The sequence below is a fragment of the Argentina silus genome, assembly GCF_951799395.1.
Source record: "Argentina silus genome assembly, chromosome: 2".
Classification (NCBI taxonomy): domain Eukaryota; kingdom Metazoa; phylum Chordata; class Actinopteri; order Argentiniformes; family Argentinidae; genus Argentina; species Argentina silus.
Window position 1 is genome coordinate 18,176,388 of NC_139656.1, and position 60,948 is coordinate 18,237,335.

The following is a 60,948-nucleotide window of genomic DNA, read 5'->3' on the forward strand; positions in this document are numbered from 1 at the left end:
ATGATCAATGACACCAATCATTGATTTTCTTCTGGTTTTACATGGGGAGAAATAAACATGATTGAAAACGTTTTGTAAACTATAAAATTCCCCATTTCCCACATTGGCAGTGTGGCAGACTGAGTTAAAATACAAAAGCAGATCAATTAATTTATTTCTCTGAGAAGCAGAGCTTGTGTTCTCTGATATTACCCCTGATTTCCTATGAAGTCAGACTACACCAATTAGAACTCTGAGAGCCCTGTTGTGTGTGAGGAACAAATGTTGAGTGGGTGTCCACAGATGGACTGTCACTGTGCCCGCTCTGGCGCCCTGTAAGCATGCCCAAAAATGTTCCTCTGACTGTCAGCTGTCAAAATGTACCTTTCATAACTTCTGCTTGTTTTACCCTGTATAGAGGTCAAAAGATGCCCAGGTGGTCAAAGCACTGAAGTTGTTACAGTATGTTGTACTCTTGTGAAGAGGCCTTTGTGTACATCAAATCAATTAAATCAAATCAAATCAAATCAAATATGATTTGTCACATATGTCGCATACAGTTGTAATTGACATAGTGAAATGCTTTGGGATCTTGTTCCACAATCAACAACAGCAGTCAGCAACAATCAATATACAATATAATAAGTAATAAAAAGTAACAAAAAGTCATAATAAAGTGACAATAGTACTAGTGCAGTAATGTCTGATCAAGGGGGGGGGGGGGTATTATAGAGCTCTGTGGGGTGCAATCACAGTTATATGTCCTTATTCTAATTCTTCCCTGCTGCACAATCAGTGGTCCAGCAAATTCACATCATAGCAAAGGCCTTAGAAATACTGAATGCCCTACAATACATATCTAGTGATAGAATTACTACAGTTTGGCTTCCATAATGTATGGGAACATTATTCATATAATGGTTGATAATATGTTTTTCTCTTAATTTCCATCACTGAGGAGGAACTACAAAGGCCTTTACTTGACATGAGCATGTCATTTGCTGTAGTGTCATTGAGACAGCCCAATCCCAACCTTTATGTCTGGACATGCCTATTCATTAGGTTGGATGATTCAGTAGAGCTACATTCATTGTTTCACATGTGACCTTCTTAAAGCAAATGTGATTAGGAGAAACCCCCAATCACCTTTATACAATTTCCTTGCAGCTTAACAGTGGCTCTTTCTGTACTCATGCAACAGGACCAGGTTTGTTTGATAAAAGGAAAGCTAGTCTAACTGGCAATGACATCTAGCTCATCCAACTAAACACATGATTGTTCTCACACACATAGATTTCAAAATTTGACTTCAAGGTATTTTAAAATTCCATATATTTACAAAAGGTAGACAAATGGACACAGACAATATAAGGCACATTAAAAGGTTTTTCTCCTATTCAGAATGTACTCCAAAACAACCAATAAACACGCAGCTCTAGCGTGTGAGTGATATAAAAACTGCGAATCGTCCTCCTCTACCTCATCAGCATCCTCTTCTCTCCGACTGCTGGCGACCCTCAGTACTCATGCTGTTGGGGTTGGATGGTTAGGCTATTTCTGACTATAGGCTACCATGCAATCCGAATTTCCATCTTTATTTCGGGGTTTTCAATCCTCAATGTCTGTAACTTCGAAGTGGAAATTGGAGGATATGCTCAATTACTCTTTGGCTCCCCAAGGAAATGCAACAGCACTTGATGAGATGGGGATGCCCGGGAACCCGCGCGCGAAATATGGACAGTTCTCTCCATATACCTCGGTGTTTTTGGCAGTTCTCATGACGCTTCTGGTCTTCGCCACTGTACTTGGCAATGCCCTTGTAATATTGGCTTTCGTGGTGGAGAAAAGTTTGCGCACGCAAGGGAACTTTTTCTTTTTGAATTTGGCCATAGCGGACTTTCTCGTCGGTGAGTGCGAATGTATTGTATCATGATTGATATACGCAAAGAGCTTCCCAAATCTAGGTCTAGTAAAATGCGTGTCATAGCCTATCAGCTTGGGTGCCTATAGGTACCGGTAATATGTGATGTTTGTGTTCATTCTGCAGGAGGCTTTTGTATTCCGATATACATTCCCTATGTTCTAACGGGCGAGTGGAGACTCGGAAGAGGTCTGTGCAAACTGTGGCTGGTAGTGGACTACACGCTGTGCACCGCATCAGTATTCAACATCGTTCTAATCAGCTTCGATCGATTCCTGTCCGTCACCAGAGCGGTAACAGAACTTTTACGCAAATTACGCACACTTTGGTGAGGTGAGGCTGCCGTCCATGGCTGTCTCGCCCATATGGAAAGCCCTTCTAGGAAATTCACACAGACATTGATTTAGTTATTTATGCATCTACCTAAAAGTCTCCCCAATAGCCAGTGTATTACTCTTCATTGGTGTGCCTTATCAACCGAGCTAGATCCCACCCCCAAGGCACTTCTGTAGACCTGAGAGGATTGGATAGGTGTGGCAATGTTCTAGTCCTCTGATAGACCAGGTGGACTTATTGTCACACCTATCCAATCCTGTGTAGATCTGAGAGAATTTGATAGGTGTAGGTAGGCATACAACTTTCCACAGAAGTGCTTAGATAGGGTAGGGGTTAGTTAGATTTGGTATTCAGGGTAATTCCTCTAGCTGTTTCAATGACACCCAAAATGTCTCCTCTTTTCATGCCAGGTGAGCTACAGGTGTCAGAAAGGAGTGACTCGGGGCGCTGTGCTGAAGATGATGAGCGTGTGGCTGTCTGCTTTCTTACTTTATGGCCCAGCTATCATCAGCTGGGAGTACGCCACCGGTAGGAGCGAGGTGCCTGACAATCAATGTCACGCCGAGTTCTACTTCAACTGGTATTTTCTGATGACGGCCTCCACTTTTGAGTTTTTCACTCCATTCATCACTGTCATGTACTTCAACATGAGTATCTATATCAACATAAGGAGACGGAATCTCGTGAGAGATGAGCAGTTAATTTTTGAAGGGCCTGGGAACTGTGAGATGGAGGAGCTCAAAGCCGGCGAGGTGCAGCAGGTGTTCTACATCAGACCGGTGGAAGCTGAAACACGGAGGAGCCCAGACCACGCCGCAATAGCACGGCTCTTCATGTTACCCACCGCCAAAGTCTCAGCAACGGGTAACAACAGCAACTATGTGAGAAGTAAGCATAGTGCAGTGATGGACCTTCCACCTTTAGGCCTACAGATGGGTGATATGGTGGTCCAGCGTTCCAGGGAGACACGGTTCCATCCCGCAGAACACTTGTTTGGTCCCCAGCAGCGCAGCCGCTCTGATGTGGCCACCAGCCGTTTCCGTCTCTCCCGGGACAAGAAGGTGGCCAAGTCACTGGCGGTGATTGTGTGCATCTTCGGTCTGTGCTGGGCGCCCTACACTCTGCTGATGATCATTCGCGCTGCGTGCCACGCCCAATGCGTCCAGCATTACCTGTATGAAATCTCCTTCTGGCTCCTATGGATAAATTCCTCCATCAACCCTGTGCTTTATCCGCTGTGCCATACCAGCTTCAAAAGGGCCTTTAGTAAACTGCTCTGTCCCACCAAGATCAAAATTCAACCACAGTACATGGAACAAAAATATTAAAGGGATAGTTCACCCAAATTACAAAATCAGATATTTAGTTTGTTACCCTGAAAGGAGTCTACAAACAAGGACAGACTTCAATCCACACTTTGGTTTACCTGAGCACTGTAACTAACAGAACCATGGATTGAAGTTTTTCCTTGTCCATATACTCATTTCAAGGTAAGGAACCACATCTGTGATTTTATAATTTAGGTGAACGATCCCTTTTAGCACAACAAAGGTGCTTTGAAAAAACTTCATCGCACTGACCCAAATCGTGTCCTTCTCAGCGAGCACAGCATGATAGCCTAGCAATAGAAACAAATGCTAGTGGGGAGTTACCAGCCTTAGAGACTCCATCTGATCTCAAGTCACAACATGGGCTCTGAGTGTTGCACTTAAATATAAGGCACATGATTTCTAAAATGGACTTCATTAACATTTGGATCCAGGCGAAACCTGGATGTTTTTATTTTAACAGAGACATTTTAACAGAGACCTGGCTAAGGACAAAATAACACTTGTTGACTACAATATATTTAGATCTGCTGACCCCTGTGCTCTGTATAGACTGGCAGAGCTGTACTCCTGCAGAGTATCAGAATTGTTTGTTATGGGGGATTTAAACTTAGATTGGTTGACACACTTTTCTGATAAACTTAAAGATGTATGCAGTGATCTAAAATGTACACAGTTAATATCCAAACCTACGTGGCCTAATCTGAAAACCCCAGTGAAATCTACCCTGATTATATTGACAAATAGACTCCAGAAATACATATCCAGTGGTGTTTTTGCAAATTATATCAGTGATCATTGCCCCATTGCCTGTGTCAGGGATACTAGAAAACCTAAATGTAAACCCAGATTTATCACTAAGAGGAATTTTAGAAACTTCAATGACCAAGGTTTTTTACATGATATGCATCTGTGTGATTTAGACTATGTGACCCACATACCTGACCCTGAGTTAGCCCTTGCCCTTTGTTGCAGACAAACATGCTCCCGTTAAAAAACTGAGGATAAAGGATAGACATAATCCATGGTTTACTAATGAACTGTCAGAACTATACTGCCTGCGCCAAAGCTAGACATACTGACTCTGCTGCAGTCATTCAGACAATTGAGGAATAGATGCATCGTTCTGACCAGGAAAGCAAAATCTGCTTATTACCTGGATGCTCTGTATAGTAGTGGTGGAAACCCAGCTAAATTCTGGAAAACAGTTAAATCCCTGAAACATAGCTCCGCCCCTGCACTGCCCCAACAAATCATGTCAGATTCTGGGCCCATAAATGACAAAAGGGAAATTAGTTATGCTTTTAATCAACACTTTGTGTCCGCAGTGATAAGCTAGGTTTATCAGGTGTCCCAAACAATTGTGGGGAATAAGGAGGTCACAATTGTCTGCCAGTCTGAGCTTAACAATGACATTAAGCCCATATTCTCATTTAAACAGTTCTCAGATTTAGAAGTGCTTGAAGCTCTATTAAATATAAATGTAAAGAAGTCAACAGGAGCTGACCTACTGGACCCTGGTCTGCTGAAGCTTGCAGCGCCTCTTATAGCTAGCAGTTAGCTCATATATTTAATCTCTTGCTTAGTTCTGGGACTATCCCCAAGATATGGAAAGCAGCCCATGTGCTACCACTACATAAGGGTGGGGACTGCAGCGACCTAAATAATTATAGTTCAAAAAGCTTTCATGTGTAGTTAAAATATTAGAATCCTTGGTCAACACTCAGCTTTGTTCATTCTTGTCCCAGAATGGTATCTTGAACACATTTCAGTCAGGCTTTAGGCCAGGACACAGTACTATTTCAGCTACATCCCTTGTAATCAATGATATTGTTTGTGCCCTAGATGAAAAGCAGCATTGCGCTGCCCTGTTTATTGACCTATCAAAAACTTTTGATACAGTGGATCGTTCATTGTTAGTGAGTAGACTGTTTTCAATAGGTTTTGATCAGAATGCTTGTCAGTGGTTCCTTAACTACCTCACAAACAGAACTCAGTGTATAGTTGCTAACAATGTTCAGTCACAATCACAAAGGCAGTGCCTCAGAGTTCAGGGTTACTGTTTTCTGTTTACCCTGTATATAAATGATATTGGCTCCTTAGTTAAGGACTGTAAACTGCACTTTTATGCAGATGACACTGCACTTTACTCTGCAGCCTCTTCTATGGTTGGAGCTTTGGTTAACCAACAGACCACTTTTGATGCCATTCAATGTTCAAGTTTGTACTAAATGGACCTCAAGTTAGTACTAAATGCAGGCAAACTGGTTTTTTTCAAAACGCTTTTCTATGACCTGCACCTCAGATGGTTCCCAAATTGAGAGCGTCCCCTCATACAGTACAAATATCTTGGTATCTGGATTGATGATAAATTGTTGTTTAAAGCACATTAACACATATTAATTAAAAAAAAGCTGAGAGTTAACTTAGGCTTCTTCTATCGGAACAGGTCATGCTTTTCACTTGACAGTAGAAAGAAAATTGTACAATCAACGTTCCTATCGGTCCTCGACTATGGGGACATAATCTGTATGCATACAACCTCCTCCACATTGAAACAATTAGATTCAGTCTATCATTCAGCACTTAGTTTTATTACAGGTGATATGTTTCGTACTCATCACTGTCTTTTATATTAGGCAGTGAGGTGGCCGTCCCTAACCATTAGAAGGACCCAACACTGGCTCTTGTATGTATATAAAGGAATTCTCCATAAACTCCCATACTATCTTACATCCCTTATCACCTGGAGACCTAGCACTTATCAGACACAATCTCAAGATAGGTTAGTCCTCGAGGTCCCACATGTCTCCTCTGAGCTGGGTAAAACTGCCTTTAGTCATTGTGCTCCTCGGGCATGGAATGCTGCTTTAGTATCATTGGGCCATTTTAGGAACCTGATTAAGGATTCCTTAGTGGAGAAATGCTGTTGTTATAATTGATTGTATTGCCTGTTTAAATTGTGTCCTTTTAAAATCTGTTAATAATAGTGATGGGTATATATTGTGTAATCAGGGCACCCTTGAAAAAGAAACTTTGGTCTCAAAGGGATTTCCATGAATACATAAAGGAAAACAAATAAATAGCCTATAGCCTATACTTTCTATTCACATAGCTTAGCTGGCCCCAGTTCAGCTCATTTTTAGACAGCCAAGCTATACTGGGAAAATATATATCAAATATCCCATTAGTGTGAAAACCATATTAGGCTAATGCTTAGCACCAGATTCTGCTGCAGGTGGTCATTTCAACAGGAAATTCATGCTAGAGGCAACACTTTAAACTCTAAGGAGAGGATCAGACTACTGAGTTGGATTAAAAACCTGGTCAACACTTATCCTGTCTCTTGTCAGTGTTAGAATACAGTCGAGTTTGAGTGTCTGAGAAAACTGAACTGGTAACAGATGTGGCATGTCTTTTGTGTTGTTGCTTATTCTTGTTTCCAGATATTACAGTACTACAATAATCTCACAAGAAATGTAATGGGTTCTTTGTCTGAAAAAATTATTAATAAATGCCTTTCTTGGAATATGTCTGGAAAATAATGTGGTATATGTGCTCTTTAAGATATGTGCTCTTTAAGTACTTGACTGGACATGGCTCCTCCAACCAATAGGGCACTTACCAAAATGTTGGCGCAAATAAAGTATTTATTGTAAAAGCATATCCATAAGAAAAAGATAAAGAACAGGAGAAAGCATCAGACTACAACCTGCACATAGCGGATTCGGCCTTCACAGTTTGAACATCGCTGAAAAGAGGTGATAAACCTTGGAACAGTTACCCAGCAACAGAAGACACCAGTCAGTGAGTAGCCACACTGGCATGAGTCACTACATTTGATTTGGTTTGTAAAACTAGTTCCAGAAGAAAGTTCATGGACTTGCAAAGTATTGCCCAGCTGGCTAAAAGTATTCTAAATATTGGCAGTGGAGGAAGGTTAAGGTGGTTTTATCGGCGTAGAACTGGTTGCCAAGAGATTGCATTGTTGTGTAATCATTCTAAGATTGTGTTCTGCAGTCTGCTGCTGTTTTTATTCAAGAGTACCATGGTGGTTGCTATAACAATGGGGCTTTCAGAAGAACCCCACAATGGGGATTTCAGAAAAAAACCATTCTGTTTTTAAATTTTTGAGTTACAAAAAGCTGAATATTTTAAAAAGTATAAATAGTTTCAAAAAGTTGAATACAAGCAACTCAAGTTAGAAGACCAACAAACTGAATTGTAGCAGAAGTGAGAGGTGAGTGCACTGGAAAACCTTGTCAGTACTTCCTGTAGGAGGGATCGTTTGAAGGAGGAGAGCGTACTGGATTTTTAAATTTGGTTTGGGAGAGTGTTCCAAAGAGGGAGCTGCAGTGGAGAAAGCCCGGTCCCCCCAGGTCCGGTGTTTAGTCCTGGTGATGGGGACAAGTAGGTTGGTATCAGCTGACCGGAGACTACGGGTAGGGGTGTGCTGTTAGCAAGGGTGGAGTGAATGGTTGGAGTGATAGTTTTGGTGGTGAGCTACAGCTGAGTGTCGTCGGCATAATAATGGAACTGGAGACTATGGCAACGGATAATCTGTCTGAGAGGGAGCACACACAGGATGAAGAGAAGAGGACCAAGCACGGAACCTTGAGGCACTCCTTGGGTGACAGTGGATGTGTTGGACTTGCAGTTGTTGGTGAAGATTTAGTGACTAGGAGGAGGTGAACAAGTTTAGAGCAGTACCAGTAATGTTGTAAGACAAGTAGCAGGTGGAATAGTTATAATAATAATAATAATAATAATACGTTTCAGAAGGAACATTGTGGATTTGCAAGGTCTTATTTTGGTTGAGGAAAAAATGTAAAGATGGTTTGGACGATAGATAAATAGATATGCTGGGTATTAGAAAGAAAATGAGATACTGTGGTGTAATAGGGTGGACTAATGGATAAAAGACAGTCAGAGGCTAGTATATAGGCAAATAAATGAGAGAAGGTTAGATATATAGATATGTTTTTATATTTATATATGTTTTTTTTAGGGATAGATCAGCTTTGAAATTAGTAAATGGAATTTAAGTTCTATCCGATAGCATAGACTTGCTGAAGCAAGCCCACTAATAACAAGTATGAGGAAGAACAATAATAATATGATTTGTGACAAGTCAGATGTGTCAGTTGAAATAAAATCATAATTTTACAATCCCCCAAAAAATTAGTTGCTTTTCCAAGCCCACCACAAAGCCCAAACAAACACACAATCCATTCAAATGCTATTTCAGCCAAACCTCAGTAGGACATGCAAGAGAATATTAATAGTGGAATACAACACTGAAGTAATCTGTACCTTGAAAAAGAGTCCTGCTTATTACCGTATACATTCTCTGTATCTCATAAAAGCTTCTCTCCACCAAGTCATCCATAAAATAAAAAATCATTACTGACAATTTGATTGCCCTTGGAGGAAGACGAAAGGTTGTAACTTATTCACCTGTATGAGCTATTTCAGTGATACCAAATAGTACACAAAGTTGACCCCTAGGGACTCTTGTAGATCTGAGAGGTATCTAAATTTTGCCCACTCGTTGACTGGGTAGAGATTTCCCCATTGTATTATTTTTTTTTTTCCTTTTACACCTTTCCAATCATCAAAGCTCACCTCACAGACATCAATGGGGTCATCTACATATGATCACTAAAAATAATCATCAGCAACCTGGAAAAATGTAGTAATTAAGCAACAGACATGTAAGGGTTAATATCAATTTGTTTATTTGTGCAAATGACATGATATTGATGATATTTATTCTGTTTTGCTGATTTACAAGTAGGTTATACATACAATACATAGGGTTCTATCAAAATCCAGAAGAGAATGAAATGAACAGAACCCGCCCCCAAAACAGAGGTCTTTTAATAATCAATGTGGACATCTAAGAAATGAAGGGTTAGCTGCCACTGTGACGTAGCTCCAGTGACAAGAGGGGGGGGGGTATATCGTACACATCAGCTCCTCCTACCCAGGTCTATGTAAAAAGCATGCACCGACTTACTCCGCTTTAACTCTCTACAATTGGTGTCAGCCACGGGAGAAACAGCTGTCACCAGAAATAATAATAAAAAATAAAAAAAATAAACGAGAGAAGCAGTCGTAGAGAGAAAGAGAGAGAAAAGAAAAAAAAAATCTAAAGTGGCTGCCCGGGTGTGAGTCTGTGGAGGAGGATGGGGGTTGGAAGGTCACAGCGTAGGGTCGTTGGGATACACATCCCTCAGTAAGACGACGCCACATACAGCTCATATCAAAGCAGGCATTCTTCCACTCTTCTGCATGAGAACCACGAGGAGGACGCACAGAGGGAGTGTGGGTAGTGGGGGGGGGGTACAATTTAAAACATGAGCTTTGGCCAGCTAATCTCTGCCTTCTGAGGATGACGACTCTGACGACATAACTGGTCAAATATGAAGGAAGTAACTGCAGCCTACACACACCATGTATTCTCAGGAGCAACACCTCAAATGCAACACCTGGGGGGGGGTAGGTTAGGGAAAGGGGTGATGGAGAATAAAAGGGGAGAGGGAGAGAAAGAAAGAGAGGAAGGGCAGATTGAAAGGGAGGTGTTGTCGATTTCAGTGAGGTTGGCTTTTTTAATTTTTTTTCTTTTTACTGGATGGAATACCCTGGTGTGAGTGTACGTGTGTATATCTGTATGTGTGTGTGGGTGTAAATATAATATATATAGGCATTTATAAATGTAGCGACCCCATCACCCCCCCCCACCCCGACCCCCACCCCCTCCCTACAGCACCAGCCCCTCATACGCGGGGCCCTCAGCCTCTGGCGACTCTCTTTGCAGACGCAGGTGCTCCAGTGTGTTGTGGAAGTGTTTGTTGATCTGCTCCGTCTCCTCACTGGCCTCCAGGTTGGGCAAGTCTTCCCGGATCTTCTGGATCAGTTGGTTCAGGACCTGCACTGTTACCTAGGAAGGGGAGGAGGAAGGATAGTTGTTGACTAAAAAGCAACGCATCCCCACAGAATTTTCCCCTGAGTTGAGAATGAGCGCCCGTATTAAATGAAATTACATAATTAAAGAAGGATGGGGTCCGAGAGAGAGAGTGTGAGTGTGTGTGTGTGAGTGTGTGTGTGTGTGTGTGCGAATGTGTGTGTGCAAATGTGTGTGTATGACCAGTTCGCTTTCTCTCTATCCTTCCCTGCTGTGCTGGAAATAACCATGCCTTCCCCTGCCTTTCTGGCAAGTTCAAACTCAATTCCAATATGAACCCCAGAGTATAGGGGGTGGGGTCGGGTTTGGTGGCTTTTACTTTTGACAACACCATGTATCTGTACACACCCAATGACTTTGTTGAGGGGAAAAAGCGGATTGTTTTATAATGCGCAACTGGTACAGAATGAATATTAAGAGTGAGAGGGAGGAAAAGAAAGGAAGATGGGAGAAAATCAAAGAAACAAAGGCAGAAGGGCTGAGGACTCGTACCGCGTCATTCTCTCGTTCGTAAAAACAGACATATCGGTTGAGGATCTCGATGAAGAGTTGCACTTGCAATGAGGGGTCCATGCACTGGTTGGCGATCTTCAGAGCCTTCTTTAAGCACTCCATCACCCTCTTGCCATCACGGATCTGGGGACAGAACAATGTACACATTTATGAAAGTGGCCACCACTGTTGAACTGAGAAACTCAGAGTTTGTTGAGGTATACAATTTCACCACCACCCACCCACCCACACTCCTGTTAATGCCTAAAGAAAGCATGCACGGAAGACGCACACATGGACACACCTCGTCTCCGTTCTTGTCTGTGTTGCGTCCGGACCAGAAGAGATGTGCGCAGATGCTGACTGCACGACATTGGTCAGGCTTCTTGAGCAGCTTGGAGGCAGCGAGCGCGCACTGCGTCCTCAGGGGCTCGTGGTTCTCCTCGCTGAAGCAGCGGGTCCTCTCGAACGTGCCAATGATCAGCGTGATGGCCGCTAGCTGGGCCTTGGAGTCACTGATCTCATCCTCGTACAGGGAGAAGGCCTAGGGGTGGGGGGTAGAGGAGTCACATGTTATCATGTTATCTGTTATCACAGGATATCAGTGGATCCATGCTGCCAGCTGGAACGAAATGCTATCCAATAGTTGCTATCCAATTACATTTTGACTCAAGTCTGTTGCCAACAAAGGGCATAGGTCAACCTGAAGCAAAGAGGAGCAGTGACATATCTAAAATGTTTACCCCATCATCAACCCCTTCAAAATCCTTTACCTGTGACATGAACTCATAAGCCACAGTCTCGTGGTTCTCAAAGCCGATCTCCCCAGCCGCCAGTGCCCCCTGGAGAAAGAGTCTGAGAGGCAGTTCAGCCAGCTCTGCCTTGATCAGAGCACTGATGGTCTGGTGGGCGAATGAGAAGATCTTCTGGCACTTCTTCTCCCATTTGTCATCCTGTGGGAGGTTTTCATCAACACAAACAAGAGGAATAGATGTGTGAATATTGTTAGAGGCACAGAAATGACACCAGGAACATTCAATTCAAAACACTGTGGACCAAATTCTAATGGGCTTGATGAAGCCGGCTTCATGGGGTAGCATTGATGAAGGATTTACAGCTTCTTTGTTTGAAGTTAATTCCAATACAGGATATGCACCCACTTGATTAGTGTTATGACCTGTCAGTAATTTTATTTTCAACATTAACAGCCTAACCCTAACCCACCCATTTCTGACAACCCACCCATTGAACAAGCTATGTTTGACAGACTCTGGGGTAGAGAGAGTTCGGAGTCAGAACTACAGACAAAAAAATATCTTGTCCCCACTATTTAACTACCAAACTACCTATTTGAGGGGAGGCAAGTGAGTGTTCACATTTCAGTTGACTTTCTACAGTACTGAGTGAGGACAAAGTGGAACATACTGAGGAGGAGTTTTCTTTGTAGCGGAAGGCCAGCTGGTAGGCAGCAAACACCAGTGGTGGTAGAGTGTAGCGGATCCTCTGGTTCCCTCCTGCACCAAAGTGCTTCCTGGCTGTGTTCAGGATCTGAGAGAAATTAAGGGCAGACCTATATTAATCCATGAAACACTTCAACAACATGAACACATTTACAATGGTCTGGTGTTTACTGTACATTGATTCGCCAGTTGTATCAGCTTAATTGACCAGGGGAATACTATGAATGCATAGGTAAGAATAAACCCTGACCCTGTCCATTTGTATTAAGAATAAAGAAGCTAATTTCATTCCATTTGTCAAGTTCATATTGTCCTCCAACAATGGCTGAATCTCACAGGTAAGAATACATTAAATTACTGTATTTGTTTATTTTAAGAAAATGTTGATAATAAAACTGATCTGTATAGGAAAGGGTGCATGCGTACCAAATACTGTTGGTCCGGGTCGTCGGAATGGAGCAGGTGGATGAAACGCCCTACGAGGCTCTGCTCCTCAGCAAAGTCCTCTGGGTCTGGATCTTCAGCCGGTTGGTCTGGCTGATCCTGGATCAGAGTCGACACCAGGCTAAGGATAGCATCCACCTGGGGAGGAAGAGATGGGTGGGGGAGAGGGGGAGTGCGAGAGCTGCTTCAATAGTGATATAGCTAGTTAATCAGTAATAATGAGTAGCAAGATCAAAATTATGTTGCAAGAGCTGATGCGGAAAAATAGCATTAAATTCATGGATGCCAATACATGACAGTTCAAAATCTGTATCTATGATCAAATGTATCTCCAATCATTTGTCTTGAGCTGACAATTTTCCAAGAGTATATTAGAGAGAGACTAAAGTAATTATACTGCATGGCTTTTCTTACGCTCTGAATGTATTGTAATTTGACATACTGGAATTGCCTGCATTGCAGGTTATAGCTCAATAAGTGTGTGTTTTGGAGAAAGGCCTTTAGAGAGTGCCTTGGGGTGGCAGACATTTAAAAGGCCATTGCTGTAATAGCATTACTAGACAAATGTCCATGGCCCTCCCCTGGCAAAGGCTCTGTTGGAAAATGCCACAAGCTCTATTGAGTCATGGTTCACCTTTTCAAAATTGAAAAGCTGGAAAAGATTTTTGAACACAGTCAATAACTTTGAGGGGAGAGTTGTGGAGGGAAGAAAATAGAGCATTTGCACTGAAGCTAAACTAAACAGACAGGTAGAGCGAAGGCAATAACATTATTTATTAATTGCTCCTGATAACTGAATGCCACGGGTTAGGGCACACCATCACACCGACAGTCCCAAGTGTATATGAAAATAATATATACTATATATAGTGTGTATATATAAATAATAATATACTATATATAGTGTGTGGAAAACACCAAGATGTTGTGTGATCGTTAGTAACAGAGGAATAAGAAGTTCAAATGTAAAATGGATGATAAATGTGTGTGTGTGTTGGTTCTGACCTGCTCCTGGGCTATGATGGTGGTATTGTACTCCAGAGTGTTGCTTAGCACGTAACAGCTCATGCTTTTGCGTGACTCGTAATCAAAGTACTCGAAGAGAGGGGGGAAATGCTTGAGCTGCAGGACAGTCAGGATATTGTTGTAGGTGTCCACCGGGATCTTCAAGAGTCTGGTCAACTCTTTCGAGACGGCACTACTGGTTGCAATGCTTAGGAAGGAAATAGACAAAGAAAACACGTGAAAATTAAGTCCAGAAAAAGAGTAGATGTCCCCATAGCTAATTCAATTTCTGTAATTTATTGTACATATTAACTTAGCAATAGGTCGGAAAACGATAAAGAGCACAAGGGACCTTCAGAATTATAGCAAATATTTATTTGTGTACAGCAAGCGTTTCCTTTATTACCAAGCTCAGGTAATTATGAAAAACTGAAAGTCCAATAATTTCCAGCCATCATACGATGAATGAAAAAACACTTATGTTAACCATTATCTTTTATTTTGCAAAAAGACCATTTGAAAGTGCCTTAATCAATTTGACCAGTGCAGCATTTTGTACCATTTTAACAAGACACTTTGCTAATGAGGCCAGGCAGCCATGTTAAAAAATATAACTGATACAGATTTAGTGTGTTCTAAAGTGCTTTGTTTTAAAAAAAGCAGTTCACCAAGGAGGAAGGACCACAGCTTACCAGATAAGCTTACCAAATAAAAACACCGGACAGAGGACAGAACTTACTGTTCCAGGTTGAGCTTGTTGAAGATCTCCACTGTGCTCTCCAGTACCTTGTCCACGTAGTCCACACGATCAGGATAACACTTCATGGCCAGGTTGATGAGGGACACCTGCAGGGAGACCACATCCTCCGAGGGCATGTCCTGACGGGACTGGAGAGGGGAAGAAGACAGGTGCATTGTTACTTTGCTTTCTTTTTAAAAAGTGGAATCCCATTTTCCTATCAAACATGTTGTTCTTTATCAATGAGATAAAGGAGAGAGGAGAGGAGAAAAAAGGAGAGGCAAGGATGTGTGTTAGCTAATACCAGGAGAGCTGTGAAGCTCTGTGGTGCATATTTTACCTGTATGACCGTGGCTACTTGTTGAGAGAATATATCAAAGAGTTTAATCTCTGCAGGGATTCCAGGTCCATCTTCTCTGTGAGCAAACAACGCCAGTCTGAAAGGGTGAAAACAAATTATGTTATAGTGCGTTTCAACAGCAAATGCTATTCTGCAGCTAGAATCAAATCTGGCTATTGTGATTAAGGTGTACTACTGCACCTGTCAATGAGAGCGATGATGATGTTTTTGACATTGACATGCTGATGCAACTCAGCACAGGAGCGGAGGAATGGGTTCAGTGTCTGCAGGTGAAACTCATCAGGGAAAACCTAGGATTCAGAAGAATAAAGAGAGAGAAACAAACAAACAAACAAACAAAGAGAGAGGGGGGGGGGGTCAAGAGAGTATGCCACAGCTGAGGCAAGTGACGTCTCAATAATCAGCTTCTTTTTCCTAGCTCCTTTCCTTTATAACAACTGATGAGTGGAAGGTTGGAATAGGCCTTGTCTCGCATAGCCATACCTCCAAATCACGTTGTTCTCACACCTTCTTTGGAAGTCTAGGGAATTTTTGATGAGCAAATCTGGCTTGAATTGGGTGGCGCGATGGGAGAATGTGCTTACATTTCAAGAACCCTCCGACCAGGTAGGACTATTTTGCAGAGAGTTGTTGCCTATGCGAACATGCAACATTGAAGAAAATGGAAGATAGCATGAAGGAAAAACTGAATTCTGTTTTTTTGGAGCTCTGCCCAAGCAAGGTAATTGATTGGTTTAAGGTCTTGAGGCGTCATTCCTTTCAAACGGATTACCATCCCTTTGTGGCGACTTTCTGCAAAGGATTGCCCCAGGCTTTCTGAACCAGAAAAGCCTGGTCTCAATGGGGTTAGGATAGGCCTAGATTTTTACTGTTGAACTTGTACATGTTTTCATTTAACCATTATTTATCCAGCTTAGTCTCATTGAGATAAAATATCCTTTTCATGAGAGACCTTCTTACGCACATTTTTAGTATCCATACGCAAAAGAACACCACGAATACCACGTTCTAAATCTCTATGCCCGTGCAACGGAAACGCCTCCAATTGACCATATAAGGTAATAATGTTCTTTTAAAACAAATTAATCCCACCTGTTTTTCCAACAGCTAAGTCATTTGTCAAATGTTGTTCTAATTTCTCTCCTTACTGTTTTTTTCAATGGTGCGTGTCATTTGATTTCATAAGTGCATTTCTTTTGACAAATCATAGTACTTTATCTGGATCAATGGCTTACTTTTTTTTTTTTTACATATCTAGGTAAAATGACATGCTAGAGGTGATAATTATGACATGCTAGACAGTAAATTCTCAATTTAAGGTGAGAAGCGACAATATGTGGATTAAACATTTCCACATCAGTGTTTTCTAATTCACTTTGAATTAAAAGCCATTACAGGAACATTTTCTCCGTTTTAATATCACACAAACATGCAATAATGGAGGTATGGTATCAAAATGCATACACAATAATGTATCAAATTAATGATTATCATATACTTTTCTCCTTAACAGTTCCTTTGTTATAGAATTTATTTATTTATGAGCAATTATACATTTTGTTACTTCACTTGCTTCTTGTTAGCATATGACAAGCAATTCTGTCATTCTACCACTTGACACTGTGCGTATGTGTGGTCATTGTGCATAGATTTAAGGACACCAATCTCGAGCAACCGTTCATCTTAATAAACCTCATTTTGCTTTGAAATGATTGTATCCATGTTTTACGCAGATTTGTGCTTACGCAGCATTTATAAATGAGGACCCTGAACCTGTTAAAAGCTTTCAGCTAATGTAAGTGGTTGTAGAGGGAGGGAAACAAGGAAAGGATGCCATCTAGAATAACTGGGTCATGACCAGTGAGTGACTCAGCACAAGAAAGATGTCTATGCCATCGTCTCTACCTGTAGAATCAGTCACAGTAAGTGAATGTGCATTTTCTACTTCTACTACCTGGATGATGCACTCCATGAGATATTCCTGAGCCAGGGAATCTCTGCAGTTGACCACCTGCTCTAGCACACCGGACAGCACAATCTGAGGAAACAAACACAAAGTGGATATAGAAGGCATGCATATGTACTTGACTCTCCTTAGATTTACTTACTTGAATCTGCTTTAAATGACATGGGGGTGCCAATGAAAAGTATGGTGATGAAATATTCCACTACCGGTCAGGTTAGACTTATTAAGCATATGAAAATGTTTTTGCACATGGATTAAAACAGATCTGGCAGAAGAAAAAGTGAGAAAAAGTATTTGTTTATTATTCATCCCTTCCTTTAAGGAATGGGTTCAAAATGAAATGCAAGTAAATCAGGTTGTTTATGAAAAAGAATATCAGTAGAATCTGGAGAGCCCCTCTTTTACAATCATTTTCAAATTAAGCCATTATCTATTCTGTCTGATGCTGTATCATTGCAAGACATAATTTATACTGTGAAGTAGAAAAAACTGCATAAATACAACGCATCAAATGAAGAGCTCAGGTTTAAGGACACTTCTGAGAGCTTGGCATGGATGACACTCTCCACATGGTCTCCCTGGCCACGACTTGCCTCATTTACATACAGGGGCTGTTTACACACACTCAGCTATAAAAACAACAAACAAAGGTTAGCCCTGGGTTTATCTGATGCTACAGGTGCTGTCTAGATAGATAGATAGATAGATAGATAGATAGATAGATAGATAATTTATTGATCCCAGAGGGGAAATTAAGGCATTACAGCAGCTCACATCACAAACAACAACAACAAAATAAAGTGACAATAGAATAATAGAATCAAACAGACATCTGAAACATTATATACAGTAAGAACAGTCCAGTATGATTTAACATCCCCCAGCCTGACTCTCATCACCTCAATCGAGCCAGCTGGAGGAGGAGTTGTACAGTTTTATTGCGGCAGGCAGAAAAGATCTCCTGTAGCGCTCCTTAATGCAATGTGGTTGTAGTAGTCTGTTGCTACTCAATCACAGTACAGTCCATGCTGTGTTCCATTCTGCTTTCCATGACATGATTCTCTTTAGTGATTCAAGTATAGATGCATTTGCAAGCCCATATCTGACAAGCGGCCCAAAAGCAAACCCATCAATATCAATGACCCTGTGATTCCTATCAGTCCTAACTAAAACATTAATATTAGTATACAAGAATAGAGTGCCATTTTAATCAGACTCAAATGCTTGACCCAAATGCTTGCATAAAAAAGCACAGACACACTCAAGTAAACACGCACCTGTTTGTACTTTTCCACGTTGACCCCCTCCAGCTGACTCAGTCGAACCAAGTTGGTCCCCACCAGGATGCGCAGCTCCTGCCTCTCCTTCTCCCTCTTTTCACGGTCTCGGCTGTGACCCTGGTGCTGCATGCGCACCCACAGCTTGTTCATCTCAGCAAAGTTCAGCAGGACAAAGTCAATGGAGTCGTTGATTTCTCCCGTCATCTCCTCCCCGGGTCTGGGAAGACAGGGTGGACTAAGAGTTACAGTGCATTAAGTGGTTACAGATGAGATTCATTCAAATCAGCTGTCACAACTTAGACCTATAGTTCGGTTACCACACTAATGTCCAATCTTTTTCTATCAGAGTACTCAATCTTGTGAGACAGTTTCACCAACAATTGCGAGTTTTGTGACTGTTCTGTCAGATAACGCAACATGTAATTTAGCACCACCCATTGTGTTCACCTATGCATTCACCTAATGCATCAGCTCACATTGAAAAACACTGGTTTGGCTGCATTTTTGACAGGTCATTTTCACCAGTTTGGATAAGCGGACTTACTCTGCCTGCTCCCCGTCATCAGGCAGAATGTTCCGGGTGCACTGCAGAAGGTAGTTTCTGAGGAACAGGCCTCGCAGTGGGTGCTGCACCCCGCGGCACATCTCCACCAGATCCTTCAGGATGTCCTTACGCGACTGAGGGAAGGATCGCACATACACCACCCCCACGGTGATCAGCAGGTAACTGAAGATAAAACAAAATATTTATTTTCTTTCATAAAGCCTACATATGTCAACAACAAAAAAAACTCTTCACCGCCGTTAATTAGAAGATTTGAGCGAAGCATCTATGTAAGCCATATAAAGACTTATCAAGGCTTGGAAATAGACCTCTAGTAATAACAACAAATTGATTCTTAACACAAAATCTAGCACATTGATCAGAAGGCTTTAGATAGTGCTCACAGTCTTGGGATGATGTTCCCGGCATATTGGACAAGCTCGTACAGGTCAGCCACCTTCCTGCCCTTGGCGAACTCATCCGTCAGGTACACCTCCAGGTAGTGGAGCTCATCAGAGATGGCCATGTCTGTACTGAGAGTTAAGCACTGCTAGCTCAACTGTCAATGACACCAGACAATGGGTTTGTATAAATAAAAAAATCACTGACTGGTTTGTGTGGTGATCATTTCTTTATTTACGGTCTTATTCACACGTTTTTAAATACTGCTGACAAATATTTTTTTCTGATTCGTGCATAGCGGACACGTGATGTGTGTAAAATACTTTTTGGAAAGTTGTACTTATTAGAGGGAGGGAGAGAGGACTCGTTCACACAGTCACGATCAAGCAAGTGATTGCAAACATCTACGTCAGCTTGCAACTGCAGCATGACGATGGCAGACGATGGCATTATGATAAAAAATGTGTGGACAAAACAAGATGACATTACATAATTGTATTTGTTCCATGTTTTAACGGAAATCGAGATTTAGCCTACTGGTGATAGTGGTCCTCTGTGGCTCAGTTAGGGCATGGCACTAACAACGCTTAGGTTGTGGGTTTGATTCCTGCTGGGACCATATATACTGAAATGTATGCACTCACTGCAATGTAAGTCGCTTTGGATAAAAGCGGCAGCTAAATGGCATATATTATTATTATTCTCTATGACAACTGTAGCAAACAGACCTGTGTCAACAAATCTCACTACTCAGTCAAACGGCTGATGTACTGTACAGTGGGAGGCTTTATGCATTGCACCACGGTCCCTGCATGCATCCTTTCCACTCTACATATTTCGGAGAAAATACATGGCTACAGTTGGATGGACCCTGTAGAACTATATTTATGATTTGTGTAAATCACATTTGTATTAATTTTTTTACAAAACAAATGCATCATTATTATTATTATTACTACATGTATGAATGTGAGAAGGCTGCCCTTGCTGAAAATGTGGACATTCGCGCCCTATTATGACGGTTTTAATAACAACTGTAGACTACTTTTCTACTGAAACCCAACATTCTTACTGCTGTCTACCATGACAATTCCTAACTTCATTCTGTTACATTATTAAAGCCGACTCACACTTACTCATGTGAAACTGCGCTAAAACATTTTCCCCTGTTTCTCTGCGCTAAGAGAATGCATGATGACGGTGAGAGTAGAGGAGTTGGTCCCATTGCTTGGTCCTATTTAAAATAACCTGATATTTAAACCATTTCCACTCTTCATCTCTGGAATTCATGAGCTGCTATAATAAACTTGATTGAAACTCAATCTATCTGAAGGCAAACTATTCTCTTTGTCATAGCCTCAATAGGCTAAAAAGGTTGGTCTAGCTTGTATACAGTAGTACTTTATCTTCAATTTTGCCTGTACTGGATATCTGACTAATTTATGTGAGGGGGCTACAGTGAGGGGGTGCTGCCTAAAATGTTGTGAGGGGGTGAAGGGGGGGCTGTGTTGCATATCACATGTTAATCAAGCAATTCTGGTGACTTTTGAATGGGTGTATGGAATATGAATATTATGGAGGACAGTTATTGACGGCTGGTGCTGTTCAAGATTAGGGAGGACGATTGTTTTTTTTATGAGCATGACATTATTTCTATTACAGCATATTGGATGACTGTCATTCATATTCCATTCAGCCAGCTCGAATCACCTGCACACACAGTTCACTTTCATAGCAGCCACATACTGCATGACTTTACTCATTGTATTATTACTTCTTGTGAAATAGACTAACGACAGTATGACCCTTCCCCGAAGCATTTGAGCAGAGTGGGAATGAGTAAGTATTAATATTAGTGTTCAAGTGTTAAACGCTCTTTGCTTTGTTAACGCACTGTGGGGTGCGGAATAGAGACAAATAGCCAAAATGCGTGGTGTTCTCGCATCACTTTGTGTGGTGGTGCGCAGTGACATACTGCAGTCACCTGCTACTGTAGATTGTAGTGCATGATTGGATGAGTTGGAATTGACATACTGACAAATATATGCAACACTTATCAGAGCTGTTTATAGGCCTTGTGTCATAAACCTGAGATCTGATCATTTCATGCTTTTCACTCACACTAACCACTACATTATTCTCCCATCAAAAGTCACCAGAATTGTTTCTTTAACATGTGATATGCAACATAGCCTCCCCTTCATACCCTTGCAACATTTTAGGTAGCACCCCCCTCACATCTATTCCTGTCTTTGATACTGTATATTAGCTTCAAAACATGGTGTACTAAGAGGCTACAGTAAAACTACCCCGTTTGGTATATCTTCTCATGCGAGATCAATATGTATGTTTAGTGTCAAGATGGGAGATCAATTGGTCGCCTCAGGTAAAGGATACAGAGTTCATAGTAGCTCTTTGGGGATAACATGGATGTCCTCAGTTCACCCAGCATGTTGGACGCATGTTTCAATGCATCCATCAGCTTGTTCTTGTCCTTAAGACATAGGTACAGGTCAAAAGTATTAATCAAACAATAACTTAAGAGCATTGAAATACAAGAAAAGTATACATACTGCAATAATGTGTCTTTAATCTTGGACATCTGACATTTGAAAACGATGCCTTGGTGGGGTGAATTGTGTATCGGGGAAATGATTCTTTTAACTGTGGGTAAGAGAAGGTCTACTTCACAAATTATGGAGTCAGGGCAGGACACAGAGGGTAAATATGATGATCTTACCAGGCAACGCTTCATCTGAAATGACTGGACCTTGACAGCCTGCACAGCTTCATCAAGCAGCTTTTCCTGCTCGTCCTGGGGCGACTGCTGTGTGGTAGGCTGAAAGACAGCCCACAGAAGCTCAGAGGAATGGCCAGTACTCTCACAATCACCGTCCGAAGATAAATACCACCATTCAGACACATATAGTTCTAGTTTATGGTTATAAATGTACTTAGAAGCAGTGGACACTGGACAGCAAACCAAAGAATGCTGACATGAAAATGCTGGTTCTCAGTCTGTGTAGTGTACTGCAGGAAACTGAAAAAAGTCACATGCCTCATCAAGGCAGGCTAGATGCAGACTCGGACTGACTTGCCTATTGAAAGTACCTAGCTAGCTACAATAACTGTAACTATCCATATTCTACTATATGGATACATTCTGCTAAGATCACTGGTTAGTTAACATTATCTGGATCAACTATCTAAATATCTAGTTTTGGCTGTGGATGCAATGAATGACAGCTGTCTGAGAAAGCTTGCAAAGAGACCTGTGTAGCTGACTAGTGCGAAGATGCAGTGTATCATCTGGCAGGTATTCGCTAACTACACTGATAACCAACCCATGGCATTGTAAATGTGCAAGCTAGCTTTGTATCGTAGTCTCTCTTGACTGCATCATCTCCACTAGCGTAAGGCGGCGATAACTAGTTGGATAAATTTGACAGCTTATAGCTAGCTAACGTTAGCTTTAGCTACACTATTTTAGTGACAAATGCTTTACAAATTCAGGCCTTTTGACAAAGTAAAAGCGGTGTTTTTAAGGCAAGGGGTTCGCTCAGTAGACGTTAGATAACAACAAATCGGTTGATTCCTCCAAAACGGGGAATGGGGGCACATTTGTTGGTAGCTAGCTAGTAGCTATCGTTAGCTAGCAAGGCCGTAGCGTAGGTACTAGTAGTAGCACCACCCATCATTGGTAAGTAAATTATGTTTTCGGGTCTCAGCTATACAACAGCGAAAAATACAGTCGCTGAATATGAGCCACATTCAAAGCAACACTGAATGGAAGACAATCACAAGTATATGATGTATTTGATCGCGTTCACTTACCATGATTATCAAGTCTGTATATCAGGAAACACTGGTCGCTAGCTAACCCTGAAATTGTTTCCCTGTCATGTGACAGCTACCAATTCACCCAGCGACCCTGTTCACTGAGTCGCCCGCATTGGCTGAGGCGAAAGCAAAGTGTGGGAAAGAGTCTCTCATTGGATAAATTGTAGTACAGCTACTAAGAATTAAAATCAGGATGGACATGTTTTGCCTATACATAGATTTCTATAATGTCTTTGAGATATTTTTCTTTAGAATACTTTTGCACAGTTGATGTATGCCATTGTGCCATTTCACAATCCAATTGTTTGTATGTAATTTTTGTTCAGTGACAAATGTGTGCGTGCACACCACTGGCTGACTGACTTCATTGGTGCACACATACTTCTCTTTTAGCCAATGAAATATCGAAAGCTGGCTAGTAGGCGTGGTAGCTGTCAAAATTGCCGCGAAATCCTTGGATGAGACACCAAACTTGCCATACAGAAAAGTCGACCATCAAAGACGTTTGCATTAGCTATAACTCTGGTTGGCAGCCACAAGTATCTATTAAAAATGGAAAAAGAAATGTTTACTAAACTTGCATCGAAAATGGGAATAACCTCTGCTAGAAGTCTACGGTGAGTGAGGCAATGAATAAACATCGTTTAACTTTAGTGGTAGTTAGTGAGCTAGCCAGTTTCTCTGTTGGTAGCTAGCCAACTACATGTTCCAACATCTTTTGATACTTTTATTGTTTCACATAGTTTGACATATACAGTATTCCTCACAAAATATCATATCATGTTGAGGTGATTATAATCATTTCAGTTGTTAATTCATTATACTTCAACCATTCATTTATTTACTCCAGACAGTTGAGACATTTCACACATTCCTCCAAAATGTACATAAGTGAAGTTCAAGGATTATCACAGGGAGAGGTGGTATTTCAGAGTTAGATAGTAGAGGATGGGATGGAGCCACCAATAAAAATGTCCCAAGAATTTAATGTTCCAACATCGTGCCATTGCAAAGTGTCATCTTGAACCTGTGTTGCATCAATCACAGCCAAGCAGAGGAGTACATGCGGTTATCTCAGGTCAAATGCACAGGATTCGGAAATACGACGGCTACAAGCAAAGCAGTCATTTGCCTCGAACTGGCCGCAACATCAATGAAGTTACCTTTGGATAAAGTAAGATGTGTGCATGGAATCATGTTTGAATCGCCTACCCCGGTCATGATCAGCTGACATTTCCATTGAACCCTGATGTTGTGCTCTGCCTATAGGAATATGCCATCAAATTATCCGGATTGAACAAGAAGGTGTATCAAAGCAGTCTGAAGTCCATGGAATGCTTGCTGGGTCTTGAATCACACTTGGGCCTTCGAGACCTTGCTGTGCAGTATGGGTGCATGGAAGCAGTCAAGGTGGCAGCTCAAATACTCGAACGGTGAGAAGACTCAATGTACTAGATACTTTTAGGAAGCAGTACTGCAACATCCCCTCCATCCTCCACTCGCTTCTTCCTCAAAAGCATTAGAGGAGAATATGTAAAGGGAGGAACCGAGATATTCTCCTCCAATGCGTTTTCAATAGGACGGAGGAGAGGACACAAGGAGTTGTGTTCCTAACAATTGAGAAAAGGCATCAGAGCATTTGACAGCTAACAATGTCATATGTACATGTGTATAACTAGGCTGTGAGCAAACACTCATATTGCTTGCAGCACTACGACTAAAAGTATTTTGTACATACTCACCATACTGCATTGTTTAGTAAAAGTATATGTGGTAAGCGACATATTTCAACATAATACACCACATTCATACTGAAAAAACGCTATCTGTAGCGCAACCATGCTGTTCACGATGATTGGTTCAATTTCGCTACAGCCTGCGCCCCTTATCTGGGGGGTATGGGGGGGGGGGGGTTACTTCATTCAAGAACTCTAGCTACTAGCAAATTGTGAATAAGACACCACCCTAGAGTCTATTGCTCATAAAATGTCCTTATAAAGTATTCATTTGATGTTCTACAGGTATGAGGCAAGTCTTCCTGCTGCTCAACAAGAAGACCTGGACCTGTCAAAACCCCTCTTTACAACAGCTGCTCTGTACTCTGCATGCAAGTGAGTGTTGATCATCTTAGCTTGAAGTTAGTGTGAAAGTTCCCTTTTCAATTCACAGTGCTTTGTAAACACATTTTAAAGTCATTTAAAATAATCGGAGTTTTAATTTAAGTTGTAGTCAATATGAATATGTTACTGTATCCTTTTGTTTCTCAACTCATTTATAATGAACATGTTTTTTCCACCATGTTTGTCTCTCTCCCTGCAGATGTATGAAAATCAAAGTGGACAGGAAATTGGCAGCATCATCTGGTGCTAAAAAGGGCATCTTCGACAGGCTATGCAGCCTGCTACAGAGGCTGGGACTGGATATCTGTAGTAAGTTAGCTGCCAAATAATTAAAGGGGTTTGAAAATGTTTTACTCTTAAGGAAGGAGACTTGAAACCCCCCTTATGGTTTATCGTATACATTTTCTTAATTAGCAATACCCTTGTTCATACACTTTAGCTACAGAAAATGTGTTTCCACCTTATGAAGTGAACATTTTCAGTTTTGGGTCCGCACACAGGTAGCGCACGGCAACCAAGCGTACTTTGAAAAAAAATGCCATCAGATATTCATGGAATCACTGTTTGCTCACACATTGTGTACATTTCTAGCTGTGAACTAGCTATTTTGGCTATCACTTGTATTTGTTGCTATGGGAGACCAAATAGTTCTTAAAAACTTCACATCCCTCGTAATTTTTACTAGTTGTGAACAATTTGTGACATTTCTACAGCTTTACCTGTGTTCAACATGTTGGTTTAAAGGTTGTTCTATCAGTTGCCGCTAGCGACACGGGATGGAATAGACTTGGATCCGAATTGATCCCAGGTGTTGTCCGCCAGCTTGCTGTGTGTGGGGCTTCCATTTGAAACAAAGGGAGCAGCAGTAAACCGCTTCCGAGCACCTTAAAGAGCTATCTGGTTCCCATTCTGTATATGCTTTAGCCACCTCCTCTGTCTATTGTTGTTCATGCTACATCTGGGACCAGGCCCCTTATTTTCAGATGAGTAGCTTATTTTCCTGGGTGAGAAGTGGATATAGGGCATTTGCATTCATCTCTCTCCTCATGTTGTCATGGTTACAGTTCTGGTTGGAGGGAGTGGAGGTTGAACACACAAGCAAGGCTTATTGTCTGTGGTAGTCATTTTGAAAATAGATTGGTTAAAATTGAGTATTTTAATATGAACTGCAATTCAAGAGATACAGACCACAACTTATTGAGACTAAATTGGGGGAAATTATTAGAATGTAGGATTGAGGATTGTAGATGGAAGTCCTGATGTTAGGAATATCAGGGTGGTAGACTGAAGAATTTGGTCATGTGTCGTGGCACTGTCCTTTCCCAGCTTTGGCATTGGCAGCTCGTCCCATGGTCCATGAGTAGAACATACGGAAATTACCAGAAGCCCCAAAAGGAGTGGACATGGCGATGGTTGGAGGAAGAGGGTTGCAGTTACATTGGATGTTACATGTTAGTTTTGCCTATAAAGATGCTGAGGGAGAGTGAGAACCAGTGTTTATTGTCAGAATGAGTGAGAATGGAGCAGACAGAGGGTAGAGTGCTCACCTTGACATTGCTGTGTAGCAATAGATATAGGGAGTTCTGGTAGCGTTGTCTCTCCCACACTAAACTCTATTTTTTGGTGATATAAGTCCCTTTTGATTTTTTTCACACAGAAGAAGCTACATCACTGAAGGAGCCAGTGAGAATGGCACAGAAAAGGCAGAAAACACTGCTGGAAAGTATTGAACAGAGAGAGGAAGGTAAGTGTGTTGTCCCCCCACCCCCCGTTTGAGATGTGGAATAGTAGTGGGGGACTGCACTGTGTCTGTAGTATGTGAGTGTAATTGTCAGGTCAGTCTAAGTATTTTTCTTCTTCTCCCTGTTAGAGGAAGAATTGCCAACGTCTCAAAAGCAACAGAAAGAGGGCCCTGAAGAGAGTGCAGCACAGGATTACCAGGAATGGAAGAGAAAAATCTTGGAGAATGCCCTTAAAGCCAAGAAAGCAGATGTATAACTTTTCATGTGAAATCTGTTGCTGTTTATTTATTAACAAGTGGGAAAGTCTAGCCTACACACCTCATACAAGCCAGGAAAAGGGGGGAGGAAAGGTGTTCACAACAACTTTGAAATATGCTTAGTGAATGTACTGTACCATACCTAGTACTTTTTGGGTTTACAGATTCTGAGAACAGTGGTGATGCTCGCCAAACTCTCCTGAACTGTTATTAAGGCAAGGAATAACAAGAACCTCTGGAAATCAGGTAGAGCTCCTCTTTAAATGACTAGGGCACACTACAAATGTGTTGAGCCAGCACATAAAGTAGGTGCTCCCTAGCTTAATTTCTCAGTTACCTCTGTCTTTACAGAGGATACTACCTGAGTGGGGTGGATTTTTTTAATGTTATGTTGAGGTGTCAAGCTTCACCTTTGTAAGCAAGTAGTGTACTGTAGTATTGTATGTTGACTTGTCTGCCCTCTAGTGGCTGTGTATAAGACCTAATAGGATATAAATGGAGTTGGTGTTGCAGTGCGGGTCTACTAGTTGTCCTCCATTATGAAATCGGAGAGGGGACTGTGGATCTGTCTCCCTCTGTTCTTATGTCATGTGATATCTCAGACACCACTGGGACAGTTTTGACGAAACTTGGGTGAATGACGTGTCTTGCCATAGAGATCTGGTATTTACAAAATTACACTGATTGGCCCAAGGGGGATGCTATAGTAACAACTGAAATTCCAAACATTGAACAAGCATATCTCCTGTCCCGTTAAAGTCAGGAAATATATAGATACATATTTGCAGCCCCTCATGAGCAACACGTTTCTCATAAGGACCCATACACTTTGCCCTTTAGATTTTCTAATAATTTGACTTTTTGTCCCCTACCAAACTTTGAACAAGCATATCTACTCCCCTATTTGAGCTACAGTCATATAATTGTTGACATTTGCTGCATCTCATGAGAAACAAGTTAATTTCCAACAAGGGGAAAAATAATTCATTATATTTATTCTCTCACATTAATCCACAAAACATAAGTTTTAAGAATGTTCACCAATTCACATAAGGAGGGGCACTATGCCATGTTTACTATTAACTTGTTTTGTTTTGTCCCAGTAGGCCTATACTGTGTTGTTTTAAAATAAAATTACACTTTCCCTTATTTTGTGAAATTATGGTGCATGATGGTGACATTTTACAATATTCTTTTTTTATGAGTGTATTCCCCTGTCACCTACAGTGGCAGGGGAGGTTTTTATTAAGACATTTCACAGACTATATAAAAACACTTTTTGTCCTTTGTGGCTTCACTTATTTTAATAAATTAACATTGTGTCATGTATTGAGTTATTCTTGGTATATAACATTGTAGTTGGGGTGGGGGGCACTTTCACATAATAATAATACTATATGTGGTCACAGTACAGTCAGGACACACATGGTTTTTGTAACATGCAAGCTCTCAGCTACTATGTCCCATTTCTCCACCCTTGTAGTGTATGCACTAGTGCACTCCCCCACATGGTTTTGAATAGGTCTGGATTGCAGGGAAGAGCCCATGCTGAGACCAATCCTATGCTGTTAAATCAGGGAAGTGCATAAATGCATACTTAAGGAGAAGGGTGGAAAGTGGGACATTCAAAGCCTTCACAGAAGGTCAGAATTTCAAGACATAGTAGTCTGTATGAATCTAAAGGTACACCCAACATACAGAATAAACAATACATAGAAAGCCTGATTAAAATGACGAGTGTCTCCAGTTATGTTTACATTCTGCAGTTTGTGACATATGAACTATCATAGCATATTTAAACATGATCTCTGTTTCTGGTGGTGATCCAACTGCATTTTAGAAAACAGTTAAATCACTGAAACGCATAGTTCTTCTCCCTCTCTACCTCAACAAGTTTCATCCAATTCTAATATCAATACAGATGAAAGAAGAATAAGTGATGCCTTCAACCAACATTTTATCTCTGCAGGCTACCTATTTGAAAAAAGCAATGATTTACAGTGCCTTCATATTCAGACCCCTTCACTTTTTCCACATTTTGTGGTGCTATAGACTCAATTTAAAATTGATTAAATTAAAAGAATTTGCCATCAATCCACACACAATACCCCAGAATGACAAAGCGAAAACACGTTTTTTGAAATTTCAGTAAATTTATTAAAATTCAAAAACAGAAATACCTCATGTAAGTATTCAGACCCTTTGCTTTGACTCTTAAAATTAGCTAAAATGCAAACATGTCATAAACAAATCACTCAATAAGTTGAATTGAGTCCATCTTAATGCAAGGATAATAGTTCATGTAATTTTGGAATTAATGTCTTTGTTTTATAGGGTCTGAATATGAGGTATTTCTATATTTAAATTTTTTTAATATTTCAATTTACTGAAATTTCAAAAACCGTGTTTTCGCTTTGTCATTCTAGGGTATTGTGTGTGAAGTGATGGCAAATTCTTTTAATTTAATCCATTTTAAATTGAGTCTATAACACAACAAAATGGGGAAAAAGTGAAGGGGTCTGAATACTTTCCGAAGGCACTGTAAATATCCCAGGTCAAACTGATAGCCTGGCTAGGTATCCTGTTCAAACTGATAGCTCAGTTTATGACCCAATAACGACCCTATATTGTCCATCCTAACCCTAACTCTGTTTCTACCAAGGAAGTGTTTGATGAGTTGTGTAAGATGATTTTAAGAAGTCTACAGGGGTTGACATGCTTGATCTGTGCTTCAACACGCTTCCGTAATCCAACATGTTTGATCTCCTGCAGCTCTCTGCCCTACTAATAGGTGAACCTCTTCCTTATTATTATTTTTTTATTATTATTATTTTTAACATGACAATTCTCTCTGGTACCATTCCCAATGTAGAAGGCAGACAATGTACTCCCTCGTTATAAGGGGGTGATCTCTTTCTAATTGAATAACTACTGCCCTATCTCAAGGCTTTCTTGTTCTGCTAAAATATTGGAGTCCCTGGTCAATTCTCAGATTTAAAATTCCATAAATGCACACCATCAGATTTAGGACTGTATCAATGTATTTCAGTAGATGGAGTTCAATCCATTTTCTATCAACACTTTCTCAATGTTAATAAAGGTGTTCTGCAAGGTTAGATTCTAGGTCCACTGCTGTTTACCATCTACATAAATGATGTTGGCTTGTCCTTGAACAATTGTAAATTGCATCTTTATTCTGATGATACTGTTGTCTACTCCTGTGCCCCCTCAGCTAGTCTTGACCTTCAGCATGGTTTTGATTTTATTAAAACATCGCTCAAGCTTTTTGATCTTAAACTGGTGCGTGTGTTGTTCTCTAGAACATGTTTTTCTCTAGATCCGTAATATTACAATGATCTGCATATTTATACCCTGAAAGGTGCCCAAAATTAACAAGTCCCAGATTATCAGTACCTGGCCATTTGAATTGATGATAAACTGTCAACTGATCAAGAGTTTGAGAGTTAAACAAGTTTTTTTTAATAGAAATAAGTCCAGCTTCACCTTTGAGAATAGGAGGAGGATTGTCCAGGCGACGCTCCTCCCTGTCCTTGACTATGGTGATACAATGTACATGCACATGGCAGCCTTAGTTCACAAACCATTAGACACGGTCTATCACTCTGCTCTGCCACAGAAGACCCGAGTTATTTAGTCAGCCGTAGTAGGTACTGTATCACCAGCCACCCACATGAACAAGACTGCACTTTGTGTGCATAGTTGTGCACTGTACATTATAAAAGTGATTTAAACACTATATATGTAACTCAATGTCAATCATTGTAGACCTATGCCAGGCAGATATAGTGCGGTGCAGAGGATGTCCTCCCTATTGCCACTGTCCAGCTAGCACAGATGGCTACATATAGGACTTGGGATGCAGCACTGCAGCTATACAAGAGGAGAGTGGCACAACTTCTCAGTCTTTAAGATGATAGTCAGCCTTGTCAGTGCTATGCAGGGTTGATCGATCGATTCTGGTGAAACCTCTTCAGCCTGTTCGTTGCAGCAACTACGTAGAAGTGTTTCTGCAAGGAAGTCCACATGTAATTACATTTAGATTATCAAGACCAATTGAGTTCACCCCTCCCTAATTAAAAAAAATGTTTTAATCATGTTGTTTTAATCATGGTCTCTTGATGTACATACACTGGAACTCATTTGGACTATTATGTAAAGCTCCAAAGTGTATTTGATGTGTGAAACCTGCATAATGTATGAGTTTGTGTCCCAGATACAGATAAAGCATCTTAATAATGGAGATTGTCCACTGAATGTTATTTTTTCCCACAATTTGGCTTAATCTGTGTCTGGGAAACTGCCTCTAGGTGTATGTGAAATAAACCATCCCATAGGCCTACCTTCCACTGGCGATGAGCAGCCAGGTAGCGCTGGAGCTGGACCTGGGACTTGAGCCTCACCCGATGCAGTTTGGCCTTCTCCTCCAGGTTGTTCAGCCAGCTGTGTTTCATGCAGCCACAAGCACTGAGACGACTGCTACAATACACACCCATGACACAGAGAGGAGAATCAAGAAACAGGTATATGCACAGCCCAATTGTGTCATGCCCTCCACTTCCACCTAGTCTGTGCCAGTTCCTCCCTCTCTGCTGTCTGTCTTTTTCTGTCTGTTTGTGTTGTGTGTGGGCGTGGCCAGGCTCCGGTTCCCTGTCACTCATCATCTCCACCTGCTCGTTCTGCTCACCCGTTGGTCATCTGCTCATCACCTCGCTGTATTTAAACCCCGGCTTCTCATCCACTCTTCGCCAGATCGCTGTTTGTTGTTTCCAAGTTAGTCTCGTTCTCGGCCGCTTAGTCTCATATTGATTGTTATTCCTAGTGTTTTTGTACTCAGTCTGATCATTATCTCTTTATGCTCCAGGACATCGACTCAGTTATCCACCTGCCTGCCTGTCCGAACTACCCGCCTTGCCCTGCCTGCCTAGTCTACCTGCATTGCCTGCCAAACCTGCCCTTTGTGCCCTGTCTGTCTGCCTGCCTGGCTGCCCTACCTGCCTGCCTGCCCTACCCCGGTTGCCATTCCACCCTGCTTTTCCCGTTCTCTCCTATTCCCTCATTAATACTCTAATATTTTATATTTGTGTCCTGACTCTGTGTTCCGCACCTGGGTTCATTTGCTCTGACCATAACAAATTGGCCGATCATTGTGACATGTAACCTCAAGTGTTGACATCAGACCATATTCACTCAGCTTCATGGTATGATAATGTAATAGAAACATTGATATTACTAGGACATGCATACAATAGTGGTACCTTTTGGAAAAAAAAGGACAAGCCCCAACTCTTTTGGCAGGACAGGATGATACATATTGGGCCGGTTTCACAGACAAGGCTTAAGCCTAGTCCTAGACTAAAAAACATCCTCAGTGGCAATTTGCCATTGAAAGAGTGAATTAGTCCAGGACTAGGCTTAAGCCTGTCTGTGAAACCGGCCCTTGAAGCTCCATGCAGAAACAGACTTGGGGATATTTATTCTGAATCCAGGCACACAAGTTCACATTTCTGGTGTAGCAGGTTAAATTACTGTGTTGACGTTTCCTTTACGGATTGCACAAGCATCATCCTGGTGTAGCAGGGCTGTTAGGCTAATGGTAGATCCTTGGGTTCTACACATGGGGGGGCCCAGGTTTGAATCCCATCTGCCACGCAATCATCAAGTAAAATGGACCATTATGGGCTGGTTTCCCGGAAACAGATTAAGCCTACTCCTAGAATAAAATGTGATTTAGTCCAGGACTAGGCTTAATCTTTGTCCGGGAAACCGCCCTGAAAAGTTTAAGGACTGAAAGACTATCAGGGCTATTGCTCTGTCACCTTGCATTGCCGAATTTACTGTAGCTCTGCTTTGAGTGTTCCCCAAAAACTGAGATTTGCCTAATTTATGCTACACCTGTAAGATAGTTAACTGTGATTGCTCTGTTCAATCAATCAGGCCTTACTGATTCGCAGGAAATCTGTCTGGAGAAGTGATTAGCTTCTCGTCAATATTGACTGCAAGTCTAATATGCGGTTTGCCTAACACACATTACATAAAGCCCTCATGATTTCCATGCATGAAATACATTATTGTTCTGTTCCACTGGTCGTTGACTTCCTCTTCCACGCAATCATCATCAACACACATTTATTGAGTATTATTTGAATAGTCTACTTGTATTTCTTGTATAGGTAAAATCAATGAAACTACCCTATCTTTATTCCACAGTATTTCTTACTAGGCTACGTGATAAAAAAATCTGTGTAAAACATGTGGATGTAAAATTATTTTATTTATTGCACAAGGAATATAGAACATTAAAGTATGACACGAGGCAAAACAATACAAGTAGGTTTGAGAAACCCACTGGGGGCTTAGAAGATAACCTTACCACGAGACACAAATTATGGGTATAGCCTCGTAGTCTGTAAAGTTTGCCACTCTAGCCATAATTCACCTAATCTAATTAAATTCTTGACCATGTTATTTGTATAGACTTGACAGGTGCCCCACATGCTTGTTTCCAATTTAGTAATTATCTTATCAATTTCTCCCTCACTTAGCCTCATAGACAGTATAATGGTTATTACCTCGCAGCATAAAATCTGCTTGATGTGATTGAAGTCACATGAAACTCACTTTAGCTATTTACCAACAACTTGCTTCAATATGATTTCACAAAATAGTTCCACCGCTCCGCCTTGGGTTGGGAATCAGCATACAGTGGAAATTAAATAGATTTTTACTGACAAAACAAAACATGTTTACCCCCTGTATGAGAGAAAAACAATACTACTGGATTAATATAACTGGAATTACATGGAAAACATGGATTACCATTTGGTTGGAATCAGCAGTCTGGAGATGAAGTCCTTCGCCTCCTCTGAGACATTCTCAAACGCATCGGAATCAAAGTCCCAGTTGGCGTGAAGGATGTTGTTCATAGTCTCTGTGTCATTGTCCCCCAGGAATGGAGACAGTCCACTCAAACTGAAACACCAACAACATATTCATCATTAGTCACTTTTTTATACAGTATGTAAACAAGTTTTTACAGGAGAAAAAGACAAACATGCATATGAATGAATCAGTACTGCCCTGCTGCCAGTAGGCGATGTCTAAAAACAAAGACTATTTGAAAGATTTAACTTGAAAAGATAATACCGCCCGAAGAACAATATGTTGTAGTAATGGGCTCACATATAATAACAGAATGGATAGTTATAGGCCAGGTACTGTATGTGTAGGCATTATCTTTGAATATTGGTTGAACCTAACAATCGCAATAGGCTACTGCTACAGTACATCCTTAACTACAATGACGACTGTGAGTACGGTAATGCATGGTTACTGAAGAGCAGTTGTGACATACACGTTCCAGTGAAATTAAAACAAGACACACTCACATGCTCACTTGAAATAGAAAATAATAATTCAATTAGCACCATGGAGCCCAGGGTAGTGCTAGGTATTCAGGCGAGCTGGCGGCAAGTGGGACAGGCACACATTCTTATTTTGGGCGAGCCCTCCTAAATCTCCTCTGACAGCTGTCAGGTTATTACCATTAATTGAATCAGCATGGTCCTGAGAAAATAGCCAGGTCGTCATTGGGCCGGGGAGTGGTTAACCCAGGGCCACGGTTGAGGTTGAGAGTATGGTATCTTAGCTGCATAGTGTGTTATTGTGAGTGACAAAAAAGAGACACGGTGTGATTATTGATGGGTGGAAAGATCTGTTTGGGTTTAGCATGTTTTCAGTGGCTGGTATGCTATTGATCGACCCCTCTTACAATAGATCAGATCCTTGTGTTATGCGGTATGGCTGCTGCGACTGTTGCTGCTGCTGTTGCCCATGCTGTGTGTGTGTGTGTGTGCGTGCGTGCATGCGTGTGTGCATGCGTGCGTGCGTGCGTGACTGTCTGTCTGTCTGTGTCAGTGTGATTGGGGGATACTCACAGCATATACGTAATAACTCCCACACTCCACATGTCCGTTGGGAATGAGACAAAGTCATAATTGATCACTTCAGGAGCTAAAAATTCAGGGGTGCCAAAATTGACCTTTAGTTTCTCCCTGGGTCTGTATCTGGAGGGAAGAACACAGGTATTGGAAAAGAAGGACTTGTGTGTAAGACAAAGTACTGTAACGACCCCAGCCTTAGCTAGTGTGTTACAAGCACTGCTAAGGTACTACATTGAAACGTCCCCAGTCTTAGCCAGTGTGTAAGTCACACTGTGAGTCAACTCTGTTAGCTCTGTGGTTAACTGGCACTTGCTTTTAAATGGATGTGAATGGATGGTTCCTCTCAATTCAGGATCACATACATAATTGGTTATAAACCAAAGCACTGCATGGATAACATCAATTTATATACAGTGCAGCAGTCCTTTCCTGTAAAGTCCACCTACAACCTGTGATTCCAATAGACAGTCAAGGAAGAATGGGTACAATGCTGAGAAACTTACTTTCTGGCCAGACCAAAGTCTATGATCTTGATCTGGTTCCCTGTGGAGTTTACACACAGAATGTTCTCTGGCTGAGGAGAAAAGGGGAAATGAATACTCTGGTCTGGGACTGAGTGATATTTCCTATAGTGGATTATTTGAACATGTTATTGGAGAGTAGACAAATACAATGAAATATGATATGAACGTCTCTTTTACCTTGAGGTCTAAGTGGAGAATGTATTGCTGATGGAGGTACTGTACACCCTCACAGATCTGCCTTGTAAACACAATGGCATCTAGCTCCGTCAGCTGGTAGTTCTCATCAACAATTCGGTCAAACAACTCACCACCTTCCACACTGTAAAGACAGGGAGTTGGTCATGGCTGTAAAAAAGAAACTGCATGCCGGCAAGAACCAAAAGAAAAGCATTGAGGAAATTGAATGGGATAGAAGCTAATTTCCTCCAAGACAATGCCCTATAGCCTGGAGCAATGTTTGTAATAGAAAACAGGCTATGACTAGTTTCAAAATATGCCCTTTTATGAAATGCTACTAGAGCTGCAATCTCTTATTGTACTCTTGTGAGAAAATAACTTACTACTCCATAATGAGTGTAAGATTTGTTCGTGACTCAAAGGCATCATAAAGCTGAATCAGATTCACATGGTTTAGTTGGTTCATGACCCCAATTTCATTCTTCACTTCATCCTTTGTTACCCAGGAGGGAGAGAGAGAGAGAAAGAAAGAGGGATAGAGAGAAAACATGACACTCGTGGATCAGGACAAAAAGCAAAATGACATGATATACCACATTTTACATCTTAGTAGTCTCTGAAGGGCAATTATCCGCTTCAATTACACTGTCATGAATTGCACATATTGCTTGGACAAAGAAGGATTTAAGAAATTTAAATGGAAAGTGGTTATGAGTAAGAGCACTTTAAAATGCAAATCAAATAAAAACTCAATCTCATATAGTTTTAACAAATTAGTTAATGATCTAGATTCTAGAACATCAAACATCGGATAGATGGAACATATTGTAATAGCATATAAATGCCGTCATCACATGGCCATACAGTAGTAGCATGCCTATGTAGACCACTGTACTGTAAGAGTTACCTTCGATTATGGCTTCTCAGGATGTGACAGTTCGATTAGATTAGATTGGTTTATCTTATTACATGAGAAATAGGTGTGTGTGTGTGTGTGTGTGTGTGTGTGTGTGTGTGTGTGTGTGTGTGTGTGTGTGTGTGTGTGTGTGTGTGTGTGTGTGTGTGTGTGTGTGTGTGTGTGTGGGGCACTTAAAGCCGCTGCCGGAGAATTGCTCACATAGAATCATAAATAAACATCAATAAACTTCACAGGGTATTTGTGAGTGGGAATGGGAGGAGGGGGGGTCAGGGTGATGTGGGGTAGAGATAAGAGAGAGCATGGGTTTGTTGTTGTACACTCACCCTCTCCCTCATTCCCTTGACTTTGATAATTTTTGCAGCGAGGGTTAGGCCCGATGACAGCTCAGCACACTTATGTACCTGACCAAAACGACCCCTATGGAAACACAGACATACGTACATATAGTCATAAATGTATAAATACCATCATACCAAGGCAACAGGTGAAAACATGGACATGTTAATAATCATCTATGGACATACATACAATACATACACTGACAAAGACATCAAAGAGTGACAGACACAGACAGACACTCAAACAACCTTGGTGCATATTGTTTGCCTTGACCTCCAGCAGAGCTCTGTAGAAACCAGCTGACCACCTGGTTTCTCCTCTGCTATCATTTGAACTTCATCATCAGCATACATAGACAGTTTATCAAAACCAGTCTCTTTATGTAGCAACAGAGCAGCTTCACTGAAATGGTTCATGGCCATTAAAATAAATGGGGCTATACAAATGGACACTCAACACCTCCCTAAAATAAACCCTGTCCATGACAAGCATAAAACCAGGCCCAATGCTTATTTGTGGACTCTGTTAGGGATTAGCCATGTCTGTGTTGCCAGTTGCTCAGCTCTGCTGATATGTGCTATCTATCTCTCCCTCTTCTGCCCATCGCACGCTATCACCGCACTGCTCAGTCTGTCAGTCTGCCCCTGATTATCTGCTAACGTTGCGCTGAGTTACTGCTGCACCCTGAAAGCCGCTTTCCTCTTGTGTTATCTGAATCTGACCGTCAGCCCACGTAATTGGCTAGATGCCAACCTCACAATGTAGTGATAGCCATAGGTTAAAAATAACAGCTTGTGACCCTTTGCTGAAGTCTGTTGTATTTGGGATGAACAATTTGAGGGTGGTGGTGGGGGGTTGAGCTATAACATATGTAACATCTCTCTCCTCAGAATAACCACATTGGCTGAATTTCAAATCAGCACCTAGCCTTATCCCCTTGCCACTTCTGTAAATCTGAGAGAAATGGTTCGGCAAAAATTATATGGTAATTGCTCCAGCTTGCCTTCTGATAGGCTAGGTGGAATTTTAACCATCTTGCTTACACTTATGCAATCCTTTCAGATCTACAGGGGTGGCTAGGGGTAGGGGCTAGAGTCCAATTTGGCATTCAGCCATTCTCTCCACCTTTTTTCCATACCACTCCTGAGGGTGGATTACAGCCAAATTGAACTGGACTCACCCTCCCAGGACCTCGTTAGGCTTTACAGCGTAATACGAGCCCATGGGGACCTGCTTGGCACTCACGATGCGGTGCTCAAAGGGAGCGGGTGAAGGTGGGCAGTCATCTGTAGAAGGAAGATCAAGACTTGTTGGAGGTTGACAGATCATGATAAGCGCTTTTCATACAGCATATCACCCTATAAGATGTAAGAGTACCTCACTACCCTACTTATAACTACTACTCAATTAATGCTGTGTAGGAAACACAGTTTGTAATGATAATTGCTTTTCTATATTTCATTTGAACATTCGTAGTCTTCATAAGAACTTTGACAACCTTGCTGATTATCTTTCTTTATTTTCCATCAGTTTTACTGAATTAGGTCTAACTGAAACTTGGCTGACCAGCCAAAAATTGCACTATTTAAAAACCACAGTCATAAAAATAAATAAATAATAATAATCTTCTTTCTCACAGTGCACATTTTAGACTAGCCAACAATAAGTTCTTTGTTTTGTATAAGTTTATTATAAATGTTATTATCATTTTAAAATGTTCATAATTTTTTTTTGTTATTTTATTACTTTTTAATGGAGGCTTTTCAACAAGCCCTACTGGGTTTCTTAACCTCCCCTGCACAATTTGCCTTTTCTTTTAATTTATTTTCCTTCCTTGTCTTTCATTTGTTATTGTGAGTGTGCAAATCATAAATAAATAAATAAATAAATAAATAAGAAGGCGAGCAGCATATGAATGTTATGTGTGCTGCCCCCCATATATACCAATTTCCTTTAGTTACAAGTAACAATGCTAAAAATAACATTGATATGGTTTTGTACCACACTCACCAATTATCAATAACTGTGCATCCGGAGCTGATCCCTGGGCACTTGCTGTGGAGTTTTTAGCATCCAACAAGGAAGTTGTCTGTGGGCTTGGCTTTGCACATTCTATCACTGTCTGAGTTGGAAAATGTGTCTCCATAGGCTCTAACTTGACCTGAGGGCCAATTGTCACTTGCTCTGTCTCTGGCAGGGTGACTACACCCACTAGGCTTGTTGGCTTACTGCTGTCCTGGCATAGCTGTGTTACAGTGGTAACAGCTTCCTGAGGCCTGACAACAACCTTGGTAAAGACCTCATTTGAGACTTTGTCCTTGTTTTTGTTAGGAAGAAGAGCACTTTCAGGGAACTTCTCCGGCTTTAGCTCAGCAGTGGTGGAGATACGTGCTTCAGATGCAGCGGGCTCTGGAGAATGAGGAATCTCTGTCTCCTTGACAACCTCACTGAATGTAGAACACTTGGTCACATCAAGGGTCCTGGGAACACAGAAGCATCACAGATGTTAACTATCATTGCAGTGCAGTGGATGATCAGAGCATACGCCAATATCCTTTTCCCCCATAGGTAGAAATGGTACATTTCTTACAAAACCAATGTGACAATGCGTTATATGAGTTATGACGTTCATATAACTAGCTTCCATGATGGAAAGTTGAGGTCAATCTCCTTTTAAGTATTCCCCTACTCTAGACCATTACACAGTGCACCCTAGATGAAAATTGACAACAACAGAGACACACTTTGATGTTTATAATGGGCCTTAACATAATGGACCTCATGCAAGAGCCCACACTGGTACTCTTTTATTAGAGTCTTTTATTAGAGACATGAAAAGGCAGCTAGGGGACAATTCATGTACTCCCTGTGTGCTTTCTTATCTGGCCCAATGTGTAGGTCTGTGTGAGTCAGTGTGTGCTTTGTTTGGTCTCTCTTTGATAACAACTGGTACTCAACAGATCAACCAATAACTATTTTATTAATCCTGTAGCAGGAAGAAGTGGTTTTGCCAACATACTTTTCTCATTTGCTGTGGTAGGAAAATAAACGTTAGAAACTAAAACTAAACTAGGGCTTAAGAGAATTAGATTTGGAATGAAAATACATGTTGATACGAGTGATTGCACCACGGTCAGTGGGCATTGACTATAGAGAGGTGCCTCTGTTTTTGTCATGTGAGGTATCAGTAAGAAAGTTACTATATGGTTTGCTGCAGAAACATCTGGATAACTCGGAGCTTCTGGTTGAGATAACTGTCAACAACAGCTTTTTGTTGCTTCTCCACATCCATTCTCTTACCTCCCCTAACTTTCACTTCATCCGCAAGCTTTTTGTTAAAATGCAATACCTTAGTGAAACACTGCGGTTGAAAGTAAATGACATGATGAAGTTATAGCTGACCCAATACGCTGGTAAAGTGATTACATCATAATCAAAAAATACGCTATGACAACGAAACAAACATAGGAAGCTTGTATTGGAAGCTCCATAGGAGACTAGTAAATATAACTATTTTATCTTTTGTTGAGCATGATATTATTTGTATTTGATATTTCATGTGTACTGGTGCAGTAAATATGTGACCATGTGAAGTCAATTTATGAAAAAAAAAGTGTTGCAGTGTTGCAGCGCTGCAAGCGTGTTTGTGTGTCTCCAAAACAGCGAGTCTTTTCAACCCTGTTTCAATTTGGATCCTCACCTCAACCTGCAAGTGAGGCCACACCATACCTGTCAAGGTCAGAGATCAAAGCTTTGGTTGGCTCCTCCTCTGTCTTTGCACTGGTGACTCCCTCCTGAGCGTCTCTCTGCCCCTCTGTGCCTACGGCCAGGTCCCGAGAGTCAGGGGCAAAGGTCTGGACGCGTGTGGGCTCTCTACTCTTTAAGGTGACCTCTTTGGGCTTGCGTGAGCCCTTGTTGCCCCCATCGACACTGGCAGATGGACATAGGGTCTCTCTCTGTCCGGCTGGGATGTCCACCAAGCCTTTAGTAGCTGGGAGAGGCTCTGAGACCCCAGGGTAAGGAGATGATACGTCCAATCCATGGTCTGTGGCCTTGACCTCCTCTGCTGGGAGCTCTACAGCCTCCAGACCATCTGTAGAAGAACAAGGACATTAGGAACACACTTGGGTCAAATACAGGTGTCAAACTTTGCACTTTTGGGAATATTAAAACTAAATAAGAAAATAACATTTTTGACCCAGGTTTGATTAGTACCATAAAAGGGCCACCCACGTGCATGAATGTTGCACACAACATCTTGTAGAGGCATGATAGCATGCAGGTATTGTGGTCATGACTGCAGTGATCTAACTGGCCTCAGTCTTGCCTCTGACTATAGACGAACAGATTTTATGTTTTGTTTTTTTACTAAAGGCCAGATGTAATTCAAATCTTCCAAACCTGTGGTGGTTTCAAAGGCCTCCTCCTGCACCTGAGTCTCCTGGTCACAGACTTTAGGCTTTCTGCTGTCTTCTGATTTATTTTTCTGAGGAGAGAATAACATCTTTACATGTTGCGGCACAGCACTACTTCACCATCAGATTGACCACTTTCTAACATTATAATATTGGCAGAAACCTTTTGAGTTGTACTGTGATCCTTATCTCGATAATCCTTTACAGTAGGCCTATCTTTACTGTACACTGTGTTACCTCTGCACAGAGGCAGTCAAAGTCAATACAGTAAACGTTTTCAAAGTGATTATTGTATTATGATACAGATTTAACACAAGTTTTAAGAATGTGGTCCTCCAATGAGGGAGGGGGCCAACAATTATTGTGTCCAACACTGTCCTACAAAATAATTGTTAGGAACTAGTCAAGGTTTGTGCCAATATCAACAATATGTAGCATTTGATAGGAAAAAGTGGCACATATTAATCAAAAAGGAGAAATTATAGAGATTTCTTATCATTCCTTCCAAAGAGTGATGCCATGCTTCCCCTATTAAAGTGTCTGTCTGTCTGTCCTCGTCAAAACAATCATGACTAAGACCAAATGAGACAAGCATATCTCCACCTCAAGCCATCCAAATCTATTGTCCACATTGAAGTTTGTTCACGGATAATTAGCAAAGATGAGCATTCCATGTGTCGGACAAGAATATCAGCATGTGTGTGATGAGAATCTCACTTTGATATGAATCAGACAGTAGGGTAACACTTTACTCTAAACTTAGCAGCCTTATTATGCAATCACTGTAGTTTAATAATTTTACTACAATATTGTTACATAGTAATTTGGTAGTTACTTGTCTAACACATTACTGCACCAGCTCGCATTGTTTCTCAACAACTGGACTCACATTCTAAAAACAGTTATATAGTGAGTGAGGTACAATGCCTTCGGAAAGTATTCAGACCCCTTCACTTTTTCCACATTTTGTTGTGTTATAGACTTAATTTAAAATGGATTAAATTAAAAGAATTTGCCATCAATCCACACACAATACCCCAGAATGACAATGCAAAAACACATTTTTTGAAATTTCAGTAAATGTATTAAGATTGAAAGGATAATAGTTCATGTAATTTTGAAATTAATATCTTTGTTTTTATAGGGTCTCTGATTTGCATAGGAATCAATTACACACTGTGTAGATTAGGATGTCACTACCAACTCAGCAAATTTCATAATTTCTCTTGATCCTGACAAACTCCCCAGTCCCTGCCAGTGACAAACATAACCATGACTTGATGCAGTTACCACTAATCTTCACACGAGAGATACTGCATTCCATGTGCTGGATTTGCACCAAACTTAATGCTTTGTTGTAAAACCAAATAAACACATTTCCAGTCACTTGAATTCATTGTTGCAAACACAATTATGGATATGAGATAGATAATTTTCTATTAAGGGACTCTTGGCCACTTGGTTATAAACCAATTTTGTAGAGTGACTGAGATGATGTCCCATTGACTGTGCTTTTTCCTCTCCACCATTCAACTTCATAGATTTTTGTAAGTCTCCCCAGGCCTCAGGGTCGCATTCCTGAGCAGTTTTGTTCCTCTCCATTTTCTCAGTTTGTAATGACAACCTGATTGTGTAATTGATTCCTATGCAAATCAGAGACCCTATAAAAACAATGATATTAATTCCAAAATTACATGAACTATTATTCTTGCATTAAGATGGACTCAAATCAACTTATTGAGTGATTTGTTGATAACATTTTTGCATTTTAGTTAATTTTAAGAGTGTTGTAGCAAAGGGTCTGAATACTTATGTACATGAGGTATTTCTGCATTTCAATTTGAATAAATATACAGAAATTTCTAAAAACCTGTTTTCACTTTGTAATTCCGGGGTATTGTGTGTGGATTGATGGCAAATTATTTTAATCCATTTAAATTGAGACTATAACACAACAAAATGTGGAAAAAGTGTCTGAATACTTCCCGAAGGCACTGTAAATTACTTTGCATTAGACTACTATAGTAGTATCAACACCTTGCATGGGATTTTCTACTGGCATTTTGCTGGACAAAAGCCCATCCTCAAATCACACTTCCTCATATTTAAAATAGCAATGACCATTTATAGTGAAGAGGAAACCTACAAAGAATCCCGAATTTGGTGGTCAAATCACCAAAATGTGAACTCTTTCACACTTTCATTTTCATAATTAAAAGTTTTCTTTCATTCACACTTCAACATTTGAGTTTCAAAATAAGGTAATAAGCTAATTTTGAAAGTGAATAAAAATCATAAAAGAAGCATCAAACTTGGATGTTGTAGTTTAAATGTTGGAGAGCCCTTTTAAAATGGAAACATGCTGTGACACATTCTTTCAAGAGGTTACAGTATATGGGTGAACACAGAAGAAGAGATTAGAGACAATAATTGTTGAGCCTGCAACATGTAAATGTACAATTTTATGAGACATTCTGAATTGGCACTGGTTTCGTATGTTTCAGCTTGCAGTTGTAAGCACAGGTATGAAAAATGCTCTGTATGAGCTGACTGACCTCTTTGGGACTACTCAGAAGGCCTTGTGTCCTCCAGGGCACAATGCCTTTCAAGACAAACTCCACTATCTTGGAGCTCCGGAACACTTCCCCCACATATCCCAAGACCCTGTCCACAGCTGACACAGAGCTCTCGATGCCCTCCATCTTCTCCCGTTGCCATTTGCCCTCCTGCTGCAGGTTCTTTAGCAGTGCCACCATCTCTCCACAGAGGACCCTGACCTCAGAGATCAAGGTTGGGTCTCCTCCGCAAGGAGTCTCTGGCCTGTCTCCGGCCTGGGTGTCCCTGTCCTTCCTCAGCTGAGCCAGGTCCTTCTCCAGGGCCCCCATACTCTGGCACACCATATCCAGTCTTCTGAGCACCTCTGTCTGGCTGCAGGCTATCTGCTCCACCTTGCACTCCAATACATTCAGCTTGACCTCAACACCTCCAAGGCTGTTCATAAGGGAGTTGGAAGGCTTCTTCACCGCACCAGAGGGGGCCCCAGCATTGTCCAGCCTACCGCCCTCATACATCTTGGCAATGCAGTTGGTCAAAGTCGCTGGCTTATTCATAGTTCAGAGAAGTTGCGTGGCAGACAGAAGCGGCAGGTAAGACAAAGGAAGCGAGCGTTAATCCACCTTGCTCTGTGTCACATGAGGTTTTTTCATTCAAGCTTTCCTGAGGTGTCGTTGCCCTCTCTCTCTTTCATGCAGGCAGTTCGGTTGGACACTGTTGTCTGTATGTGCCAGAGACATGACGGCACTTAAATAAACACCTCCTCTTTGCTATCTTATCTGTCCACTTGTATCCCCTCTCTCTCTCTCTCTCTCTCTCTCTCTCTCTCTCTCAATCTCTCTCTCTCTCTCAATCTCTCTCTCCCCCTCTGTCCAAATGTTTTTAATATAGCAGGCCCCCCCCCGCCACTGCCAAAATTCCACTTGGCTTGACGTCACTGAAACATTTAAATTCACCTCAGAAGATGCTGGTGTTGACTGGTGGGCATGCAAGGAATGACCTTTCAACTACAGCCCCCTTCTGCCAGGATAAAGAGAGATAGCTTTGGGAAGGTTGTTGTTTCAAACAGTTCCCCCATAATCATGTTGCTTCATCATTGGGATTTACAAACTGTTTGTTTGCTTGCTTGTTTGTTGGTATCTGTTGTGAAGAGTTCTGCTGGTGCTGAAAGAATGAAACACCAGTGGATCTAAACGTCCTGGTTCAGCCCACTGCAGCTGCTCTGGTTGGCCCACAGTGGCCAGCAGTGCCGCGAGGAACGTGACTTGACATTGACTTTCCTTTAAAAATAAACCGCTGTAGACAGTGGAATGATGGTGAACTGCGGCCAGGAATCTCTGCAGTTGCCCTCTATCTCCTGGTGCTTGCTGTTTATTGGGCCGGAATGTTTGCTTGGAAAACCACACTGGACATCCTGACATTTTGTGTCGGGCCCGGCCGGGTCTTTCACATCTCTCAGCTGTTATATGTGTATTCACACATTGCCAGGATTGTTTGTTGTTTAACCTACTCTTAGGAAGAAGACAGTTCTATGGCTAAGACTGACCTGGATGTCATGTTAATGACGCAGACTGGGATTCTCAATGGAGTTCAACAGACTACACATAGTTAAAACTTGTTTAAAGTCAATTGTCAATTAAAAGTCAGTTGAACACAGCTTGAACACCCATAATCTAAAAACATTTTTTCTAACATAAATTCAAGAAATATAATGAATAATGACGCAATGTCTTAACTAATGAATATCAGAGTCCCTGTCTCCTGCTGCAACAGGGGAATACTTGACACAGAGCCCCTCTGATCCACAGGGCTGGAGAGGCTGATGGTGGCCCATAGAACCAGCCTGATGGAGCTGTAACACCAGGCTGTGTCTGGTGTCCCTTAGGCCCTCTACAATGGGCAGAATGTAAGCCGGAGACTTTATTTATGAAGCTATTCCCAATGAGACTATACCAGCTCTCTGGCTTGGTCCTGTGCCAGGGCCCATTCTACTGATATACAGTATAACCATATTATGCAATGGAGAAAGGCAATGGAAATCTCTGGTAGGGTCCTGGCCAACCAGAGGAATGTGGCTCCGGTGTTTTCCACAGGGGGGGTTTGTCTGACTGAATGGAGGGGGGCGTGCGTCATTATAGCTCTAGTCAGCCAGTCAAACAACTCTATTTACCGGCCCCATTACCCAGGACAGACTAGCTTGGCAACAACATAGCTCATAAATGGATTTTGCCTCCCCCAAAATGTCTCGGCCATTCCCAAGTCACTCCGGTGTGATGAATGGCCGGAAACAATGAACAACGTCATGTGGGTGAGATGTGGGTGACATGGGTTTAGGTCAGCAATGATGATGTTAACCAATACATATGGGTCACATAAGGTGCTATTAGGACCACAACAGTGCAAACATAGACCTTTAGGACACTGTTGCTGGGACCACTAAGCATGAATCACATGAGTAGTTGCCCTAATTTTCACAGCATCTGTGTATCAACTGGAATTGCATAAAACATGTAGACTTCTCTTTGTAATATCAACCTGCAGTCTTAGGAAACAAAAGGCATCTTTGACTGGTCCCTTTTCCACAGAGATGGTTCTACATGGCACCAAAAAAGGTTCTTGAAAGGGTTCTACTGTAGGGACAAGTTGAATAACCCTTTATGGTTCTTGGTAGAACCTTTTTTTCTACAAGTGTGTACACAGTAAAAGACACATTCTCAACATATGCTATAAAACTTGACACTCAAACCATCTCTAGGAATACCATTGGCACTTGTAGTGACGAGGATCAATGTGGTGTATTTGCCTTCTGAAACTGTAACGTGACATGAAAGCCAGACGACTCTGACCAAAGCTACATATTTGACTCAACAACATAATTTTAACACCTGTAGTCAATGTAGAAGGATCCTCGTCTCTTTTGGGCTTCTCGTAAACAAATGCTATGTCTACCCGCAGACCGCTGACTCCATTGTCTACCAGAGAGGAAACATATGAAAAACTGTCTGAATGAAGCCCCTGCATAGTTTCCTCTCTCCAACCTTCATTACGGGGCAGTTCCTTGTGTGAGTGAATGAATTATGATGGGTGGGGTGAAGGTGGATCGGTATGGAGGACGTTGCTGGGAGGTTTATCCTAAACCCACTAAAATGTAATTCTATCACCCCTTCGACAGGTGTTGCACCTTTCTAAATTCAACTCTGTAAACAGGGAACATTCTGACTCAAGGAAACAAATCAAAAATGTTTAGTGAGGAGTGCAATGCATTGAAGCACACCATTGTGGTTCTAAGGGTACCCCACTGCATATTAAATACTAGTGAAGTAGGTGGATATAATTTTCACATGAAACATAAGCACAAAAAAGTTTTACTTAAATAGCTACACTTTCAAGCATGTTTATGGTGGTGGTAGGTCCGACTGGTGCAAAGAACTTCCCATTGTTTGTTTGTTCGTATTGGAGCAACATATGGTAGAGTTGGCTTGTGGATAGGCCTATAGCACGGGGACTGTTTATAATCTGTTCCCTTCCCCCAAGTACATGTGATTCGATAAAGTACACAGGAACATGCACCCTCACAGAAGATATGCTGGATAAGTCATAACACACACAGTGAAAATAAAATTAATCTTCTGCATGTTTTCTGCATATTTTTGATTACCAGTTCAATCCCAACTGCACGTCTGTTTCAAACATTACATACGACTATCATTTCACCAAGAAATACGATTATAAAAGTGAGTTAGTTGCACATGAAATGCATATATACTGAAAAATGTATGCACTCACTGCAATGTAAGTTGCTTTGGATAAAACTGTCAGCTAAATGGCATATATTATTATATATGACCTGTTTTTTTTATTAGTTAAGGTAGACAACAAGTAGCAGTGGTAACTCTACACTATCCAGTCATTCCTCTAAATAAATGTGTTCCATCTACAAAAACAAGCACCCATGCACTGTTAAAGGCAGTGGTAAAAAAGCAATGCATGAGATCTATCAAGTAAATGTTACTGGTAGCGCTTCACTGACCTAGTACTAATGTCATTCTGAGAACAGGAGGTCTATGTTTTTCTCAGTACTGTTTGTTTGTCAAAGTAGAAAATGTAATAATGTAACAATTTTTTTGTATTTTCATGTAACATGTAGCTCACCCCATGTAGCTCACCCCAGCCCTTAATATAATAAAACAGACTATAATTTAATATTACTTTGCCTAGCCTCATTTATTAGATTCCTATTTGATAGACTTCTCTGATGAATGGTCCGTTTTGAATATCATCAGACATTCTGTTCTATACAAACCTGATCCAATAATATGGAAAAAACTGTAGTGAAAAAATCTTACCGTGAACTTGCGAATGTAGTCGGAGACGCTGAAACCGCCCGTGCTTAGAAGGAGAGATCTGTAGACAGAGGTCCCCATCACTTGTCCTAACCCTGACCCAAGGTTAGGACATACCAGGGGCTCTGAGCCTGGTGGAGAGGGTGAACAGTGGGGCCGGGTCCTCTCGAGACTGAAGCATGGTGGAAAGGACAGACATGCGTTGATGGAGAAACAACTCTATCTTATCGTTCCTTCTCTGGTCCTGTTTACTGCTGCTGGGTCCCTGTCCCCATTCCTGTCACCCTTCCTGATATCAGCACTACTGCCCCAACGCCACCACGGCTGACTCAGAGAGGCTGAGTCCACTTCCTGTGGGGAGATAACAGCTGCCTAAGATTAGCCAGGGGTATGCAGGAAATGTGAGTGTCCTGTTTTATTAATAGGGGTTCAGATTGGCCTTTTTGTTTTGGGCCAGTCTCCCCTCCTCCCCTCCTATTCTCTCAGTGATGATGGGCCAGGATGATTACTGGGCTGAGGTGAAGAGAGCCCCCTGTCTCAGCTCTCACGAAAGACCTCTCTGCGTGTGTGTGTGTGTGTGTGTGTGTGTGTGTGTGTGTGTGTGTGTGTGTGTGTTTGTGAGAACCTGTTAGGGATCTGATCCCACACATCTCTGTCTGACTGAGCAGTGCGTCACCAACACTTAAAAGCAGTGGGATCGTGTTGCCTGTCTGAACCTTAACACCTAACACACACCGAGGGTCTCAGACTCAGGGATAAGGAGGTCGCTCCATCTTAGGCTGGCTGCAGATGGGTTTGGAGTGGAATGGAAAAGCCTACAGCCTCCTGGCAGACATCCCACTGCTACTTTTCCCCTCATCACAACACCTTGTTTAGCACTGCAGGGTATTTTGGGGGAATTGTCAATAGGCTCTGGTGTCCCCAGGAGTAGTGGGATGGATCAGCTTTCCCTTGATGCAAGCAAACACACACACACACACCTGGGGAATTATGTCATACTGACCCAAGAGAGACCCCAGCTGACCCATGACATCAGGACTACGACCAAATGAGGGAGTAAGATATTATGATGATGATTATGAGGAGGAGGCGGAGCAGAAAGATTATGATTATGATGATGATGATAAGGATGATGATGGTGATGATGATGATAATGACAATTACATTGACTGTTATATTGAAGATTATATTGTTTTCTTGCAAAGCTGATTCGTTTACATTTTGTCACTGTGTACACAATGTGCTTGTTCCACCCAGCATTATATACTATACAGCGTCTATTGTGAACAGTATGCTCCTACTGAAGTGCGTGTGTTCATTTTTCATACTGTGTCATCAGATGAGTCGACACATGGTGTAGGGGAAAAGCATGACTCAAACTTCTGTCATTACTGGTGTGTATCATACTGACGTGTATTCTGTTTTAGATGGTGTCACTGCGGTCCGTCATGTCTGTCTGTCTGTCTGCCTGCTTGCCTGCCTGCCTGCCTGCTTGCTTGCCTGCCTGCCCTTCTGCTCTTCTGCCTGCCTGCCTGCCTGCCTGCCTGCCTGCCTGCCTGCTTGCTGTGACTCAGTGTTGAGTGCTGAGTTCAGACTTGAACAAAATGTACTGTCCTCTCTGACGAAGGCTGTTTGCAAGTACACCATTACAATAGCACATACTCTTCTCAGTCGGATAAACATGCACAATAATGCTGTAGTGTAGGTCTGTTAATGCCACAAGAACTGCATGATTCCTGCTTGATAACCGTTTTATGTGAAATCTCTACAGGATACTTCATTGAAAGAGAGCTTACACTTACTGTAACTCTCCAATCTAAAAAAAATAAAACTGCTCCACAGCAAAACAAAAAAAATCCTCTCATGTTGTCTTTAAATATCAATCCGATGTCATTAAAATGATTGCTTTATTTTTATATATATATATATATATATATATATATATATATATATATATATATATATATATATATATATATATATACACACACACACATACACATACACATACACACACACACACACTCACTGAGAACTTCATTAGGAACACTATACTAATACTGGGTAGGGCCTCCCTTTGCTCTCAAAACAGCCTCAATTCTTCATGGCATTGATTCTACAAGATGTTGGAAACATTCCTTTGAGATTCTGGTCCATGATGACATGATTGCATCACGCAATTCCTGCAGATTTTTCAGATGCACTTTCAAGCTGTGAATCTCCCGTTCTACCACATCCCAAAGGTGTTCTATTGGATTCAGATCCGGTGACTGGGAAGGCCACTGAAGAGCACTGAACTCATTGTCATGTTCATGAAACCTGTTTGAGACGACTTTTGCTTTGTGACATATATATGATTGTTTTCTTCGCAGCAGAGTGGCTTGTTATGTCTCATCTTGTTCGTTTGTAGTTTGTTTGTCTTTGTTTCATGTTATTCAATTTTTGTTCCCTGTTTATTTTTGTGTCTCTCACCTTATCTCTCGTTCCAGACACTTCACTACTTGCCCTTGTGTGTTTCCCGCCTGTGTGATTGCCTATCCCGCCCTGATTGGATTCACCTGTTCCTCATCATTATCCCTGTTTTTAGTCTGTATTTAGTCTTTGTGCCTTAGTGTCAAAACGTCCCAGCGATTTTCATAGTGATTTCTTGTCATCCTGGTTTTTGATCTTTATTAGTTTTTCCGAGTTTGCCTTTTGCCTTTTCCCTGTTAGATTATCCGGCTCCTGTTTGTCTGACTACCTGTGTATCATACCCTGCCTTGCCTACCCCTTTTTGGATATCTGCCTCTCTACGAATTGTCTACCTGTGTACCAAACCCTTTTTCTGGAATTAAAGGATTATTATTTTGGATTAAGCTTTTGTCCCGAGTCGTGCGATTGAATCCTCTGCCTTGGTCTACAGTCATTACATGGCTTAAATTCACATTTGGGCAGAACCGATGGTTCTTCTGTCCTTCAGCACCAATATTGCAGGTCAACAGCAGGTCAAAACTGTACCTTCTCAAGCTATGTGTTAAACAATCATCAAATATTACTGACATACTGTAATCAGCTCAATTGATCATATAATTACCTCATGAATGGGTTAATGAGCCAATTGGAATAGAAGTGTCCCTCAATCTCAAAAAGCAATTTCTTAAACACTTGAAGTTCCCCTGCATTCTCACTCATCTTGTCATGCTGTATAATTTCAATCAAATGTTTGCTACATCTCATACAGTCATGCAAGTCATACTCATACAGTTGTAGCATACAGTTATGTTACTGGATTGCCCTCTGGTGGCTGAAAGAGAGAATGCATACTGATTATATTGGCTTGACAATGCTAATACATAGTAAGTATGAGACATGGCACTCAAGGAATTCTAGAACATTCCAAAATATTGAATCAAATATATTTACTTCACAAAAGATTAAAGGAATTCTCAAATAAGAAGAATTATCAAGGGCAAGTGAGGTGTATGTGTCTGTTTATGTGTGTCTCAAAAATAGAGAAAGAAAGATAGAAAGAGAGAGAGTGAGAGAGAGAGATAGAATGAGATGTCTAGGTCAGGAAGACTCAAGGTGCAAAACTAATATGAAGGTCAGCAAGACTCAAGGCGGGTGGTGTTCACTATCCAACATTTGTTTATCCCCAGGATAACCCCCTCAAACCCAAAAATACAACATTGTAAGTACATGGACTGAGGGTCTAAATTACTAGAATGTATAATGTACAGATCATAGAACCTGGCAGAACTAGACTACAGACGACTAAATGTAACATAATCACTATTGGTTTTAAAGTAAGAGGAATTCCAAGTATGATGAAACTGTCTGTTCTCCCATTCTCATATAATAATATCCCTCGTGTTTCATAAGAAAGCGGAGTCCATATGTGCCAAGAATTGAACAAAGGACTCTCTTCCTGGTTAGTGAGGCCACTTTACCATGTGACTTGGGGAATACTGCACTGGACTAATGGTATTTCCGATTTTGCATTTCAGACATTATGTGTAATAACATGTTATAACCATATTATAAAATAATGAATCATGAAGTGCTGCTGATTTACATACCTCACTGCATTGTAATAGATATAAACCAGAGGAGAGAGAGGACATGACGTTGATATTCTCAAAATACAATGGAATAAGTACTCAGTGTAATAAGGACATTTTGTAAAATTTGCATTGATGCCAAGTCTCCTCCTCTTACTCTCTTTCACTCTCTCTCTCACACACACACACACTTTCTCTCTCTGGGCCAGGGTGATTGGTATTGTATTCACTATTTACTGTTAGATATAAAGTCAGGAATCTCTGACTCGGAGTGTTCCATTTCCCCCTTGGGGCCATGTGGTAATAGGGCATGGTATTCAGACAAGGGCGGGTGTTTCGTGGTTAGCAGCCAGGCTGGCCTCATCGTGCTCACTACTACCATATGCAGAAGGATCCATTAGTAAAGCTCTGTACTGTCATCATGGAACTTTCTCACATACACATCAAATCAACAGTGATGATCATGCTGCACCATTTCAGAAATGTGCTCATGAGTACCTTACTTTCTATCCCTCTGCCTCAACAGATCCAAATAAGGACCTGAAAGCCTGGGTGATTTCCATAAGCATAAGAAAGATTCTCATTTCAGTCATGTTCTACATTTACGGGCTTCGTGCTCCTGAGTCATTCTCTCAGTAAGCTACAGTTTATGATTTGAAGCAGAGGTTCACCAATATGTATTTTGTGAAATGTGGCTGTGGTATGTGTTGTTCACAGTATTTCAATGTGATGTGACTAAGAGGCCCAATGGGGTGAAAGTTGCCAACCGTCTCCTGTGGTTTTGCATTGCAACCTGCAGGCTTCAGTCTCTTATGTAAATTATGGCTCTGAGAGAAGAAAAAAAGCATTCCCTAGTGCAACCCTAAATGCCTTTCCCATTGTGTGTAACTTTTCTCTGACTATTGGGGGTAGAAGGAATACAGTGTTTGTTAGGGCAGTCAATCCACATAATCATCATGAAATAATATGATTTTGTATAATTTAAAGTCATACCGTCGTTGACTTATTTTTATGAATTGATTTAACCTTCAATGCAAATTCACAGGTAAAAAAAACATCCTTAATAAAACACTCAAATCAATATGGCTGCCCATTGATTATTTCATTTACATATTATGTTGTATAAATGTTACATACTGTATCATAATGCTTGTATAACACAACGCGATTTCCCGTCTGCATTTCTGATTCAATCCTTCTTTTCTCTCACAGGAGAACACTATATAATACAGCCAACAGATACCACCTACATAGTAGGAACATCTATAGCTACACAAACAGCCCTGCTTTTCATGTTCAAAGTGTTCACTCAGCCTCAACATAGTATACTGTAGTATGAATATATGGCACAGGTGTATGGAGTATTACGTAGCTTTACAGTTTGTGTTGCCCATGCATGTTCATAACATCGGGTCCAACTGTGAATGATCCAACCTGGTAATGACATTTTCCAAAGTTTGGTGTGTTTGCGAGTTTCATGGAAACAGGGCCAGATTCCAGATGGATGAGTTGTTAACAAACTTAATTAAATGTCTTGACAAAAGAAAGAATTAATTAAAAGTAAAGTTTTGGTTTGGAAAACAGAGTAGTAAGGAGCTGAAAGAGGTTAATACTTAAATACAAAAAACAGACAACAGTTGTTGTGATTGCACTCTTTTAATGACAAAAGAGGTCAAATTAAAGTGGATTTGCCTTTGACATTTAAGTCAATGGTTTCCACAGCAAATATGTATATACTTTCAACAATTATGAAAGAAAACATAAAACATTATGCATTTAAATTAAAGGTGGTACAAGCATTATAAATAGACATTTACATGGCCTTCTCCCCAAGTCCCAAACATGGTACAAAATTATATATTGAACATTATGCTCCAAATGGCATCAATTATTAAGCTTAAATCAGTGGAGGCTGGTGGAGGTAGAAATCGGAAGACAGGCTCATCGCCATTCCATTCATTATAATGAGCATGTCCTCCAATTTATGCCTCCACCAGCCTCCCCTGGTGTAGAGTAGACTGGGTCTACAACCCAACAACATTTGCCTGTTACAATGCAGGTAACTCCACACGTTTGCCCTTTTTAAGTGTGTTATCATCCACTACTGACAGCTTGGATTCTTTGTTGATAAGACCACCACATTATCTAATAGATAACAATATAAAATCTGATTAAAAGATAAATAGCAGACTTCCTACACCTTACAATATCATAAGCTACAGATTTTCCAAAGATAGAAGTTGGCTCCAACTTTTCCTGTTACAGTGCGTAGACCAGGTGCCAGCATGTCGGTTGTTCCCAACACCTCAGGCCTCGGCCAATCCGACAGGGAACCATTTGCAAATAAAGCAAATCCGAGTCAGAGTTCAGTTCCCACCCTGTCAGACAGACACACAAGGGTCGTCCATGGGTCTCCATCATGGGTCATCCCCAGTCAGAATCTTAGGTTTCACATGTCAGTTCTTTAGCAGTGTCATTGTCTATAGGATCAGTCTTTGGCCAAGGATCTTACGGTTGATCTCAGCCAAGGCCACTGAGAACACGAAAGCCTTCTCGTCTGAGAGGTTGGCATATATATCCACTTCTTTCTCTTGTTTTTCTGCGTGAAAAAAAGTCAAATAAATATCAATCCCCATGAAAATGGTCATACTACTTCTAAACAGATAAAATGGAAAATTCTAATAAGTATTATGTACATGTGGCAACAAAGCTTGTGTGATACATTTCAATGACAAAGCCAACATAATTTCTGTCTCACAGAAGGAAATTGTGTCTCCTTATTGACACACTCATAAAGCACAGGCAGGCAATGTCAGGGACAACATGATTTATTCAAACAGAAGAGAGAGCAACCCTGTCTGTAAATCATTAATCCAAACACAAAACCCCCAGCTCTGTCACAACGCTCTACTAATCAACAGCCTCGCATGTGACTGGGAAATACAGAAATATGCCTTCCAATCTTATGTAATGATATGCATAAAAATGTGTGCCTTCTTATTGCTTTTTTTGTTTTTTAGATAAAGTGTTATAATGATCTATGATCTACATGTCACCACATATGCAATATTAGGGCGGTCTAACGATGCCTGTCTGCATGACAGCACAGTTGTGAATCATGCCAATTATCTAAAAAATAAGGCAAGAGAAACAGCATTACATAGGTTGTTTTGCTTTGTTTTTCTTTTTGTTGTCTTGTCATTACTTTTACTCTTTTAATTAAATGCCCTGTCATCCCTGTATTGTCTTTGTGTGTTTTGTGTGGACCCCAGGAAGAGTACCTGTTGCAATTGTAACAGTCAATGGAGATCCAAATAAATAGATAAATAACCATAATCTTCCAGAGATCATCGAAGAGTGAAGTACAGACATTTCGATAATTGACTTCAGTGAACCTTAAACACAACACTCATTATTACTAAGGATAGAAATACTATCCATGTAGTCAGACAAGATTTGAATAACAAACGGTTCCAGCTCACAGAATAATATTTTAATCAGCCAAAAGCAACTAATGAACATCAGTACCAATACAATAATTTCAGCATTCCTTTCCATTTCACATTCAACACTTACAATGAGCTGAAGAGAACTGATAGTTGTCTCTGAAAATGAATGTCAGAAGGCTATCGGCATTATGTTTCATAACTCATAACAGTGTAATTTAGTTCCTTTTTTTTTTTTTTTTTACGATGAAAGCATCTTGGACCAAGGTTTTACCTTTCTCCTCCTCCGGCTTCTTTAGCCCAGTCGTCTTTGGTCTGCCCCGCCCTCGCCGGATCTGCTCTGATTGGCTGTTTGAACGGGACCGCCTTCTATTTTCCATGTCATTCGTTGAGGGAGCGTTGATCCTATCTCTGCGAATTCTTTCAGTTCTCCTCCTCTTGGCATCCAACTTGTCTAAATAGATCACAAAAATACAGTGTTACCATACCCTTGAATAAAACTATAATGAATATCAATAATGACAACAAGCATCATAACATACTAATATTGTTAAAGACGATAATAATAATAATAATAAGACACTAAACATTTAGAAGATCTAATGATCTTAAATATGGTCTTGAAATACATCATAGAAAAATAAATGGTACAGGGACAAATCTTGTGACATTGGCATTAATTTACTCCCACGGACACTCCTGTGGGAAGGCCACACCATTAAATATGTTAGACTGCCTCTTATTCCCTCCCCCTGATCCCCTTCTCTCACCACACCGACAACAACACTGCTTGACTGATGATAACAATCAGAATCCACCAAAGAAGCTCGAGTTCCCCTCCCCTCTCTGATTTGTCACATCTAGCATAGCCTAGATGTGTTGTAAACAGGCTCCAAGCCATTTACAAAGTACTCGAATCCATGAATCCCAAATCCACAAGTTCACTTATTAGCACAGCAGGATACAGTACCAAGTCTACATTTCACTGGGAGTTTCTTTCTAGTGGCCTTTTATAGAGCCTTCCTCTTCAAAATTAACTTAGAAGATCACATGCTTCCTTTCTTATTGGTGTGGGTGAGGAGAGTGCACACAGGAGATTTAGAAATGAACACTGAGCCAATGGGACAGACAAAGTAGGGATGCAGTGCAGCAAGATGTTGCTTTGGTACAACAAAGTACACCATCACATTTAAATCCAAGAGCACCTCTTCAAATTGAAAACAAAATCCTTATGAGTTCACATATCATTTAGTCAAAAATGATATGACTATTCGAGTGTCAACTTTGTCTAGCTTGAGTGGTGTGTGAAATGATATTTCCTACATCAACTGCATTTTTGCTAAGTGAGAATACAAATAAGCTCAGGAATTCCCTGAATTCTAAACCTGTCCATAGCCTGCCCGTACAGGAACAGTTTGTTTTGACTGACGACATATCCTGTTCCATCTCCACATAATAGTGACACAATCAATAATCTAATAGTACTAGTGTACTATTGCATACTAATGGTTGACTACAATGGTTAAATGGTACTTCTCAACCATTAGGCCTACTTTGAGATACACAACCAACATCTTCAATCATGAAAGCCCTGAAAATCTATAGTCAATCTTTTTCCAAGTCTAAATCCAAATGCCTATGACAGCAATACTGAAGGCCAATACAAATATGTTTCACTAAACCTTGAGTGAATTAAAAGTGAGTAAAACTATCTGCATTGTTAACCAAATACAACTTTTCTTACAACCTTACACCACACTTTTATTACAGTCTGTTTCAAACAAAAAAGGAAGTACTAAAATGGAAACTTGAAACAGTCTACAGATATTACACTGAGGATAGACAAATAAACTGAGGGGTAAAACACCAATACCATAATTAAATGTCATAAAGCTGTAATTCTAGAACCCCTGCCATTTTAAAAAGGAAACAGTCTTCTCTGCCTTCAAGAAACCTATTAACACACCTCAAATGGTATATCCCCTGTGCAACTAACGTAAAAGTAATGTGGAACCAATGAGAGTGATTATACTCCATAAACTGTCTAATAAGTGTATATCAAAATCAATGTTTTTTCAATTGTATTTTATTTAACATTCCATTCATAACTTCAGACACTGATGTATAAGGCTACATGATGATTTAACCACTTCCTACACTCCCTATTCTCAATTTTTGCAACTAACACACTCTATGCTTTAAACAGTCTGAGAGAAAGGCAGATATGGAAGGCAAAAGAGCCAGATAGTCATCTAAGAGCTCCTAGCAACAACACTATGATAACACGCATGACGAAACAGTCCTCACTGAAATAACACAGGGAACTGGTAATGTGTGAACATGCTCAAACACACAGGCAGAAACTAATAACTAATCCTCACACTCTCCAGGTTTTACAGGATCATTGCAAAATAAACCTTTTTTTTTTTTTTTTTTTATAACAGTTGACTATTTCAATTTCTTTTTTCTTTTTTTTTTAAATGAAATATGACTTTGGGAAATCGCCTTATCAGATCATGGTTGACCTTGTTCAGAAGATATACTTGTAAGGAGCCACAATCTAGGTCTACAGCAAATGTAATGTATTATCACCATTTATAAACTATAGTTTCTAGATAAACTGCAGGGTCCACAACAACTTTTTACTATAAGAGGTAGTACTTTCAATACTGCTGCAAAAGCCTTCAAGAGAGAACTGAAGGAACAAGCTTTTCAGTCAGGAATAAGAAATCCCATCCCCCACCTCTTGCAGTAGGCTACTCACTCAAGCAAACAGCCATTTAAACCAGCCTACTGCTTCAATAATGACAATAAACTTTGCACCAATAGGCCTATATAGAACTAGGGAGAATAATAAGGGAGATAGGTCAGACAAGTAGAATGAGCTATGATCAAAACAAACTATATAAAACAATGTATTAGATTCATGAGATTGCAATTTGTTTTGACATAAATGGTTACAACTTCAGCCAGAGGTTCAGTCAGTGTAAGAAGTGAATTGAAATTAAATTCAGAGATGGAAAAATCTTGATGGAAAACAATGGGGAATGTTCCACTTAAATTAAATTATTGCATTGTGTGAATCAAATTAACATTCATATTAACACCATGTCACCATTAACAAATGCCACCAACCCTGATACTTGTCACCAATCTCACTTGGATAGCAAACATTAGGCGGAGTTCAGAAACATTTTAACATTGTGAATTTAAACATCAATATGAATACAATCACAGTGTGTATGATGAAATAGGCTACTGTTCTCAGTTATGGGGATTTACCTATTGGTGGTGACCTCTCGTTCAGTTTGGCATTTAGAAGCTTTCGACTTATGAATACATAGCCACAGGGACACGACTTGCAAGCAACTGGAATCTAAAAAGAAACAGAAGAAACAATGTTTATCCTTAGCATTATTACTGTGATAATGATGCCATCTGCACATCTAAATATAATATTGCTGAAGCTGTTACATAAAGGTGTTTACACATTTTTGTAATATTTTAATAAGGGCGTAGCCAATGTAAATCCGCAAATAAACTGTAGACTAGGCTATATGGACCATTATTAAGAGGCTTAAATGACTGTCCTTTGTAGGCTAATTCATGAAAAAAGTCCTTGGCGCAGTCTAGCAGAAACTCGCACCACATATTTGGACACGTGCCCACAAAAACGATGATATTAAAACATTCTAAAGGAATTAGGTGTTTTCAAATCGACTGTAGGTTTTCACCAATCAAATCCAAATCAAGTCATCCATTAATTCAGTTTAATGAAAGAAAAATCGGGAAAAGATCTAAAGAAAATATAAGCAGATGTATATTATCGCCATTTGAAATACTGACGATTTGAATTATGCGATTCTGTAACTTCCAAAAGATATCAAATATCAGCGTAGGCTAGCCTACGTGTCAGTAGGTTAAAGATAAAACTGATACAATCATGTGTTTGGTGAATGGATTACGATGATAAACCATTAGTTCCAGTAAAGCTTCTACTACAGTAGGTAGGCTATACAGTGTATCAAAAATAAGGAAACGTCTTGCTACATTTGGCGAACAATAACATTCCGACTAAAACATATCGGTCTCGCAATACAAACATAATCATTTCAACGTGTTGTTGTCAGCAATAACCAACTGCATTGTTACATTTGATATTGCGACATGTATAATGACAAATAATACATTTACAAAATTAAATGATTAGGAAGAACAAACCATCTATACGTTGCAGACCTTGCTTGAATACCCACGAATCAATGATGGATTTCAGCATAGACTATCTGAATCCCATGCTTGTAAAGCAAAATATAATACCCAAGTCAAAAACACATTTAATATGAACAATATCTACACATTTTCTCACCTGTTGGTCACACTCAGGACAAGATTTGGTAGCCATTTTTACTTTCTTTGCTTTATTTGCCGACATATTCTGTTTCCTTATCCGACGGTTCTTTACCAAATGTATAGGCTACTTCAACCCAGTAGCCTAGTCTTGCAGTAAAACTTCTTTCCGCAATACATGAAGGGCAGCTGATCGAGCTCCGACTCACACATAAGCCAAACCGACATCAATCACACCAAAGCACTGATCATGCGCAATGAGGTCAATGAGAAAGCCCTCATTATGCTTTTCCTTTACTATGACATGGGGCATGCGCGCTATCTCGAAGCAACTCAACTTAAAAGCCAAGCTGGTATAGAATTTCGTGCTCTGGTAATGCTTGCTTTTTTATCCTCCCTAACCTACTGAGCATGCGTTTTCAGACATAGCACACGGTCGAGTTACATGCAGTGCTATATTATTGTTGAAAACACCATTGCAATAAATCAATAAAAGTACGATTGAACTCACTGGAATACTTGTATTAAACCCCCTTTTTTTCCAAACGTTTGCTGCTTTATTTGTACTAGTGGAACGGTGTTCTTCTTATAGCAGCCTACTTCAATGACAATGTATGATATACTGTATATGCCTGATTAAAGAGACTGAGCCTATGAACAAAAATGTGTCAGAAAAGCAGAGGCCACCATTCCCCATC

The 60,948-nt window shown here is 40.7% G+C and overlaps 5 protein-coding genes across 7 annotated transcripts; 2 read left to right on the top strand and 3 right to left on the bottom strand.

Moving 5' to 3' along the window:
* Positions 1 to 1,552: 1,552 nt before the first annotated feature.
* hrh3 (histamine receptor H3) lies at positions 1,553 to 3,564 on the top strand (the record flags this gene model as incomplete). The annotated part of the gene is made up of 3 exons (XM_083665185.1): positions 1,553 to 1,886; positions 2,027 to 2,193; positions 2,647 to 3,564. 3 exons carry the CDS (start codon positions 1,553 to 1,555, stop codon positions 3,562 to 3,564), a joined length of 1,419 nt encoding a protein of 472 aa, XP_083521311.1.
* A 5,715-nt stretch (positions 3,565 to 9,279) lies between these two features.
* Positions 9,280 to 23,117, bottom strand: vps35 (VPS35 retromer complex component). Of its 3 annotated transcripts, none has more exons than XM_083693414.1 (17): positions 23,059 to 23,117; positions 21,965 to 22,048; positions 21,622 to 21,718; positions 19,227 to 19,350; positions 18,823 to 19,005; positions 18,276 to 18,495; positions 16,987 to 17,070; positions 15,213 to 15,322; positions 15,012 to 15,108; positions 14,672 to 14,820; positions 13,933 to 14,140; positions 12,910 to 13,065; positions 12,449 to 12,571; positions 11,797 to 11,976; positions 11,328 to 11,567; positions 11,024 to 11,167; positions 9,280 to 10,507 (listed from the first exon to the last, which is right to left on the bottom strand). In XM_083693414.1, the coding sequence occupies exons 1-17, from the start codon at positions 23,059 to 23,061 to the stop codon at positions 10,328 to 10,330; spliced, it is 2,382 nt and encodes a 793-aa protein (XP_083549540.1). In that variant the 5' UTR covers positions 23,062 to 23,117; the 3' UTR covers positions 9,280 to 10,327. The 3 variants fall into 3 exon arrangements, with proteins under 3 accessions (XP_083549540.1, XP_083549539.1, XP_083549538.1); XM_083693413.1 differs by having other exon boundaries at positions 21,965 to 22,051; XM_083693412.1 differs by having other exon boundaries at positions 21,965 to 22,063; positions 23,059 to 23,114.
* Positions 23,118 to 23,559: 442 nt separating this feature from the next.
* On the top strand, positions 23,560 to 28,508 carry orc6 (origin recognition complex, subunit 6). Its single transcript, XM_083690468.1, has 7 exons — positions 23,560 to 23,681; positions 24,112 to 24,238; positions 24,334 to 24,497; positions 25,086 to 25,175; positions 25,384 to 25,493; positions 26,842 to 26,928; positions 27,055 to 28,508. The coding sequence occupies exons 1-7, from the start codon at positions 23,617 to 23,619 to the stop codon at positions 27,180 to 27,182; spliced, it is 771 nt and encodes a 256-aa protein (XP_083546594.1). The 5' UTR covers positions 23,560 to 23,616; the 3' UTR covers positions 27,183 to 28,508.
* Positions 28,509 to 31,136: 2,628 nt separating this feature from the next.
* On the bottom strand, positions 31,137 to 44,628 carry mylk3 (myosin light chain kinase 3; the record flags this gene model as incomplete). The annotated part of the gene is made up of 13 exons (XM_083665186.1): positions 31,137 to 31,211; positions 31,545 to 31,680; positions 34,021 to 34,173; positions 35,139 to 35,267; positions 35,648 to 35,718; positions 35,846 to 35,987; positions 36,229 to 36,338; positions 37,088 to 37,181; positions 38,284 to 38,389; positions 39,333 to 39,583; positions 40,833 to 41,196; positions 41,505 to 41,589; positions 44,074 to 44,628. 13 exons carry the CDS (start codon positions 44,626 to 44,628, stop codon positions 31,137 to 31,139), a joined length of 2,271 nt encoding a protein of 756 aa, XP_083521312.1.
* A 9,745-nt stretch (positions 44,629 to 54,373) lies between these two features.
* Positions 54,374 to 60,476, bottom strand: cUnh16orf87 (chromosome Un C16orf87 homolog). Its single transcript, XM_083686973.1, has 4 exons — positions 60,270 to 60,476; positions 59,183 to 59,276; positions 56,175 to 56,354; positions 54,374 to 55,053 (listed from the first exon to the last, which is right to left on the bottom strand). Exons 1-4 carry the CDS (start codon positions 60,333 to 60,335, stop codon positions 54,935 to 54,937), a joined length of 459 nt encoding a protein of 152 aa, XP_083543099.1. The 5' UTR covers positions 60,336 to 60,476; the 3' UTR covers positions 54,374 to 54,934.
* Between the last annotated feature and the right edge of the window lie 472 nt (positions 60,477 to 60,948).

What these genes read in the sequence shown, in the direction of transcription:
- vps35 (XM_083693412.1), bottom strand. An exon ending in AACAAGCTCAACCTGGAACA is followed by an intron (nt 14,141 to 14,671) that starts GTAAGTTCTGTC and finishes TTCCTTCCTAAG; the next exon opens with CATTGCAACCAGTAGTGCCG. An exon ending in CCATCATAGCCCAGGAGCAG is followed by an intron (nt 13,066 to 13,932) that starts GTCAGAACCAAC and finishes CTTCCTCCCCAG; the next exon opens with GTGGATGCTATCCTTAGCCT.
- orc6 (XM_083690468.1), top strand. Translation starts at nt 23,617, where the DNA reads ATGGAAAAAGAAATGTTTACTAAACTTGCATCGAAAATGGGAATAACC. An exon ending in ACCTCTGCTAGAAGTCTACG is followed by an intron (nt 23,682 to 24,111) that starts GTGAGTGAGGCA and finishes CATCAATCACAG; the next exon opens with CCAAGCAGAGGAGTACATGC. An exon ending in GCTCTGTACTCTGCATGCAA is followed by an intron (nt 25,176 to 25,383) that starts GTGAGTGTTGAT and finishes CTCTCCCTGCAG; the next exon opens with ATGTATGAAAATCAAAGTGG.
- cUnh16orf87 (XM_083686973.1), bottom strand. Translation starts at nt 60,335, where the DNA reads ATGTCGGCAAATAAAGCAAAGAAAGTAAAAATGGCTACCAAATCTTGT. An exon ending in CGAGAGGTCACCACCAATAG is followed by an intron (nt 56,355 to 59,182) that starts GTAAATCCCCAT and finishes TGATCTATTTAG; the next exon opens with ACAAGTTGGATGCCAAGAGG. An exon ending in GAAGCCGGAGGAGGAGAAAG is followed by an intron (nt 55,054 to 56,174) that starts GTAAAACCTTGG and finishes TTTTTCACGCAG; the next exon opens with AAAAACAAGAGAAAGAAGTG.